Source organism: Salvia miltiorrhiza, chromosome 4 (genome assembly GCF_028751815.1).
Source record: "Salvia miltiorrhiza cultivar Shanhuang (shh) chromosome 4, IMPLAD_Smil_shh, whole genome shotgun sequence".
Taxonomy (NCBI): Eukaryota; Viridiplantae; Streptophyta; class Magnoliopsida; order Lamiales; family Lamiaceae; genus Salvia; species Salvia miltiorrhiza.
The window spans coordinates 15,598,409-15,667,333 of NC_080390.1; the positions used below are offsets into that span (position 1 = coordinate 15,598,409).

Genomic DNA, 68,925 nt, shown 5'->3' on the forward strand with positions numbered 1-68,925 from the left:
GAAACAAAGTTTTTCGTTGCGTGTGTTATTAGTCTAACTGATCTATCTCCGGATAGTCAGTAAGATTCATAACATCTCTCTGATTAACAAACTCGACTGAAACTTTACGTGTATCAGTTAAAATCTTTGACTTAACTGATAACTCTTTACTGAAGAGTATTCAGTATCAGTCGTCAACCTTGTTTTGATAAAACTCTTTTTAACTAAAAAGGTTGAGTCAGTTGTGTTTCAAGTTTCATTTTCAAAAATAGCCTATAGGTGTATTCCCCCCTCCCCATACACCTATTTGAGACCCTCTGAACCTAACACTGATCCTACCTGGTCCGCCTTATTAAGGGTAAAAACGTCCGAAATCAGTAAAAATGGCCAAATTTTATATTTTTTCAATGGGTGGCCATAAATTGTATTTTATACTTCATTTTAGCTACTTCAAAATTTATTCTTGAAAAAAAGACAGTTTTTTTTTTGGCTAATAGACCAACTTTTATACTCCCTATGTTTAGATAATTCCATCAAGGCAGGGAGTGGTTTTTTTTTTTTTGACTTGGGAGAGTTGGGGAGGGGGAACAGTGGGGTTTGAACCCGAAACCTCACTGTTCATACACAGAATGTCGCATCGCTTGGTGTCCGGCGTGGCTGAATTTCTAACAAACGAAATTGCGACAAAAGTACAAATAGGGGTGGCTAAATTAGTGCATTCTTTAATTGCTCCCACGTTTATTTTAATATTGCAAAACAAACATTTTTGTAATTTTGTTTGATTAATAGGGTAATTTGGTAACTAATTTTTTTTACTTTAAAGCTACAATTGCAATTGCGTTGGGTATTAGTTAGGCCGAGATTAGATTAGGATTAGGGTGGTTTGTCTATCTCTTATCTGTCTAATCCATCTATTCGGTTGCGACAATACTAAATCTGTAATTCTATTTTTATATGTATAATTGGTGAAAAAGTTGTCTGTGTTTCTACCAATTCTTGCATCGGTGGCGCCGTCGTAACTGGAATCGTCTCATTTCTGACTCCGTAGCCGTCGTTGCGGTAACGATCATTCAACGCCAATTCCTCATTAAAACCCCTCGTCTTCCTCAATTTTGCTTTGCTTCTTCACTTCCGCGTTTTTTTTTTTTTTTCCTACTTTTGATTTATCACTATTCCTAGGCTAATTGGGCTGAGTGCTGTAATTTTTAAGCAACGTCTTAGTCGTGAGGGATCTGAAAGCCGAGCTATTTAGCCGCTGCGTGTTAATTGCTGTGTTTTTTCTAGCAAATATTTGCTGGATTTGCATTGGTTTCACCTCGCAATTCTCCCTTTCTCTCAGATAAAAGGGTGTATACTCGCAACGACTGCCAATTATGGGGAATTGCTTTGCTAAGGTATGAAGTTTGTTTGGTGATTATTCTTAAATTAGTGGCTTCTTCTTTTTCTTTTGGTGGTGATTAACTGATTATTGTTATGTTTCCTGACTTGTCTTCTCCAATTGTTCCTTTTATTATGTTACATCTGAAAATGCATTCTTGATTATAAGTTTACTTTGTTCTTACTATGCAGCGCCATAATGATGGGGATGATTCTGATCACAATGTTGAATTTACTGGTGGAAATGTGCATCTCATCACAACCAAGGAAAGTTGGGAACAAAAGATCGACGAAGCGAAAAGAGATGGAAAGCTTGTGAGTATCTGCTTCACCTCATTATGCACTCACTAAGGCCAATATGTTCTATGTTAATGTTATCATGAATGCTTCCACAGCTCTATCTTGTTCATGTAGTTCGTCGTTTTATGTTTTTGATGACATGGTTTGCAACTTTCTCTGCTGCTCCTAGCTATCGGACGGATTTATGAGTTATCTACTTGCTTCAATTGCTCGCCAATTTCTGAAATACGAGACCCTTGATAAAGAAATCAGTTGCCTTTGTGCATCTTATTATGATTAGATACTCTTTTTGTATGTTATCTTTTAGTTCCCACTTAACAGAATCATTTTAATATCTACATAATTACATTCGAAGATGGCAAACACCTTAGTGGAAGAGTTAGTGCCTACGCTTGCAGTAGTCTTAAACTAAGGCTTCACTCCGTAAATTGGACTTTTATTCCTTAAACCACTCCGTCTCTTAATACTTTCCTTTCTTGTAGGCCTCTTTTAGGCTTGGGGGTAGGGTTGTTATGATAGGCAATATACTTAATCCTCATCTTCGTTATTAATGGCATGTTTAGGTTTAGAGAAAGGGGGATAAGGAGACAGTGAGCCTGCTTAGCATTTATAAGGGAGTGATTAGGGAAGTAGCTACTTTCTTTGTCATGAATCACGATACATAAAAGCAGAGAGGTGCAAACATATTTATATTTGAAGTTTTTATCCCTTCTGCAACTCCTCCATATAGTCTGTGACTAAAAATTTGTACATAGGGAGGACTCTGTAATTGGAAGAAGTGACTAGTTTTAGCGTCTATGGTTTACTCCAACAACCATAATCGATTTCAACGTGGAAGTTTTTACGGTTTTGTCATTTGTGGTGTTTTGCATTCCTAACAAGGATTAATCATATGACAGGTGGTAGCCAATTTTAGCGCCACATGGTGTGGCCCTTGTAGAGTAATCGCACCTTTCTACGTGGAGCTGTCTGAGAAACACCCTTCGATAATGTGTCTCACAGTCGATGTAGATGAACTTACTGTAAGTTTCTGCTCATACATGACCATAAATGACAAGTCATATTATATGAGAGGAAGATACATGAGTTTTGTTGTTTGCTTCAGGAATTTAGCACATCATGGGATATCAAGGCAACTCCAACCTTCTTCTTCCTTAAAGACGGTCAACAAATCGACAAACTTGTCGGTGCAAACAAGCCGGAACTAGAGAAGAAGTTGATCGCCATACTAGACTCGATGGCACCGCCATGGCAAACATAGTTTCTTGGGCCATTAGCTCAAGGAATTGGTAGATCTTCCCTTTTCTTTGTGACTATCCATGTACGTATAAATTGTAAATCCAAATTTGGTAGTACCATTTTGTGCATGTCATGCTTGAATGATGTATTATGCGTGAGAAATTCAAGAATTTGGTTATTCTAAGAGTGTATTTCGTCATCCCATCATTCCCCTTCCAAAAAACCTCATAATATTGAATTTTGGTATAGTATATGTTATTCTTGTTCAAATACTATTTTGGGTCAAATCAATTTGGCGGCGTCTGTGTGGAGTGTTTGTCAAGAATGAAGCTGCCAAATAATGTGTTTCATTTGTTAATTGTCGAAAGAGACAGGGACAAAAGTCTCTAAATTGCAATTAATTCAATCTTTATCTAAATCATGTTTCCAATTAGATGACTTGTTACCATATTCAACAAATTTCACTCACGCACGACACGACATCACATAAGTCTTGCCTATGAATCAGCCTCCCCCAAATTGATACAACTTGAACCAAACTAGTTAGGCATCCACCTCATTTTACATATAAAATGCACATAACCATATTGGGCAAAACCGAAGGAACAAATTATTGTTACACAATCTTTCAGTATGGATAAGGCTGGTAAAATGTTTTGGGTTCAAACAGATACACGATATATAAATAAATATTCAAGTTAAAAATAGAAAAAAAATAAGATACAAGCAAAAAAAATTATAAATCAATAAACCTCTTCCCGCGGTTAATAGTACTAACAGCACAGTAAAATTCCATAGGTAAACGGGTTGGTTGCTTTTATCACCTCCCTTTCGGATTCATTATCTGAGAAAATACGGCACTCGGAGTTAGCCCGTCTGAGTCTTCACTAGCAAGGCTGCGGCCACCAATGCTCATCGACAATCCGCTGCTCTTCGAATCCGTGATGTTGCCATCAAAACCCGAGGATGAATCAGGGTCCTTCTTCCCCTTACACGTAACGTCGTATGATTCAACATCTATCTCCCCAAGACCCTTCCCACTTTCCTCTGCACTCTCCTGCAGCTGCAGCGCGAACTCAAGGTTCCACAGGACGTCGCCCATGGAAGGCCGGTCCGTTCCAATGTCAGACACGCACTTCACTGCTGTCTCAGCAAATTTCTTGAAGCACTCTGGAGCTATCTTTCCCTTTAGGTAGGGATCCGTTATCTGGTCGAGGATGCCTTTCTTGTAACAATGCTGAGCCCACTCGGCCAAGCTGACTTGTTCTTTGGGGAGTGCAGGGTTTAGAGCCGGGCGAGCGCATATGATTTCAAACAGAACGACTCCGTATGAGTAAACATCAGATTTTTCGGTCAGTTGTTGACGCCTGAAGTACTCAGGATCCAGATAACCGAAGCTGCCCTTAACCACGGTGCTGACGTGGGTATGGTCCAGTGACGGGCCAGTTTTTGACAGACCAAAATCCGAGACCTTAGCCACCCACTTCTCATCCAAGAGGATGTTAGTTGTCTTGACATCACGGTGAATGATTGTATGTTTAGCGCCAGTGTGCAGATAGTGCAAGCCACGAGCAGCACCTATGCAGATCTCGAGCCTCTGCTTCCATGGCAAGGGGGGCTTCTGGGTCTTGTATAGATGCTCGCGAAGAGTTCCATAAGCCATGTAATCATATACAAGGATCATTTCACAGTTCTCTTCACAGTACCCAATGAGAGAAACTAGGTGACGGTGGCGAAGCTTTGAGAGCATTTCGATCTCAGTTTGGAATTCATGAATACCTTGTTCTGAGAGCGGGTTCCCACGCTTAATTGCCACCTTCGTGCCACTGTCAATCTCTCCACGATAGACTTTTCCAAAACCTCCAACCCCAAGAAGAAGAGCCTCATCAAAGTTGTGAGTGGCAGCCTTGATCTCAGCAATTGAAAAGTGGCGGCAGAGATTTGATGGCAGGGAGGAGGTGTAACTGCCTGTGGTTGTCTTTGCAGAACCTGAAGAATGAGAATTTCCATACAAGGACAACGGAAGCCAGCCATCGCTAGTGCTAGAATCCTTCTTCTGCCTCCGGCGTTGGGCAACTACACAGACAATCAGACCAAGAACAAGAACTGCAGCAATTCCACCACCAACTGCTCCTCCAATAATACCTTTCTTATCTTTACCAGATCCAGAAGACTTGTTATCCGATAACTCATCTGGTGTTTGTCGATTAGGTTCTGGGTTGACACCGGCAAGACTACCAGTTGTATCATTTATCTTAAATATTTCGACTCCATTCAAGATGGCATCATAGTATTGGGGCTTCAGTTGAATGTAAGGATGCAACGCAAGCCAAAGATCTTGCTTGGGAGGCCCATTAGGAACAAAGACAATATAGTCCTTGTGTACGGGGATTCCATTACCACCCCCCGCCCAAGCAATCACATCTGCCTGCTGCTCTGCAGTCTGATTATTTAGGTAGATACTAAAAACTCTTTGATTTGTCTTGGTTATGATATCTGTGACTTCGCAGAAGTGGAGCCTAACAAGGTAAGAGAAGCCAGAATCGATATTGAAGAGCCAAGTTAGGTTGTACTGCTGGTTGATAGATGCATTTGGACCCATTGATCTCAGGGTACTGTATACATCAAGAGGGGCAATGTAGCTTGGGGTCCCCGGAGGGTAAGCAATCGTCGTGTTATCATCAGGGACCTCTGTAACCCCATTTGCTGCACCAAATATATAAACTGAATCATCACGCCACGATCTGAACAGACCTGTATCACCAGATGAGGAAATGTCATTTCCACCCACATTCAGCCGATAAACATTCTCCAGCGCTGTGCTGTTGTTGATATCGAACCCTGTGGACTGACCAACGACAACCTCAGTCCCATCTGTGCTGTAAATATCGGGATGTGAAATGACCTCAATCCCATTGATGAATGCATACGAGTTGGTTGCATTCGGGGATGGGGTGAACGTGACATTCAACACTTCATCTGGGACATTCACAGAGAACTCCTTCATCATATAGTCGTAGTTCAGAGCCTCCGTCGTCAGAGCAGCACTAAAGTTCCTCATTAGGGTAAATTCTCCAGAAGTTACTGAGAAGATAGCATCTGAAGCATTTAGACCATTATATGATGCAGGATAGAAATGCAAACGCAGGAACTTCCGACCGGATGCCACTGGGAAACTGTAGGTGAACTCGGATTGAAAAATTCGAGCAGACATGTAAGGAACCTCCGGCACCGATGGCTTCTGCACAGATGCGGTTGCAGTTGAGGATTTGGTGGTTGAAAGGGCAAACTTTGACCCAATATCTGATGTCCATTTCCGGCCATCGGTATCCGCAGAATCAGGAGGCCCTCCACAGTTCAAGAAGATCTTATCTGTCGGCAAGTAATCAGCTGCTGAAACTACATCGATCACAAATACCACCCACAGAAAACCGAGAGCCGACCACAGCACAAACTTATTGCTGTTCGTCATAGATGATAGATGGAAAACCCTAGAAAATAGCCACCTAATTTTCTGCAAAAATGAAATTGAACTACATCAACCTCTATTTCAATCACAGCAACAGATCTATAAGCGCTCAAAAACTGCTCAAACTTACCCAAACATAGATAATAAGCATATTGATCATAATAACAACAACATTGCAAAAATCAGAACTCTCAACTTCACACGCATAAACTCGAATATTATAAACTTAAAAAACTACTTTAAGATCCAACAACCAAGGAAATAGGGCCAATTGAACAGCTCGGCAAGAAATAAAACATTCCCGCAAAAAACCAAGAAAAAAAATAGAAAGAAACGTAGCGTAATTTCTCAGATCCACAAGAAATCCAGCTCAAAAGCAAGATATTTCGAGGAACAGCAAGCTCATAGCAATTCAAAAATGAAGAAGCAAAAATACCAGAAAAACACCGAAAATGCGAGTTTCAAGCCATTTGTGAGCAGCTCAGAAAAAGGAAACGGTCGAATATGAGAGGGAATTAAAAACCAGCAGAGAAAATCTGAGCTCGCAGGCGCTGTAGTTGAATGTCGACGTTTTAGAGAGAGAAATATGATCACGAAAAAACTAGAGAGAGGTGAATAAGGATGTTTTATATTGAAGGTGGAGTGAGATGACAGTGAGACAATGTTTAGACAATAATCTTGATTGATTATTGCAGTAATTGACAGTCTAAGCATGATTGTTGAATGACTGAAATGCCCTTGCCTCATTTTTTTCCATTCAGCCAAACTATCCTAAATATGTAGTTTGGTATTATAGTTTTGGTAATCTAACCATTTACAAATATGTACTCCATTAATCTTGAAAATATAAAGTTTGGATTTTCATTAAATAGAATTATTAAAGAAGTTTAGTTATATGAAATATTAATTGAGGACGGAGGAGCATATTTTATGATATTTACCACAGTTGAAATCATTGAATTGATATTTAATGTTTCGGAGTCGTATTTATTGGGAGAGTAGTTTTGGGTTGGCAAATCCTCATTCATTGCAACTGGTGGAAGAGCAAATTGATACAATTATGATAATGTTATTCTAAAATATTAATTTATCTTGAAGCTTTGTTGTTTTTGTTATTTAATTTGTTTTAAAATATGATAAGATTCCGGTGTTTAGACTTTGGAAAAAAATATAAAAAAAAAAAAACAAAAACAAATAGAATAAAGTGATTGAGGTTACATGAATTGAGACGAACGCGTCAAAAACAGAAGGCAAAGGGCCCAGTTTTTTGTTAACGCGGTTTTTGTCTTGTGCACACAATTTTTTTAATTTAAAAGCGAAATCCAAATATATAAGAAAACCCAAATGATAATACTATTATATTAAACCAAAAATTCTGTATACAAAGTCAAAAATGTGTGGAATTCAGGTAAGAGTGAGTTGTGCATAGGTTGGAAAGCGGGCCCACACAGGTGAAGGGGGTCACGTTGTGGTGTGGGTCCCTCATTCCATAGCAAATTCGGTGGGACGAAACGAACCTCGCCTGCCTATTGAATCACAGCAACAGATCTATAAGCGCTCAAAAACTGCTCAAACTTACCCAAACATAGATAATAAGCATATTGATCATAATAACAACAACATTGCAAAAATCAGAACTCTCAACTTCACACGCATAAACTCGAATATTATAAACTTAAAAAACTACTTTAAGATCCAACAACCAAGGAAATAGGGCCAATTGAACAGCTCGGCAAGAAATAAAACATTCCCGCAAAAAACCAAGAAAAAAAATAGAAAGATACGTAGCGTAATTTCTCAGATCCACAAGAAATCCAGCTCAAAAGCAAGATATTTCGAGGAACAGCAAGCTCATAGCAATTCAAAAATGAAGAAGCAAAAATACCAGAAAAACACCGAAAATGCGAGTTTCAAGCCATTTGTGAGCAGCTCAGAAAAAGGAAACGGTCGAATATGAGAGGGAATTAAAAACCAGCAGAGAAAATCTGAGCTCGCAGGCGCTGTAGTTGAATGTCGACGTTTTAGAGAGAGAAATATGATCACGAAAAAACTAGAGAGAGGTGAATAAGGATGTTTTATATTTAGGGGTGTAATCGAACCGAGCCGAACCGAATAGTGGTGTGTTCAAGTTTGGTTTGTTTAGTATCGAATCGAATCTCGAACTTTACTTACCGAATACTTTGAGGCCCGCGAGCGGCTCACGAGCCTAATCGAGCCTATATGAACTTTCTAAATTTATATTTATATTCAAAATATTGATTATTTTATTTTAAAAACGAATTATTTTATTTAAAATAATAAATATATTAATTATTTTTTTATGACAAATAAAATTAATTAGAGATTTAATACAATTATTATTAATTTTAGTGGATAAATATAAGTTGTATATACTAATAATTTATATTTTTCAAGCTGAATCACTTGACGAACATGTTCACGAGCTAACGAGCCGAATACTGCTAAGCTCAAGTTTGGTTTGTTTATTTATCGAGCTTCTCTAAACGAGCTTTTTTCGAGCCGAGCTCCGAATAGTTCGCGAGCGGCTTGGTTTGTTTACACCCCTATTTATATTGAAGGTGGAGTGAGATGACAGTGAGACAATGTTTAGACAATAATCTTGATTGATTATTGCAGTAATTGATAGTCTAAGCATGATTGTTGAATGACTGAAATGTCCTTGCCTCATTTTTTCCATTCAGCCAAACTATCCTAAGGACGTGTTTGGTTTGGGGTTATAGCCTGTATTAGTTAAATTAATCCAAAGTAATATAGTGTTTGGTTTTTTATAATATTTATACAGAGAGCCCAGGTATATGTCCGGGCCCGGTGCTAAAATGAAGGATTAATCAATACTAATAAACCCACCTCCCCCCCTCCGACTAATAATTCAACCAGAATCTGCATTACTTTTTTGCTACCTTTCGCACATCTATCGAGGAATTACTTTGAGCCCTAGCACCCATCCACCTCTCTCGTTCCTCATTGCATTTTTTCCCTCTCTCTGTGGTTGAAGAACACGAGCGGCGTCACCTTCGAGCAAGCAAGAATTTCAACGGCATCACCTTCGTTTTCAGAGATCTCAAGAACTGGAATAATAGATTCATCGGGAATCATTTGTACACTCCATAATAGGTGAGAAATAGACGATGATTATTTCTCTTTGTTCCTTCGTCTGTACTTTATCGCTCTGGGGGTCGTGATTTGGGTCTCCACCCAACTGGAAAACACAAAATCACCCAGAAAGTTCATTATTTCCATCGCCATTTTAGGATTCGCATATGTTATAATGAAAATAATGCCGTAGAATTACGATTTCAAAGCTCACGCTTTTAGTTTAAGGATTTTGCAGATTTTAGGGCTCATAACTAATATATTTTGTGCTTGTGATTTTTTAGGGTAAATTCTTATATGTTGAGGAATATTCTGTCAAAATGTAATCTGATATTATTGATTTGAATGATACCTACGGAAACATAAATAAACTACAAGCTTCTGCATAATATGAGTGCCCTGTATAATGGCTCATCGTTACTTGAAGGGGAAATATGTGCTTTGCTTAATTTCATTCCCCCATTTTTTGTTTCGTTAGATTTAATACGAACTTCTATTTTTTTGTGAACACACATATAGGAAAATCTAAGGAGGACGAAATCGAATAGCAAGATCTCGAAGGTGAGTTCCATCTCTCAAAAAGCATGTTGGGATAATATGTCAAAATGTATATGAACTTTAGAATTGCAGATTCCCTTCACTGATGTGCATTAGTTCTTTTTTATGTTTATCTTTGGAACTACTTTAGTTGGTATAACATTAGTTATACTTTCATACATTAGTTAAACTGCATCAGAACTGCCCATTTTGTGCATGAAATCAAGCAAATTCCTTTGAATTTGGGCAGGCTGCGAACTTTGGTTATTTTTTAGTCCTTGATGCCTTTCTGTTTCTTTGTTTTTTACGTTCAATATTAGTCTAATTAATGCTAATTCACGAGGTTAATGGATTCATTTTTTTTTTATGGAAACTAGGATCCTTCATTTCAGAAATGTCTGGGAGTGAAAATAGTCGAGTGCGTGACATGCGGTTTGTGTTGTTGCAAGAGATATTGCGAGTTCATGTGATCAAAGTGGTTTTATTGTTTGCATATTATCATAAAACTAGGTTAAGCAAAAGAAGGCGTGGCACAAGAGCCTTAAAATATGAGATAGTAAGTAAGATGCCCGATCAAGAAAAACATTTACGGCGTTTAGTTGGTGTACATGATGTTGATTGTATTTCCAACCTTCGTATGGACCGTAGGACATTTGCTAGACTTTGTGTGATTTTGCGTGAACGGGGGGTTTGGTTGATGGTCGTTTCGTTACCGTTGAGGAACAAATAGCAATGTTTCTATCTGTTTTAGCACACCATAAAAAAAATAGAGTAGTTCGGTTTGACTTTTGGAGGTCCGGTCAAACCATTTCGCACTACGTACATGCCGTATTAGGGGCAATTATACGGCTTCATGATTTGTTCCTTGCGAAACCTGAGGCTGTTCCCGAGAATTGCACTGATCCGAGGTGGCGGTGGTTTAAGGTATACATAACATGAATGAATAACAATTTCATAAAACTGATCTTCATTGTCCTTGGTGTTTTTTACTAATGTTATGTGTTATTTGTGAATAGGGCTGTTTAGGGGCCTTAGACGGCACGTATGTGAATGTCATGGTTGGTAATGAGGATAAACCCCGGTATAGGACACGGAAAGGACATATATCGACGAATGTTCTTGGGGTTTGCGATCGAAACTTGAATTTCAGCTATGTTCTAACCGATTGGGAAGGATCGGCTGCGGACTCTAGAATCTTAAGAGATGCCATAAATAGGCCTCACGGCCTTAAAGTCCCAAAGGGTATAATCTAGATCAACATATATTCCATAATTAGATATGTTAATTTCATTAATTGAACATTAATTGATATTTTTACTTGATTGCTATATTGTTAGGTAAATATTATTTGTGTGATAACGGCTACGCGAATAGTGATGGTTTCCTAACGCCTTTCAAAGGCGTTAGATACCATTTAAAAGAGTGGGGATCAAACGCTGCACGACCACAAAATAAGGAAGAACTATTTAACTTGAGACATAGTAAGGCAAGGAACGCGATTGAGAGAGCCTTTGACATAGTAAAAAACAGATTAAACAAAACTTAATCGAGCAGGATCGAAGAACACGATATTTTTACTACAATATCTAGTGAAATCATCGATGAAAATGGGAGCAAAACAAGAATATAAAAATCATCAATAAAAAAATCATGACAATTTTGGGTGACAACGTAATATCTATATCACCATCCATGAGACGAAAATGAACAAATTTTCGAAAGGACTGACAAGATTGTAACGAAACCAACGTAGGATGATGAAAAGAGAATGGAGTAGTGTGGAGAATGGAATACCTTGGGTTGCTTGACTCATTGTTGCAATTTTCCTCCCTTGTTGATGCTTCAACGGACGATGGTGATTCACAGATCTTGCAACGACAGTGGGAGAGCGACTGTTCTGCTTCTATTCTCCCTTGCTCTTGGCGGGCTGTTGGTGTTTCCGAAAATAAGGTATTGGGTGGGATAATGGCGTGGGGCAAGTGGTGAGGATACGGTGGGAATTATAAAAAATTTAAGAGGACATTTTTGTAATTATTTTTGGTAATCCAACCTATTGATATGAATACCAAACACAAATCAAGATTAACTAGCCATAATATCAAACAACCACCAAGATTAGTAATACGTAGTTATCCACGCTAATAATCTAGTTAAATATTATACTGACTAATCCCTTACTGAAAACCAAACACGCCCTAAATATGTAGTTAGGTATTATAGTTTTGGTAATCTAACCATTTACAAATATGTACTCCATTAATCTTGAAAATAGTTGCGATTTTTGAGTTTGGATTTTCATTAAATAGGATTATTAAAGAAGTTTAGTTATATGAAATATTAATTGAGGACGGAGGAGCATATTTTATGATATTTACCACAGTTGAAATCATTGAATTGATATTTAATGTTTCGGAGTCGTATTTATTGGGAGAGTAGTTTTGGGTTGGCAAATCCTCATTCATTGCAACAGGTGGAAGAGCAAATTCATACAATTATGATAATTTTATTCTAAAATATTAATTTATCTTGAAGCTTTGTTGTTTTTGTTATTTAATTTGTTTTAAAATATGATAAGATTCCAGTGTTTAGACTTTGGGAAAAAAAAACAAATAGAATAAATTGACTGAGGTTACATGAATTGAGACGAACGCGTCAAAACCAGAAGGCAAAGGGCCCCGTTTTTTGTTAACGCGGTTTTTGTCTTGTGCACACAATTTTTTAAATTTAAAATTCAAATCCAAATATATAAGAAAACCCAAATGATAATACTATTCTATTAAACCAAAAATTATGTATATAAATGTGTGGAATTCAGGTAAGAGTGAGTTGTGCATAGGTTGGAAAGCGGGCCCACACAGGTGAAGGGGGTCACGTTGTGGTGTGGGTCCCTCATTCCATAGCAAATTCGGTGGACGAAACGAACCTCGCCTGCCTGGCTCCGACTATACCGACTTGTACCACCCTCGCTTCAACCGCTTGTACGTTTTTTACTTTTGCACCCCCCCCACTAGTACCAAATACCAATTTTATCAAACACTCGTCGTGCTCGTTATCCCTTTTCAAACCATCACGTTCGGTTACTCAGAATTGAATTTATTAGAAATTATACAAGATTAAATTGATTAAAAATTAATTTTATTATAGGTGTAATACCAGCCACCTATCCAAATACACATAAAATCTCGCAGCAACCCAATATAGTGCCAAACGAAATACCAAAGCACAACAGATTGTAGAAAAGAAATAAACGCGAACACAGACAATTGGTAACTCAGTTCGGTGATAGAACACCTACATCTGGGGGGCTCGCCCAGGGAAAACGATCCACTATAAAAGATTAAATTACAACAGGACTTACAATGACTCAACCTTCTATGCCTCTATAATATCCCAAAACCTCAACACTAGAGAAACGTTGAAAGCTAGATAACAACTAACTTTCTAAGTGTATACCCCGACGAACACACTTACTCCCTTACAACCACAATACTTCAATTCACAAAGGAGATAATCGAAATCAATACTTTGCACTCAACAAACGTAAAAGCAAAGTACAAAATACCAGGACATATAAACTGATCAATTATGCCCTCTTCCCAAAAACTGTGCTGCTCAAAAACAACTTTGCTAGCCACCAGATTAAACGTAAAGTAAGAACGAAAAGAACATGAACTCAACCCAGCGATGTTCTCCGGGAAGGCTGCACACATCAACTGCTTGAAAGAATGCCAAAAACGTCCAACCCTAGCTCCAAGAGAATAATGATATATATATATATATATATATATAGGGGAAGGCTAAAATAAAAATCAAAGTTAGATTATAAAATAAGAACCATTTTCAGCTCTTGGATCATCAAGATCTACGGTTAATTCATCACCTTGTTGGAATAATTCATGGTCCTGAGTTCAAATCCCATAAGTAGCAAAAAATTTAATTTTCATAATTCATGCATTTACACAGCGGATTCATGGGTGTTCTACATATAATTCATACATTTTAATTAGTTTATAGTTTATAGTCTAAGATGAGTTTTCTGAATAGCTCTCCCCTATATATATATATATATATATATATATATATATATTATGAGAGAGAGAAGTCCCAAGTTTCCTTCTATGATAAGGACTCTTCTTTTATGTCTTGCAAGCCCAACCAACAGAAGCATCTAGATCTTCTTCGAAATCTCACAAAGAAGGAAACAAAATACCACAAGATATATATGGTCTTATCTATAAGAAGAAAAATTCGCACGGAACGTGGTATCTCTTCTGGTATCAAGGTTGGTATTTGTTGCCAAAACTATATAAATGACAATCCAAGAATAGAGTATCCTACTCTAACATTCTTCCCCTTTGTCATTTTTTTTTTTTGTTCGGGCAAAGTCATGTTAGATGTTAGTAATTAGTTCCCCCATCCACTCCAAGAACCACCTTATCTCTCCATTCACCAAAATCCACCTTATATCTCCAATCTCCAAATTCGCTCCCAAGAGGGATCGAACCCGGGTCACTTCACTTAAGTGAGGACCCGGTGGCCAGTGGGCTAAGCCCCCTGGTTTCCCCTTTTGTCATTTATATAGACAAAACAAAAACAAGTGCTTCAACACGTGAACGAACAACACAGAATCCATTAGCTCTCCCTTTCTCCAAGAACTCCCCCTTAAGAAAAGATATCAGAGTAGTAAAGCAGTAGAAGACATTAGCAAAACACTTCTAGCAACACGAAGCTAAAAAGCTAAAATATATAAGCTCAAGGGTCAGAGATACGAACCAAACGAAATCCAAACATAAGACACTCCAACACACACAACGCCAAAACATATGATTCCTCCTCAGCCTCATTCATAAGCTTTTCTCCTCACGAAATAAACTCTCCCTTGCTTCGAGAACTAGAACCAGACACCTACACGCAATGTGTCATACACACGCCTCCAACAACCAACGCACTCCACAAACAACTTCTCCCCCTTTTTGTCTGGATAAATGACAAAATCTTTGATGGAGGCTGAGATAGAGTCTTCAGGACAAAAATTATCAAGAATAGAATTATCAAATTTTCTGCCTTGGTCACTTCGGATCCGTTTGATCTGCAAATCTTTATCCTTCTCAAGTATAGCATTTTCCAATCGTGGAAGACCAGATAAATTCAAAGTTCCAGTACCAATTACTTTAGCTTGAGCTCTACCATCGAAAGTGACACCTTCATCTGTGACCGAATGAATGTACGTTTGAAGTTTTCTATTCACTGTCGTATGTTTCGATCCTGACCAAAGGGAAATGTGGACAACATAGCCTCTGTGATTTTTGTAGTTTCATTTCCTTGATCCTCGGAAGTTGGCTTTTCGATCAGCTATAAGGAATCTGCACCTGGGTCTGATATGGCCACGTCTTTGACAATAGTGACACACCGGAACGAACTTGGTCACATAATTTCTGCGAGGAGGCAGATTATGATACGCAACAGGGACCACATGCTTAGCTTCTTTTCCACGTCTGTGAACAAATTGAGGTTTTTGAATTTGCTCCTTAGGAATCCAATTATTCTTTTGAAATCCAATTCCAGCTTTGTTTTCTGAAGTCTGACCCGTCTCCAAAATCTCATCAAGTTTCTCCGTACCTGAATTCATCATCTTCACAAACTTTTGATGATGTTCCAACTCCTTAACTTTAAGATCCATGGCTTGGTGTTGAACCTTAATATTTGTTTGAAGCTTGTCAACCATCATCTTCAATTCATCTCGTTCTTTGGTAACCTTTGAGAGTTGGGATGATAATGATCTGTTTAACTCCAGCACATCCACACATTTCTTATGCATAGTTTCATAATTTCTGGCCAAATAATCTTCAGCAGGTTCGTTAGTATCACTATCAGTATCACCGTCAGTATCTTCTACATCAATAGCTGAATCAGTTACCAAAGCCTGTATTTCCTCTTTTCTGGCAGTAAGTGCAACTGTATCACCTTCTGAATCAGCATCCATATCACTCTATGTACTTAGTGGATCAATAGAGAGATCTTGTTCACGTAATTTCTCAATACGGACCAGAAGAGCTACATGTTCTTCATCTGAAAAACTTCCACTAGCATCAGTCTCGTCATCGCTTAGAGACACATTGTAGGATTTGGTCTGTTCCTTGAGTTTCTTCAGAGTGTTAGCGCATTCAGATTGAGCAGGTTCAAATCCATGACACTCATGACATTGAATACTTGATTTCAAGGATGAAGTCTGCTCGTTCTTGTAGGTATTGAAAAACTTTTCAAAGTTTTTGGTGAACAGGAGGAAAAAGTCAATCAAGTCTTCTTGAATACCAGGAATAATGGGAGACTTTTGTTTTCCAGAGTCAGCAATAAAGGCAATGCTTTTCTTTGTCCTTAACTTTTCAGATCTCGATCCCATTTCAAACGTTCTCAATGAACCAATGAGTTCTTCCAATTTCATGGTTGAGATGTCTCTCGCTTCATCAATGGCAGTGACTTTATAATCAAATCTTTCTGGAAGAGATCTCATAACTTTGCGAACAAGTTTTTCTTCTAACATCTTCTCTCCCAATGATAAACTCTCATTAGCTATGGCAAGTAACTTAGCGTGGAATTCGCTAATAGTTTCATCTTCATCCATCTTTAATTCCTCGAACCTAGTAGCCAATTGTTGAAGACATTGCCCTTTTCACTTTAGTGTTCCCTTCATATGTATTCAGAAGAACATCCCAGGCCTCCTTAGCAGTAACACACATGGATATAAGAGTAAAAACATCCATAGAAACAGCAGTTTGAATGAAATTTAGAGTTTTCTGATTTGCATTAAAAGCATTGAGATCCTCAGTAGTCCACTTGCTTCTGGGTTTTTCAGCGCCATCCTCACCTTTAGGAGCAGTCCACCCGATTTCAACAGCACTCCAAGCTTTCTCATACACAGATCTAATAAAAGAAGTCATACGCATGTTCCAATAAGCGTAGTTTCTACCATCAAGTAATGGTGGTCTAACAACTGATCCACCTTCTCTTTGGGTAGCCATCAAACACGCGAACAGTACCACGGGACAGGTGGCAAAACACAGGATCAAAACCTATAAAGCAGGTAACCTGCTCTGATGCCAATTGTAATACCAGCCACCTATCCAAATACACATAAAATCTCGCATCAACCCAATATGGTGCCAAACGAAATACCAAAGCACAGCAGATTGCAGAAAAGAAATAAACGCGAACACATGCAATTGGTAACCCAGTTCGGTGATAGAACACCTACGTCTGTGGGGCCTCGCCCAGGGAAAACAATCCATTATGAGAGATTAAATTACAGCACGACTTACAACGACTCAACCTTCTATGCCTCTATAATTTCTCAAAACCTCAACACTAGAGAAACGTTGAAAGCTAGATAACAACTAACTTTCTAAGTGTGAACCCCGACGAACACTTACTCCCTTACAACCACAATACTTCAATTCACAAAGGAGATAATCGAAATCAATACTTTGCACTCAACAAACGTAAAAGTAAAGTACAAAATACCGGGACATATAAACTGATCAATGATGCCCTCTTCCCGAAAACCGTGCTGCTCAAAAACAACTTTGCTAGCCACCAGATTAAACGCAAAGTAAGAACGAAAAGAACATGAGCTCAACCCAACAATGTTCTCCGGGAAGGCTGCGCACATCAACTGCTTTAAAGAATGCCAAAAACGTCCAACCCTAGCTCCAAGAGAATAATGATATATATATGAGAGAAGTCCCAAGTTTCTTTCTTTTATGTCTTGCAAGCCCAACCAACAGAAGCATCTAGATCTTCTTCGAAATCTCACAAAGAAGGAAACAAAACACCACAAGATATATATGGTCTTATCTAAGAAGAAAAATCCGCAAGGAACGTGGTATCTCTTCTGGTATCAAGGTTGGTATTTGTTGCCAAAACTATATAAATGACAATCCAAGAATAGAGTATCCTACTCTAACAATAGGGATCAAGATTAATCGATTACAAATAATAAGATTATTAGCATTTATATACATTTAACTTTACGGGTATTCAGATTTTACACAAATTTTGAAAGAAGTTAAAAAAATACATAAATTTTAATTTTATAGCAATTTTATTCAAATTCAATTTTTGCTCCAATTAAAATTTTTCATAAGTTAAAATATCGATGTGTACCCATTGAAAATTTTTAAAATGATGTCATATAGGTCATCTCTAAACGATATTGTTTTAAAATGATTTACAAAACATTAAATTTGAAAATTATTAGAATTTTTATAGAGTTTGAATGTCTAAAACTTAAATTTACTGTAAAATTACTACAACATTAATATTCACGTAAAAAAAATTAAACTATCACCAAAGTAGTGTATCTAGACGTCAAATAATAATAATAGTAATAAAATTGTAAGATTAATATCACGTGAATACCCTTGTATGCACAAATGAGGTGGCCTAATTGTACAAGGAATGTAGATTGTAACACCAACCTTTTTGCTTATGCCCAACAACTTGTTGGGACTACATTCATTCACTTAATTTGTTCATTTTGCTTCTCTTGATATCTATCAAGATTCTTGGTGACGACATCCAATTCTGTAAAAAATTTCCATGTTTTGCAAAGTCGAATATAATGGGGTTTACCTTTATACTGAAATGAAGAGCTTACCTTAACTAGAAGAATTACAAATTTACAAAAGTTCATTGTATAGACTCTAGAGATACCAAAGCAAGAAGGAAAGTATAGGGAAGAAAAAAAAATGCTTCTCAAAACAAGGTTGTCATTAGCTATTGGTTGATGAAGTTGATTTTGGAGAGAACAGCCGCAGCTCGATCAGCACCCAACAAAAAATAAGGATGTCTGAGAGCCGCCGCCGCCGACAAACGCCCCCTCTTCAACAACCCCCTCTCCGAGACAAGCTTGGTCGCCAAATCCCATCCCCTACCTGAATCAAGATCAAGAATGCTCAGATCAGCTCTCATCCGAGTCCTCTCCCTCCACTTATTCAGATCATAACCAACCCCCTTCAACTCATTGTTGAAATTCTTCAGCCCCGCCGTCGACCTCAGCCCCGGCGTCGCCATCTGCAGCAGCACTATCCCCGCGGAATACATGTCGAAAAGATCAGGACTATTCACCTGCAACACCAACAACAACCATCACAATTCACTCACGTAGTCTTCAATCATATATAATGAAAACACAAGAGTTTACCTGCCATAAGATTGGGGATAGAAGGGCTGCAATGGGCTCCGGCGGAGGGACCGGAGTTTCCTCGGGCATAACGTAGAGCTCGGGCGGGCAGTAGTCCGGGTCGAGCAAGCCGCGGTTGGGGACGTAGTTCTTCCCTATGCGGAGGTCCGTGGCTGCGCCAAAGTCGATCAGCTTGATCTGCCCCTTCTTCGTCACTACCAAGTTTGAGGGCTTCACATCACGGTGAACTATTCCTGTGCTGTGAATCTTCTTCAAGGATGTTATAATCTGACGCATTACTTGCTTGATTATCAAGGCGTTACGCTCCATGGATTCGAGCCCTTGTAGAACACGCCCAAACATCACAGACTCTAAATTCAAAGGAAAGCTTCGATCCTTCATGTAATCTCCTAGGTCTAAATCTCCCTGCATCGAGCTACTCTAAATTAGACTCGAATTTGATTCACAGAGAGTTGAGGAAGATGAAGTACCTCGTATTTCCAGACAAGCCATTTCTCACCCTTTGTGAAAAGAGTGTTGGTTTTATCTGCTACGAAGCTGCCGAGAAATTCCGCACACGTCTCCGGCGCAGCTCGCGATAGCCGGTAATTAAACCACTCTTCAAACTCCCCACACTCCACCGCCCCTTGTACCCCAATTTTGACCTAATGTGGTCATCAATTTCAAATCAGATTCTGATCATCAATAAAGCAAATTGAGCAATTGATTTACCTTTTTGAGGATAACCTTGTCTTTGAACCTTTGATCGATCCGGTTCCGGCTTGATTTGCTCCGGAGATTCTCATCGACATTCATATTTTTGGGCACGACTACTCCGGAATAGACGATCCCGAACGAGCCCTCGCCGACTCTATCGCCGACGAGGAAATCGGTCCTCTTCAAGCTCCGCCGCCCAGTCAACGTGTCGAGCCCCACTTGCAGGGGAGCTAAAATGTAGGCGTCGATGGCTCCGATGAGAACGCCGGGCCTCGCAGTCAAGTAAATCCAGGAAACGCCGGCGAAAACCAGTAAGCCCCATTTCTCGACTTCGGGGAGCTGCTGGAATTGGGAGAGGGACTGCTCCAAATGGAGGGAACTGTCGATGAAGAGATTGTCGTTGAAGAGCGCATTGCATTTGATGGCGAAATTCCTCCTGCTCACGGACCAGATCAAGCTGTGGTTTGAGCGGCGGAATTGAAGCGCGGTGGCGGTGGCGGTGGGGGATACGAGAGAGGCCATGGAAATTGAGCGCTGTTTGGAATTGGCGCCTCAATCCTAGGTTTATCCTTTACCATGTCCACGTTTGTGGACTTCATTCAAACAACAATGCTGTCTGCTTATGATCCTCCAACCATTAAATTTTAACACTAACACAAAATCAAACGACATTACAATTTCCCAATCTTTTTATTAATTAATAATACAATTAATTTTTTTTTGGAACGGAATGTTTTCTGTCATCCCGCCCATATCCCAATTCCAGTATGTAGATACTTTCATATTTCAAAATTTGCAATCAATTTTATAATAATATTTTTTTACTCATTTGTATTTTTTATACTACAATAATAGTAATACCATCATTGGAAGAAAAATACTCCCTCCGTCCACGAAATGAGTACACATATTTCCTTTTTCGTCCGTCCACGAAATGAGTATCCATTTCTCTTTTTGGCAAGTGTACCCCACACATCTCTTTAATTAATACACTCAAAAAGTGGGACCCTTAAACTATTTACACTACACTCCATACATTTCTTAAAACCCGTGCCGTTCACAAATGAGTACTCATTTCGTGGACGGAGGGAGTAATTATTGTAATTAGTATTATAATGGTTTTTAATACTACTAAGTATTGATTAGTTTACATGATAACGTGGGAAAAAATGGAGGGAGTATTTAACACTCCAGCAGCTACCCATGTCTGCAAAAATCTAAACTTTGAAACTCGGAGTTGAGCTGAATCATCGAAGAAATCATGCTCTCTTTTGGATTCAATTAGTTGTTGGAATTCCTACCTTTTTTGAGCTAAAATTCCCAATTCTGACCATGTATGACTGCGTTCAGTCGCTCAATTTGCATCCCCAATTTTCGTCCAGAATCTATAAATTAGGGTCTACAACATGTCTCAGACTGCCCAAATTCGTGAAATGCAGCGTTAATGACTCCAATAGTACCAACTCTGCTCGAGATTTGGGACTACGGGAAGGGAGCAGAGGTAGCAAGGGCTGGAAGGATGAATCGGAAATGGAGGAGCTGGCTGCAGATAGAGGAATCGAGGAAGTCTTCAAGTTTAGAGCTACCGAGAAAGATTATAAATTGGTGAAGGAGGATGATATTGATTCGGAAATGGAGGGATTCGACGGTAGGCGCAGAATTGATGCGGCGAAGAGCAGGAGGCAGATGATGAGGAGATCGAGCGTTATGGCGAAGCAAGTTATCAGCATTCGCTCCGCTCTCACTTTGGGTTTCGTGACTCAGCTATGGGTCGACACCAGCTCAGTGAGTCACAACTCTTTTTTATGCATTCAGGCTTCAAAAAGGATAACTTTCCATCATTAATTTCACAATGCTCTTTTATTATAAGTTTGTATGCTGTTAAAAGTTTGATCCTATTATGCACAGTGGGTTGTAATGGTTGTGGAAGTGAAGCCAAGCTTACTTTCAGGAGACTCTGAAAGGTTTCTTTTGAAGGAGATCACACAGGTTGTTCTTGAGATACAGTTTGAATTGCATTGCAATTCATCATCATTTTATTTCTATCCCCATCAAATTTGGGAGGTTATTAAATTAATGCAAATGGTAAACAAATTACATACTCCCTCTCCATCTCACTGATAAATCTTGTATACTTATTAACAGTGAATAGGTTCTCAATACTAATAATAGTTTCTCCTTTTTCCCTTTTGCATGTTTGTGGAAGATGGTGATTCTGATAGTTGTTTATGTTCATGTTTAATAGGTGGGAGATGTTGTACTTGTTGAGGATGAGATTGTGATGGAAGATGATACTAAGTTGATTGGACTGGAGACATTGGTATGTGCTGTCGGTGAATTCATTTTTCACTTACATTAATTGATGACCCTGTGATATTTATGAATCTGAGACAATTTTCATTCGCTCACAACTGAGACAAGTTCCACTAGAGAATGTGTTGCTAATCTGTGTTCTTTGAATCAATCCTGCTGAATTCCTTTGCAACTGTGAGTTTTTATAGACAAAAACGCAATCTTTATTTGTTGTTTGGATGCCCCTTAGCTGTCTTGTATTTTCTATGATCCCCTACTGCATTTTCACTAGTTTTTATGTAGTTTAGGTTTGCAGTTTCAAGTTTTAACTTGCTATCTGTTAACTTTAGTAATAAATTATCTCTGCTAGGTAGGATACACTGTTACAACGCGAAGACGTCAAACTATTGGCAAGGTGCACTATGTTGTTCTTTAGAGTCTTGCCAAGATTAATGTTGGGTATCTTTGACATTTCTATAGTTGTTTCGCTTTTAGGTGCGTGGCTACACCTTTAGTATCAGTTCAGGCACGTTGGAATCACTTGAGCTCGACTCATTTGGAATTTCCATTATCCCCTCGAGTTTGGTAGGTTTATTTTTGTGGGTTTAGATGTATGACTTTAGTTGCTTATATGAGGAATTTCTGGTGTTATTTTAGGTAAGCACCTATGCTTTATCTGTGGATGATGTGCTGGAAGTTTTCCCCGACACGGTTGTTGTTCGTGATGCTGCTGTATCACGCTTACAAAGACTAACCAAGGTAGGTAACTCTTGCTGATTCTGCGATGTCCATTCGCATATTGTTTTACCAACATCATATCAAATTGGTGTTCATATTTGCTCTTATGAATACAAATCTTGGATTTAGAAATGAAGCTTCTCTGTGTTTAAGCTTCCATTGGGTGAAATTGCAGGGGTTTTGGGATGGGAAGAACAAGGAGTTGGAAGAACAATTGGATGGTGAGGGTTATGCAGAAAGACAACGTAAAAGTCGAAAATCGCGCAGAAATAGAAGAAAATCAGTAGATGATGATTGGGAGCTACCCATGGACTTTTTATGATCTTAATATTATTCTCTGCATATCCACCTTCTTCCTCTTTCATTCCTTCACCATTTTCAGTTCCTCTAAATCTATACCCAACATTTTCAGAAGATCACATTCCTCATTTCTTCTTTTTTGTTTCATTTTGTTTTGTTTACACTTTCTTCAAAAAGAAAAAGGGGACTCAAATTTGAAATTTCGGTTGCTTTTGAACTCTCCTTTCTTTGCAATTCCACAACTTTATACCAAACACATTATATGCTGCATTTCTATTCATTAATTAGTCCGCCTACATCTTTCAAATTTCAAACACACTTCCCTCCCAGCAGAAAATAAACACTTATTTTTAGCCATAACATGAGAGAGGAAAAGAACACATTCCAAACCTCAAAATGCTGGCAGCTCAGCCCCGATTCTCCGGCCACCGGAGGCCACTGCAGCCGAAGAATGAATCCTCCGGTAACATGAATCCAAAGCCATGCGTGGAGATTTCCAGCTCCAACAAAGAAAATGTTCCTCCATCCTACTTCACCCAGGTTAAGAAGGAGGCCGTTGATCCGTCGTTGAACGCCACTCGCGAAAAGCTCGAAAGACTGAGGTGCGAGGAGGTGAGGAACGAGAAGGCGTTGAGAGAGAGGTCCCGGCTGCTGGATTTGGAAATGAAGGAGATTCTCATCAGAGGGGAGGTGCAGAAGCAGCTTGAGCTCGAGCTCGACCGCCTGTATCGTCTCAACGAGATCAACTTAGCTTGCATGGTACTTACTAACTCTTGTCTTCCCATATATTCCTCTTCATATATTCAGCAGTTTCACTATATGTATTTTCTTGGTGTTGCAGAGGACATCTCGTCTTCGGTCATTGAGAGATAAGGAAGAAGAGAAGAAGATGAAAATGAATAAGGCAAATTTTTTTTAAATACATTTCTTCATTACCTCTTTTTTTTTCACACCAATAATTTCTCACTTGCTTCTTCTTTTCTTGAATCTTCAGGCATATATTTATATTCAAGGGAGGGAGAGTCTGAGTTCACACAAGCTGCCTGAATTCTAATTTCGAATTTATTACGCCAATGTAACTCACCATATACAATCAATCCATTTACTGTGTTAAGTTTTACTTTTCTTGCTAATAATTATTGTAATAATCATTCAATCTATTAGTATTCTACCTGTGCACACACACGGTAAATTGATATAGTTTTTTTTATAAAAAATTAATTATATATTGGTTAATCATGTGTTGTGCTAAAATATAAAAAGATATTGTGTTATATTCTATAAAAATACATAATCTTTAAAGAATCAAAAAAATTTGATCCTAAAAAAATATGAAACAATCTAATAGAGCTGCTCATGAGTTAGCTCGTTTTGCTTTATACATTCCTGATGTAATAATCTGGAAGTCGGGCTTCCCACCCTCGCTCCTAGATATTGCTCTCTCAGATTTACAGTAATTAAATTTTCTTCTTATTCCTCTCAAAAAAAAAACCATAATGAAGATTGAAAATCAATTTTTGGCCCCTAATATTAAAACATCTAAATATGGCCATTAATTAGGTGGTATGCCTAATTTGCCCTTTTTACTCGGCCGCTGGGGTGATTGCGTGACCGTTGGATGATTGCGCGGCCGCTGGAAGCTTATGGGTGAGTTGCGCGCTCGCGTGGAAAAGTCAGTGCCCGTTGCGCGTATGGCACTTATGGCACTAATAGTGCCATAAGTGCCATACGCATCATTTTATTACTTGGTTTTATTTTGGATTTTCGTTGGCACTTATAGCACTATTAGTGCCATAAGTGCCAAAAGAACCATTTTAAACACTTCCCCGTAAGGTTTAGATGTTCCATTTAGGGTTTAGATGTTCGATTTAGGGTTTAGATTATCCATTTAGGATTTAGATGATCCATTTATGATTTTTTGATTCTATTACTTTTGCTTCTGTTGCATGTATGACACTTATGACACTATTAGTGCTAAGTGCCAAAATGACCATTTTTCTTTGGTTTTATTTTGAATTTCCATTGGCACTTATGGCACTAATAGTGATAAGTGCCAACGGAAATCCAAAATAAAACCAAAGTAAAATCTTGGCAAGTGTCTAACTCGACCCGGCACGCGACCCGCGCGCCTGATCCTACCCAGTCCGCCTCATTAAGGGTAAAAACGTCCAAATCAATAAAAATGGTCAAATTTTATGTTTTTTCAATGTGTGACCATAAATTGTGTTTTATGCTTCATTTTGGCTACTTCAAAATTTTACTCTTATTTTTTTGTATTTTGAACAATCTATAGCAATTTTTATATATACATGATTTCATTGTTGGATGATTGTTTACAGGATATCCGGTGATAATTCGTTTTTTTTCAAGAAATTGGTATTTTTTAATTATTAAATAAAAATACAACAAAAATTATAACTAATGAGATTTGTTATTATTTCTTCGTTTTTTATGTGAACAAAAAAATATATTTTGATGTGAATACTTTTTTTATTATTATTTCTTCGTTTCTTTTAATTTGAATGATGTGTTTATTCTATAATTTTAGGGAAGAAAACAAAGGTTTCCATCAAATAGGCGGAAAATTAAAAATGATACTTTACAAAATTATAAAATAAAATTAAGAATTTTTACTGAGTAATTGATGTAGATTTTTTTTTTTAAAATTACATTTACTTATATCCTAACTATATTTAATATTTAGTTTTTATTTATTTAATACATCATTTATTTATTTATTTATTTGTTTGATAAATTAACATGATTAAATAAAGAAATTTAAAGCCCGCGCCACAGGGGACTCGAACCCAAGACCTTTAGTTTTAGACATTAATCTCTAATCACTTGGCCTATACACACACTACATCGTTTAATTTTGATGCAAAGTTATGTTCGCCGTGCATTGCACGGGCGAGTGTACTAGTAAATAATTAAAAATCAGATTTAATGCGTTAACCACACTTAAATTTCAAAAAGAAAAAACTGTCGTTAGGCACTAACCAAGAAAAATAGCAAATCATAGAATTGTTGTGCAATACATTATTTAAATCTTTTAATTTTTTCCTTTTCATATTTTATAGATAGAAGTATAGAACATAATTTTTCATTTTTAAGTAATTTCATATTATGTCGATATATAATATGCATCTTGAATGAAAGATTATAAAATAAAAATAGATTTAAAATGAGCAAGTTATGATAATTTCAAATTATAATATATATAAAATAATTTATATTTATAAATAATGATGATTTAATTGCAATTAGAAACTGTATGATTTTTTATTTTATTTTTTCAAATTGTGTATTTTTATTTATTTCATTCAAAAAATTATTAATATGACATTATCTAATTCTTTCACCAATCCACTCTGTGGCATGCTATGTACACATTAAATATTAAATTATTTTTAAAATTATAAATTACAATTATATATACACATTTTTTCTGAATTTTCATCTAATAATTAATTGATTATTGATTAATTCTTTAAAAAAGATATGTACGTATACTTTCTCATTAAAATATCTACTAATATATATTATTATTATTTTTTAAATATCTACAAGCAATTGTTATGTAATATTGGGGATATATTTTTAAAAAAGTACGAAGAGTGTATTATTTTCATTTCTATTATATTTATTTTTTACACAAAACACAATTTTACTATTTTTAGTTGGTTTCATCTTGCATAATATATGCATCTTAAATGAAAGATCGTGGAAAGCCATTTTAATTTGGTATATATATAAATTATAGTAATTATATCAACCAAATAAATAATTTTTTTATTTTTTATTTATATAGTATTTTTTTTCTAAATATCTGGCATGTTTAAATTTTTTTCCTTATTTTATCTTTTCCTTTTTCTTTTTTATTTATGACATTTCAATCTATTGTATTATGCATAAAAATTGTTAATATAACATAATAACATTACTATCAAAAGAAGTTATAAAAGTTTATAGAACAAAATAACATAATACTGTAATAAAAATTATACATTATGGTTTGTTTTATGAAGGAAATTACAAATGACCACATTACAAAAGGATGTCAGTAAAAGTTCTTTAAATAGTAACAATACTATATCCATTTTTGTTGAATTCATTAATCATTTATTTAAATTAATTAATATTAAAATAATTATAAATTAAAAGCTAGCAACAAATAAATTACGTGGTGTTATAACTAACCAATAGAGAAAATTAGTGATTAATTATTTTTTTGTAGTTTAATATTCTAAATATGTTGGAAGTTAATGAAATTAAAAGTCAAATAAATAAGATAATGCATAAGTTACAACATAAAATTTTTTAAAAATCAAACTAGAATCAATTTTATCTTTTATAAAATGGATTTGAATGAATTGTTCTAAAAAGGAAAAATTACAAAATACATCACAAATTTTAACCTATTTTGTAATTCCGATATCACTTCAAACCTTTTTAAATATATATCGAATCTTACTAAATTTTGCATTTGAGACTTCTCCAATTTTTTTCATGATCGAAAAAGATAATTTGAATATCACCACTGACTATGATCCGATAAAGAAGGAGTAAACGACGTCGTTTAGTGTGAAATTAAGCACAAAACTTATACCGCTGAATTAGAGTATTATATTTTAACTTTGTACTAGAAAATCTCAAATGTAAAAATTATAAGAATTTGTTTTTTATTTGAAAAAGTTTAAATTTGAGGTCCAATTTGCAAAATAGGTATAAGTTTAAAAAAATAATGATACATTACAAATGATAATTTTAATGTAAACAAATAACACTTTTAATAACAAAAATGATACTTTATTCGATTGAGCAAGACAGAAAGGATAAAAAAGTGGGAGGGGATGGGAGGGCTGGGCGAGTTTAATCCAATAACATTGCTATCACTAATGGAAAAGTTTACCAAGATTAAGTATATAACTCCAAAAATTAAAATATATATATGCAATGTATGTATATTTTTAAAATTTTCACATTTCATTTTTACTTATTAAAAATAAAAGTAATAGATTTAATAATTTTGTATTTATTAATAAAATATTAAATTCACGATACATATAATATTTTCCGTGCAACGCACGGGAGGCATACTAGTTTGTTTAATAGTTGTAATTTTTGAGACAATCTTGTGCTAGCTTATTGTGCTAAGTTTCTTGTTTCTTGCTAATAATTATTGTTCTAATAATTATTCCATCTATTCATAAGTCAATAATCAAATTAATATAAACTAAATTAACTAAATTAAAATACAATCGAACCCACTTGAAAATAAACTCTTGCAAGATATAGAATTATTTGCAAAAGGATTTGCACAAACATAAGATGACAAATCTCTTGCTATAGACTCCATCGACATTCCCACTTCCCATAGGGAGGACTCGAGTTTTGTAGGTTTATTACTTTATTTTGTGGGGAATTTGTAGCTTTAGAAGAAAGGTGAAAAAGTATTTAGGTATTTACTTACCTTTGGATATAAAATAAAAATGTAAAATTGGATGTAGCTAATGAAACAAAATGTGAATTCATGAGAGAAAGAAAAATGAAGCGAATCACGGAATTCCATGTCGGAAATTGGACCACTGCTAACTGGGTTTTTTAGTACACTTATTTATCTTTTCACTGACATGGAACGCAATACCTTCTTTTTTTACGACACTCGTCAAATTACATCATTCTTTTACGTAAGTCTAATTTAGTTCCAATGGGCCCACCACATTTTACTCGTAATCTTATTGGGCCTAATTTTTAGCCTTTTTCTTCACTTCCACTGTACTCCCTCCGTCCACCAAAGATATGCCACAATTTTCTTTTTCGTTCGTCCACAAAAAAATATACAACATTCATTTTTATTTAAATGTGCAAATATTGAAATCTAATTATAATTTTCTTAGACTCGTATTATGAAGTTTAGTATAAATCTAATATGAAAAACTATTGCAACTATAAAAAAATATAGAAAATTATTTATTTGAAATACATATTATAAGTATTTTTTTTATCAAGGTTTTCCCGTGATTAAATTTTATAGAATATCAATGTGAGAAAGATAGACGGGCTAATGTATTCATCGAGATTGACCCTTTTATTAAGGTTATGATTGATGAAGTTTAATATAAATTCAATGCGGGATAGATGAAAACAAATGTAAAAATGTTATGGTGTAGAATTGAGAATGAAACAAATATAAACTGTGATAGTGTGGTGGACGTCGTTTTCCACCAAATAATTCCTGCAGAATTATCAAAATAAATTAGTATAATGACAAGCAGGGTCGATCCCACAGAGAGCAGGTAAAATCATTCAATTCCCTAAAATCTATAAAATCGGTGATGCCACCACGCCTTAAATTGGGAGAAAAGATTAATTAACTAAGAAAGCAAATTAAATCAAATAAAATACGCTTGAAGTAAATATATGAAAAAGGGTAATTCGGCTCAAATAAATCCACTCTAATTCAACTCTGATCCTCGACGCAATAATTAATTAATCCATATCAACCAACCAGTTATAGGATACCGTGAAACGCAACGGACGTACCCCAATTCCTACTTACTGTATCGATAAACAGCTGGAGACGCCAGACCTGCTTATTTCCCTTATTAAAATATAACCTAGCTGGAGATGCCAGACCTAGATTTAATATTCTAATAGCATTAAGATGAAGGAACCCAATTTATACCAATTATCCTAGATACGCTAGTAATAATTAATATACCAATTAATTCCCCCTACGAACACGGTAGTTGTATCACTAATTAGTCCAATTCCAACAATTACGGATTGGCAGGAGCTAATTGACTGTAATCCAATTAAACCTAAGTTGGCCAGACTTAAATAAAATCAGAATTATCTTGGAACCTAGGAATTAATCGGAATCAATAGGAATCAATTTTAAACCAATTAGGTCTCACAGATAATTAAATTAGAGTTTCATTATTCTCACCGAATTAAAAGAATTAGCTACTCATGCTTAAAATAAAAACAATCAAATAAATAAAATAAAACATAATAAATAATAAAAGCAAATTAACGAAAATAATTTTGCAAGAAATTAAATCAAACTTGAACCAATTTGAAGAGAAATCGTCTGCCTCGATCCAAGTCCAGCCGCAAAGACAAGAGAAAATACCAACTATGAATTCAAATACCAAACACGTAGAGAGAAAATTGCGTAAACTTCAAATTGGGATGAATTAAAAAAGTCAACTACTAAAGCTAATCAAACTAAAAGTTGCGGCTATGATGTAAAAAGTGTATGTGTATCAAAACTAAAATCAAAACCTAATCATCCCTTAGTCCAATGTTGCGGCTGAGTCTAATACTAATGATCAAAATAAGAATCCTTCTCCTACTCAAATATTACCATGCGGCCCTTAACTTAATTAAGGAAATTAATTCCTCCAAGGCCGCATAACCTTAATAACATGGGCTTCGGCCCTAAACTTAATTAAAATCCAAAACAAAATAAAACTAAGAGTTTTGGGCTTCATAAAAAACATAACAATTAAATTAAAAGCCCAATCTCTACTTTCTTCCATCTTCACGTCAAATCCCATCGCAAATTCGTCTTTCTCCACTTTCTTCCAATTAGCAGCTCCATCTCCAATTCTTCTCATTCCTGCGCCAAAACATAGCAAAACATGTAATATCACATGAACCCACGGCAAAACGCACACTAAATTAGGTAGCTAAAATACACACATCAAATCCCCTCACACTTAGATCATACTTGTCCTCTAGTATGAAATAAGAGAAGAATTAATGGTGAAATTCAGCCCCTAGAAGCAACTCCTTTCCTTGACACGAAGACTCTAGAAACGAAAGAACGGAAAACAGACACAACGACACACACAAAGAACAGGAAAAATAAAAAAGGGAAACGAGACAAGACACGACAAACCAAACAACTAGCCAAGCAACATCAAAGCATCAGGAGTGAAACAGTCTATCAAATCAAATCATGCAATTCACCATCACTTCCCAACTCTCGAACTAAAAACATGAACCTCCAAAGTGTGTTTCCATCATCAATCCAGTCCAAATTAGGCAATAATGAGTGCAACTCTCACGCTCATTCAATCTCTCCATAAGATAAGGTAATTCTCACACAAGAAGAAACTCCAATTAGTCATGATATTTCGCAGTCACATTATGGCTCAAAAAGGTCTTTCTTCTTTGGTTGTAATGGGGCTAAGAACTATCAATGATGTAGGCACGATCCTATGGGTCCTAAGCTCAAACATTGAAGATCAAATATCGTGCATGCTCGAATCAAATCACACCCCAAGAAATCTAAACATATGAAGAATAACCTCCAATTCAACCATGGGCAACAATCATCAAACAACTCAATGCATGTATACTAATTCAACATTGGTGCAACCTTTATTTTCTCTCTTTTTTTTTTCTTGTTTTTTTCTTTTTTCTGTTTTTCTCTTCTTTTTTTTCTTTTTTTTTTCTTTTTTTTTTCTGCACCACTTCATTAAAACAACACAATCATGCAAAGAGTACATCAAAAAAAATCTGCCCAACTGTCAACATCTTCCTCTGTTCGGCCAAACAGACCATCTGTCTAGATTCAGAATGTTATTTCAGCTCGGGTTCTGTTTGGGCAAACAAGCATCTTTATGCACATTCCTCCAAAAGCTCAATTAGGATGTAATTCAATTCTAACATGCACAATAGGGCCCAAGAGAAGGTTCACAACAACAGGCCTTGGCTATATATATATATAGTGACTAATATGAACAATCACGGCAAGGCTCAAACATGGCTCACTAGGGTTTAGTGTATGGGTAGGAATTCAAAAGCAGGCCAAATGGCTACCCTAATGCCTCTTATCATTCACCACATATGACACACTTGATATCACGACTTCATGGGTAATCAAATCTCTCCAAACAAAAAATAGTAGAGAGTACTCTACTCTATTAAGCTCAATACCTCACTTATGTGTAGTTTAGATTCACTCATCAACCTTATTTTGTCATTCCAGACATCATGTAATCAAAACACACATTGTCAATCACAAGCTCTCAATTCTTAAGTCGGGAAAGATCAAGTTATCACACATTTTTAATCTAACAGCATGCTCCAACACTGAACTTATCAATTACTTTGGCTAGAAGACTTCACAAGACTGAACATAAACTGACTCAACGAAACACAAACTCAAAGACGCCCCCCCTCACACTTAAATTTTGCTTGCCCTCAAGCAAACAAAATAAAGTATAAGAAAGGGACAACGAGGACCCACAACGAAACAAAAAATAGCAAAAACAACGCAAGAACAAGCAAAACAAAGCAAGAAAAAGGAAGGGAATCACCGTGCGCGCTGCCGCCGCAGCTCCTGTCTGATCGTGGCGTTCAAATTCGTGAGGCTTTCCTGTAGTGCATCCACGTTCCCGTCGATCTGATTTTTTTTTTTTATTATTAATAAACTGAAACAAAAATTAAATCTAAAGAAAGGGAATTAAAACTGAACGAAACGGAAATAAAGAAAAAGAAAAACAAAACGGGAGAAACAAAGGGAAAGAAAGTCGGGTTGCCTCCCGATAAGCGCCATTATTTAACGTCGTCGGCTCGACTGTTGATGCAATCAGAATCTCGTCTGAGGTGACAATGGAATTTCTTCCACTGTTGTCATATGAGATGCATCGCAATATGGCTCCAACTTGTGATAGTTGACTACAAACGTCTTTGCCGTAGCCAAACTCTTAATCTCCACTGGTCCGTCTGGCCAAACAGACTGTATCTCAAAAGGACCTATCCATTGCCTTCCAAGCATGAATCGAACCTTTTCACCGACTTCAAATGTTCTCCAGAATCGATGCTTGTGATAAGCTATCGCTATTAGATCTGCATACCCCATGTTGGTATTATAGGCTTCCAAACGGAGCTCCTCCTCACACTTATCTTTTAAGTCGGGTGGTTCCACATTAAAATGCAGAGTTCTATAACGTGGCTTTCGTCTGGGCAAACGAACCGTATGTCCAGAACCTGTGAATTTTGGGTCATCATGAAGAATTTTGTCCTGTTTGGGCAAACAGAACGTATTTCCAGAATCTGCCAATTTCGAGTGAGCATGAAGAGACTTGGTAGATTCTTTGACTTCTTCATTGTTCATCCCACGAGCATCAAGACCAGTTGCTCTTTTGATCAATGTCGGTTCCAACTTGTCCTGCACAGATTTAGTCTCAAGATGTTCTTGGACAGAAGGGTCAGTAATGTTAGTGGCACAAACAGCTTTAACAACAAGAGGATTTTTCATGGTATCATCAATATTGAAAGTGAACTTCTCTCCATGATAATCCAAACAAATAGTACCACTATAAACATCAATGAGTGCCCTAGTGGTCCTTAAGAAAGGACGGCCTAACAGAACACCAGCTGACTTTCTCGATTGCATACCACTCATCTTCACCACATAAAAGTCAGCAGGATAAACAAAATCATGCACCTTTACAAGAACATTCTCTAGAAGACCCTCAGGATGAACATATGACCCATCAGCTAACTGAATGACCACTCTAGTGTCTACCAATTCTACACCCGACAATCTATTATAAACAGTGAGAGGCATAACATTGATAGACGCTCCTAAGTCACACATAGCATGCTCGATCCTAGTATCACCAATGTAAATGGGAAGAGAAAACATACCAGGATCTTTGCACTTGGCTGGTAACTCCTTCTTGAGTGCAGCTGAAACGTTCTCGCCCATCACAATCTTTCCAGTTGCCTTGGACTTTCCAGCTATGAAGTCCTTCACAAATTTCCCAAAGGGAGGAATTTTCAGTGCTTGCAAGAATGGAAGATTCACTTCAAGTTTGCCAAAGATCTTCACAAAATCGATGAGTTCCTCTTCCGGCTTCTTCCTCGCCAATATTTCTGGAAAAGGGAATGATGTTGCAACCTTGGGATCATGTAAGCTCAACGGTTTAGAGACCTTGGTCTGCTCCTCTTCGTTGGATTCAATTGCTGCTCCCTTTCCTTTCTGCTCAACTGTCGGCTCACTGTTCTGTTTGGCCAAACCGGACTGTTCTGCATTCTGGATTGCAGAATCCACCTTGGCTCCAGAATTTTCGAATTTTTCCAAGCTGAATTCGACTCCAGAATCCTTGCTCGGACACCCCTTTGAATTCTGGGTTGTGGGCTCACTCAACTCCTTTCCACTCCTCAAAGTAATCATGCTAACGTTCTCCATTGGATTCAATTGGACTTGTGATGGTAATTTACCTTGATAGCCCTTGAGTTGGTTCACGGATGTCGCAAGCTGAGACATCTGACGGGCTAGCCCCTCAATCTGCACCTTTTGCTCGGCTTGGGATTGCTGAAGCTGTTGCACATTATTTTGCAGAAATTGTTGGTTGCCGATCAAATCCGCCATCATCTCCTCAAGCGACTTGCCTTGCTTCTCGGGAGGATGTTGCTGAGCTTGTGGAGCTTGATACCCCGTCCTTTGATGTGGAGGACGGTAGTTTTGCTGCTGTGGCTGCTGCATCGCTGGCGGCTGCTTCGGCTCGGGATCTCTCCATCGGAAATTGGGATGGTTTCTCCATGGAGCATTATGATTGTTCGCGTACTGGTCCCGTTTGGGCAAATGGGGCAGTAACGCGTCACAGCTGTAAAAATTATGGGAAGAATTCGCTTGAGCTTGATATTCTTCCTCACCCCCTGTGCACTGCAAGCTCGTATGGACAAAGTTTCCACACGCTCCACATGGTTTTTCCGTCGGTTGTCCAGCGCTCGCCACTTTCTCCACCACAGTGCTTAGCATTCTCTCTATCCTTCCCAATCTCTCTTCGAACTTGTCATCCAAATTTGAGGAGCTTGCTTGCGCAGCTTTCTTGAGCATTTGAATGCGTGGCTCATCATACTCCCTCGTTGCATCCACCAAGTGCTGAATCAATCGTTTGGCTTCACTCACAGTATTCTGGGAAAATCCCCCTCCACTTGCTGAGTTCACCAAATTCTTAGTGTCAACGGTCATCCCTTGGTAGAAATACTGCAACAAGTCACCCTCAGAAAACTTGTGGTCTGGGCAACTATCCACCAATCTCCTAAATCTGGTCCAGTAGGCGCTTAACGATTCATCATACTCCTGCTTTGCACCACTGATCTCCTTCTTTAGCGCGTTCATCTTGGTGGGAGGGAAAAAGTGCTCCAGGAATAGCCTTTTCATCTCCGCCCATGTAGTGATAGAATACGGTGGGAGACTCGCGAACCAAGAGTTCGCCTCTGCTGTCATAGTGAAGGGAAAGGCAGCTAGTCTGAAGTGTTCCTCCGTTACACCAGTAGGGCGCTTTTGCACTTTACAGATCTTGATGAATTCGCTCAAGAAATTATACGGATCTTCTCCCTTCTTGCCATAGTACTTCGGGAGAACATTAAGCAGTCCAAGCTTAATCTCAATACCGGTAGCAGCTGCCGGCATCTGAATTGGGGTGGGCGGGTCATCGGCCTCGTGGCTGGAGAGGTCGCACAGCCTAGGATCGTAAGCCATGTCGCTCTCAGTACTTGCGACAGAAATCGAGTCGGTTTCTTCTTCACAGTCTGTGTCTGCCTCTGAATCAGGGTCTGTTTGGGCAAACGGATCCTCTACAGAAATCTGAACTTCAGGTTCAGACTTGAAAAACGTTTCTGTCCGGTCAGACGGAGTAATTTCCGAGCCTTCCAGACCTTGCAGCTTCCTCGCCGTGGCCTCCTTCCTCAATCTCTTCGTGGTTTTCTCGATCTCAAAATCGTAGAGGAGATTCGGCTTAGAAGATCTGCTCATAAACCAAAAAAAAAAAAAAATAGATCAAAAGGGAAAAGAATTCAATTAACACTGCTCCCCGGCAACGGCGCCAATTTGGTGGACGTCGTTTTCCACCAAATAATTCCTGCAGAATTATCAAAATAAATTAGTATAATGACAAGCAGGGTCGATCCCACAGAGAGCAGGTAAAATCATTCAATTCCCTAAAATCTATAAAATCGGTGATGCCACCACGCCTTAAATTGGGAGAAAAGATTAATTAACTAAGAAAGCAAATTAAATCAAATAAAATACGCTTGAAGTAAATATATGAAAAAGGGTAATTCGGCTCAAATAAATCCACTCTAATTCAACTCTGATCCTCGACGCAATAATTAATTAATCCATATCAACCAACCAGTTATAGGATACCGTGAAACGCAACGGACGTACCCCAATTCCTACTTACTGTATCGATAAACAGCTGGAGACGCCAGACCTGCTTATTTCCCTTATTAAAATATAACCTAGCTGGAGATGCCAGACCTAGATTTAATATTCTAATAGCATTAAGATGAAGGAACCCAATTTATACCAATTATCCTAGATACGCTAGTAATAATTAATATACCAATTAATTCCCCCTACGAACACGGTAGTTGTATCACTAATTAGTCCAATTCCAACAATTACGGATTGGCAGGAGCTAATTGACTGTAATCCAATTAAACCTAAGTTGGCCAGACTTAAATAAAATCAGAATTATCTTGGAACCTAGGAATTAATCGGAATCAATAGGAATCAATTTTAAACCAATTAGGTCTCACAGATAATTAAATTAGAGTTTCATTATTCTCACCGAATTAAAAGAATTAGCTACTCATGCTTAAAATAAAAACAATCAAATAAATAAAATAAAACATAATAAATAATAAAAGCAAATTAACGAAAATAATTTTGCAAGAAATTAAATCAAACTTGAACCAATTTGAAGAGAAATCGTCTGCCTCGATCCAAGTCCAGCCGCAAAGACAAGAGAAAATACCAACTATGAATTCAAATACCAAACACGTAGAGAGAAAATTGCGTAAACTTCAAATTGGGATGAATTAAAAAAGTCAACTACTAAAGCTAATCAAACTAAAAGTTGCGGCTATGATGTAAAAAGTGTATGTGTATCAAAACTAAAATCAAAACCTAATCATCCCTTAGTCCAATGTTGCGGCTGAGTCTAATACTAATGATCAAAATAAGAATCCTTCTCCTACTCAAATATTACCATGCGGCCCTTAACTTAATTAAGGAAATTAATTCCTCCAAGGCCGCATAACCTTAATAACATGGGCTTCGGCCCTAAACTTAATTAAAATCCAAAACAAAATAAAACTAAGAGTTTTGGGCTTCATAAAAAACATAACAATTAAATTAAAAGCCCAATCTCTACTTTCTTCCATCTTCACGTCAAATCCCATCGCAAATTCGTCTTTCTCCACTTTCTTCCAATTAGCAGCTCCATCTCCAATTCTTCTCATTCCTGCGCCAAAACATAGCAAAACATGTAATATCACATGAACCCACGGCAAAACGCACACTAAATTAGGTAGCTAAAATACACACATCATAGTGCCACATAAGATAGAGAATAGTGGAGAGCTATCTAATATGTAGATAATTGATATAGTACATAGATGAATAACAAACTATAAAAAATCAAATTTAATGTACATATTTGGATATTGTACAATTGATTAAACTCATTTTGAATTTATAAATACATACCCGTATTCATTTGAAAATTAATAAAAAATTATTTACTATACATGTTGATTGAGGACCAATTTATAGGAATACCCACTACTACTCATACTTATTTAAGTTATTGAAATATATATATATATATATATATATATATATATAATTAAATATAATTTGTTACCTTAACTGATCATCCGTCTCGACAAAAACTCGAAAGATGAAAGGCTAACATATGAATGAAGATTATGTCTTTTATTTAGATATATCTTTATGAGATTAGTGGGGGAGTGAAGTTTATTTCAAATTATTTTACACGACCAAAATTAAATTGAAGAAATTATTTATTTCGTATATATCTTAGTTTCATTTTCTTTATTTATATGACCAAATTAAATTGAATAACTTATTTATTTAAAATACATTTAAGTATTATTTTTTTATACGACCAAATTCATTTGAATAACCTATTTATTTCGAGAATATCTATACTTTTATTTAGGTTTCCAAATATTAAAATCTAATTACAATTTTCTTAGACTCAAATTATGAAGTTTAATATAAATCTAATATGAAAAACTATTGTGACTCTAAAAAAAATATGGAATATTATTTATTTGAAATACATATCATAAGTATTTCTTTATCAAGGTTTTCCCATAATTAAATTTTATAGAATATCAATGTGGGAAAGATAGATGAGGTAATATATTCATGGAGATTGACCCTTTTATTTAGGTTATGAATTGATGAAGTTTAGTATAAATTCAATGTGGGATAGATGAAAACAAATATAAAAATGTCATATGGTGTAGAATTGGAAGTGAAACAAATATAAATTGTGAGAGTGCCACATAGGATAAAGAACAGTGAGACCTCTCAATATGTAGATAATTGATATAATACATAGATAAATAACAAAATATAAAAAATCAAATTTAAGGTACATATTTGGATATTATACAAATGATTAAACTCATTTTGAATTTATAAATCCACACTTGTATTCGTTTGAAAATTAATAAAGAATTATGAGTAAATATCATGAAAACCCCTTAAGTATACCCGCTTCATCAAAAATACCCTGAAACTTTTAAAATGTTCTTTAAACCTTCAAACTATCAGGTTTTTATCAAATATATCCTACATCTATTTTTCGATCACCAAAAACGTGATGTGGCTCGCCAGATGCCACAATGTAATTTATATTCTTTTTTTAAATGCAATGGCAAAAACGATGTCGTTTCGTACCATATCATTTTTAAAAAATTCACTATGAAATTTAAAATTCATTCCTATCGTGTTTGAAATTCACGCTAATAACATAGAATTATGGATAAACACGATAGAATATGGCACGAAACGAAGTCGTTTTTTTCATGACATTTAAATAAAAAATATATAAATTACATTGTGGTATCCGACGAGCCACATCACGTTTTTGGTAACTGAAAAATAGATACGGGATATATTTGATAAAAATCTAATAGTTTGAGGGTTTAGAGAACATTTTGAAAGTTTCAAGGTATTTTTGATAAATTGGATATAGTTCAGGGGTTTTCATGATATTTACCCAAGAATTATTTACTATACTTTTGATTGATGACCAATTTATAGTAATATCCACCACTACTCATACTTATTTAAGTTATTGAAATATATAGATAATTAAATATAATTTGTTACCTTAGTTGATCATCCGTCTAAACCAAAATTCAAACGATGAAAGGCTAATATATGAATGGAGATTATGTGTTTTATCTAAATTATTATGAGACTATTTGAAAATGAGGATTTATTTCAAATTAATTTGAAGAACTTATTTATTTAATATATCTCTTAGTATCATTTTCTTTATTTTATATGACCAAATTAAATTGAATAACCTATTTATTTAAAGTATATTCAAGTATCATTTTATTTATTTTATATAGTCAAATTCAATTGAATGTGAAAAACTATTGCAATTATTAAAAAAATATATGAAAAACTATGTGCTTGAAATACATAATTTAAGTATTTTCTTTATCTAGATCTTCAGTGATTAAGTTCAATAGAATATTAATGTGAGAATGATGAAAAGCTAAAATATGAATGAAAATTAAGCTTTTTATTTAGGTTATGAGTTTAATGTGAAAATGAGGATTATTTCATATTATATACATGATCAAATTAAATTGAAGAACTTATTTATTTAATATATATCTTACTATCATTTTCTTTATTTTATATGATCAAATTAAATTAAATTACTTATTTATTTAAAATATATCTAATGATAATTTTATTTACTTTAACCAAGTTCAGTTTAAGAACCTATTTATTTCATAAACATCTATACTTTTATTTAGGTTTGCAAATATTGAAATTTAATTTCGACTTTTTAGATTTTGAATTATGAAGTTTATTATAAATTTAATGTGAAAAACTATTGTAGTTATAAAAATATGTGGAAAACTATTTATTTGAAATACATATTATAAGTATTTCTTTATCTATATTTTTCAATGATTATATATAATATCAATGTGGAAAAAATAGATGGCCTAATGTCTACATGAAGATTGAGCCTTTTATATAGATTATGAATTGATGGAGTTTAGGATAATTTCAATGTGAGATGGATGAAGAAAAGATGTAAAAATATCATATAATATAGAATTGAGAATGATCAAAATATTAACTTGTGGGAGTGTCACATAAAATGGAGAATGAATGAAATGTCTTTAATATGTATTCTATTTAATAATAGATAGATACGGCAGGAACAATTTTTTAAATCAATATGCATTACCCTTTTCATTATATACAATAGCAAAAAATAGGTGGGTTTGATTTTATATTTACTCAAAAGTATCAAACCGAAAATATTTTAGTTCTTATATTTGAATAAATTAAAAATATATATGTCAATTATTAATTTTGTTTTGGGTTCCGAACCGTGCATGGAGTGTATGTTTGCACTAATGAAATAGGAAAAGAAAAATTCGAAAAGAAACATATACGACGTAAAAGGATAGGCATGGAACAATTCTCTTTTAAATCAATATGCATTATCCTTTTGAATTATTTGGCTAAAATATTCATAAATTCATATATGTTGTCTAGTTCATTAGTCGGAGAAGTTGTTTCTCTATTAAAAAATCCTTGGAAATGTGTGTTTTTGTTGACTTAATGATAGGTGAATAATGCTCATGTCCTGAGGTTCTAGAAATTCATCGTCGATCAATCTTTAAATTTCTTTATTTATTTGTGTAATTTATAAAGAAAATTTGAAGTTAAAAAATCAATTAAGTATATATAAAAAAACATTTAAAAAAAATTACAACCCAAATATAAAAATGCATTTATAGTCGAACAACAATGCCAAAAAAACGAATTTTAACTTGAGTGAGAACTTCCTTAAACTAAAGAGCAAAACCATCATGTAGTAACAATTTTAGTTTGATTTGTTGCTTGTAGAGGCGGTTAGCTTATTGTATTGGGTAAATAAAAAGCAAAAGACGCAGAAGAGTAGTAAAGGGATAAATAAAATCAAACGAAAAAAATTCAAAAATAATAATGCTAATATTACGACAATATAATAAAGCCAATAATCGTGCAATTCCACCGTATAATCTGTCCCACTCCTCTCTCTTTTCACTCCTAGCTTTCCCTTCGATCTCAATCTAAAATCCCAACCACCATTGCTTCAGTTTCAGAAGCAAACTGCATTTTCTTCTAATTCTAGGTTATTCTAATCACTTGTTTACTAAAGTTTGACAATTTAATTTAGTTAATTCTTGTTATTTTTCGCGAAAAAAAAAAAAGAAACGAAAAAGAAAGCTGATCAGGATTCAGAAACAGAGTGGTGAGAAGCTGATAAACAAAGAAAGGGGTCGGAGATCTGAAATCTGCCAAAATTTCGACTGCCATCATTTCGTATTCAGTGCATTCATTCGTTCATTTCCATCAATTCACGCTTTCCTAGACCATAAATAAACGGGCCATCGCTCTTTCTCTCTCTCCCTCTGCGCATCAAATTTTCCAGAGGTCAGTGCTCTTTTATTGTTGCTGTCCTTTTATTTCACAATTCATGCTGGCATTATTTACATTGCTGTTGACGGCAATGTGGCAATGATTTCCTGATTCGAAATTTGGTTTTTGTTTTTTCTTGTGTCTTCATATTTGCGTTCTGTCTGATTTTATTTTATTTTCTTTTTTTCATTTTGCAGTTCTGGCATTTTTCTTGAAGACTGTGGAGGGTTGCTCATTTTGTACCGGATGCTATGATGCATTTATAGGCCTTTAGTTTCTATTTGATCACTGATTGTCTCGTGGGATTTTTGGATCTGCTTCTTTTTATCTCTGGCAAAGTAAAGGTGTGTTTTTAGCTCTCATATCTACTAGGGTTTAAGGTTTGTAGGAAGATTAGCTTTTTGAGGGGCGAAAATTTGCTACTACTGCATCATATTGATTTTGAGGTGGTATTAGCAAGTTTTCCAATTGACCGTAGAATTATCCAAATGGTTCAGATGTAATGCATTTATTTTGCCTCCCCATTGTCTTGTCTTGTTGATTTGCCAAGGGGATATCTTCTCCTCAAATCTTATCCTTTTGGGGACAGAGGTGCACTCTGGGGAGTCAATTTTCAGGTTGGGTTTTGTAGGGTTTAAGCAATTGTTCTCGTTTGGGGATTCGGTATGTTATTGTCTCTTGTATTCTTGCTGTTGATGGATTCTTTATGTCTTCCGATAAGCCATTGCTGCCCGAATCTGAACCATTCTCTACTCCAAACCCCCAGCCCCTACATCAGCGCCTTAACTCGTCCTTGAGATTCAGCTCATTGCGATGTTTGCGCCGTGGCAGATCATTCTCTTCCGGGGTGTCTGATGAGACGCAAGATTGCGATTTGTATCATCTGAAGGAGTTTGAGAATAATTCTGCTGCACTTGAAGGTGAATCTCTTTCAGGAAATTTATCAGAACGCCCTGCATTCCAGCTTGGAAGAAAGGGATTTTTGTCATTTGATCTCCGTCAACAATGCCCCTCAAGAGCACGGAAACGCTTTGTGTCATGGGGTGGTGTAATGGATGTGCAGCAGAATGATAAAGCCGTTGAAGTTTCTGGGGCTTCATCTCACATTTCTCCTTCTTGGTTACAGGCCGTGGACAAACCTCAGACATCTCAGAGGTCTGAGAGGTTTTTTCACTTAAGTATGCAGCTTGAAGATAATATGTCACGTCATGATAACCCCAGGTTGATACATATTAATGATCCAAAGACGACATGTGATAATTCTCAGTTTTCTGGGAACGAGATCCGCACCAGCAAGTACACATTGCTTAACTTCTTGCCCAAAAACCTTTTCATTCAGTTTCACAGGGTGGCTTATTTGTATTTTTTAGCCATTGCTGCTTTGAACCAGCTTCCCCCTCTTGCTGTATTTGGCAGAACTGTTTCCCTATTCCCTCTTCTTTTTGTGCTTACTGTCACGGCTGTCAAAGATGGTTATGAGGATTGGCGGAGACACAGGTCTGACAGGAATGAGAATAATCGGGAGGCACTAGTGCTACAATCAGATGGATTTCGTCCCAAAAGGTGGAAAATGATTCAGGCTGGTGAGGTATTGAAGATCAGTTCCGATGAAACTATTCCTTGTGATATGGTGTTGCTAGGAACGAGTGATCCTAGTGGAATTGCCTACATACAGACGATGAATTTGGACGGCGAGTCAAACTTGAAAACAAGGTATGCTCGACAAGAAACTAATAAACTTTTTCTTGAAGGGACTATGATATCTGGTATCATCACTTGTGAGCAGCCAAACAGGAATATCTATGAGTTCATGGCCAATATGGAGCTGAATGGGCATTGTCTTCCTCTCAGCCAATCCAATATCGTTTTGCGTGGCTGTCAGCTGAAGAACACGGAATGGGCAATTGGTGTTGTGGTTTATGCTGGGCAGGATACAAAAGCTATGCTGAATAGTGCAATGTCCCCTTCTAAAAGAAGCAGACTGGAAACCTACATGAACCGGGAGACATTTTGGTTATCAGTTTTCCTTCTAATCATGTGCCTTGTTGTTGGCCTAGGGATGGGTTTATGGTTAAACCGCCATAAGTCTCAGCTTGATACCATGCCTTACTACCGGAAAGTTTACTTCCAAAAGGGAAAAGATGGCAAGAAGTACAAGTATTATGGAATTCCCATGGAGACATTTTTCTCATTCTTGAGTTCTATCATAGTTTTCCAGATAATGATTCCGATATCCCTCTATATCACGATGGAGTTGGTGCGGTTGGGGCAATCATATTTTATGATTGGTGATCAGCATATGTACGACAGTTTGAGCAATTCTAGGTTTCAGTGCAGATCCCTGAATATTAATGAGGACTTGGGGCAAATACGATATATACTGTCTGATAAGACAGGCACACTGACAGAAAACAAGATGGAATTCAAGAAAGCAAGTATCTGGGGGAAAAGTTATGGTGACTCTAAAGATGGTTCACAGGACACAGATGCTGAAGGTATAATCTGAAAGTCTTGCTTTACTTGTATAATAATGTGAATTTATGTTGATGCTGTCTCATTTTGCATAAATTCAACTATTATTGCATTGTTATCTATTAGAAAATTGATCTATGAGTATTCCTATAGCTAATCAGACGAGTCTATGGAGTGACACTCATTCTTTTGTAATTTTATGTAACTAACTTGTAGAACTACAGTGGACTGTATTGACTGACGAATTGCATGTTTCTTGTCTCTGATATGCATTGAAAATTACTGCAGTTTAGCTCATTATTAATTCTGCAGAGCAGACACCCTTCAGCTGTACACGTGCCCCTTTTCTTATATTCACACCTTATTCTTCTTTTCTCCTCTCCATTTTGAGTTCAGAGAGAGAGAGCCGTAACTTAGTTTTTCTCGTCAATCTGATTATGGTCTAATCATTTATTTTTGCACCATTCTTTTCTCCTATAGTTTCTTTCCATTGCACATGTTGCAATAGTAGTGCTCCAAGTTTTGTATGACCTGCTGCGTTTTGTGTGTGCATGCTCATGTCTCAATAGCTGAGATAGTATCAATTATTCAATGTGTATCATCTCTTCTTTCATGATTCTTGTCTTAACCTTGTGATGATATGTGCAGTGGAAGAGACTATGGTGGGTGGAAGAAAATGGAAGCTTAAATCCGAAATCACCCCTGATCCTGAACTCATCAAATTATTGTACAAAGATCTACATGGAGAAGAAAGAATTGCTGCGCATGAGTTTTTTCTGACTCTGGCAGCTTGTAACACTGTGATACCCATCCTTACTGGAAGTCCTTCAAGTATTTCTGGCAGTTCATTGAGTGATGGCCCTACCTCTATAGACTATCAAGGTGAGTCTCCCGATGAACAGGCACTGGTTGCAGCTGCCTCTGCTTATGGCTATACGCTTTTTGAGCGGACATCTGGGCATATTGTGATTGATGCCAATGGTGAGAAATTAAGGTAGAAAGCTCACCTCATTACTTCAATTACATATATTTTTTTTTAATTCTCAATAAGCTGGTTTTTCTTGATGAGCGATATAATATCACTGTTTCCTCTTTTACTTAATTCGGTACATGGATATTTTTATAATGCAGTTATTTCTCAATGTTAGACTCCTGTTAATCTTGAACTTATAATTGTGGCTTACACTATATACCATGGGCAATGCAGGTTGGATGTATTGGGTTTGCATGAGTTTGATAGTGTGCGTAAAAGAATGTCGGTTGTCATTAGATTTCCCAATGGTACTGTAAAGGTGTTGGTGAAGGGGGCTGATACATCAATGTTCAGCATCTTAGAAAAAGATCTTCCATGTGATGATCGCATGAGACATGTAACGCAAGGTCATCTGAATGATTATTCATCTGAAGGTTTACGCACCCTGGTTGTTGCAGCTAGGGATCTTAATGGTGAACTCCTTGCAGAGTGGCAACACATGTATGAAGATGCATGCACATCTTTGACTGATAGAGTTGTAAAACTGCGCCAAACAGCAGCTCTCATTGAATGCAACCTGACCCTTCTTGGAGCCACAGCTATTGAGGACAGGTTACAAGAGGGTGTACCAGAAGCCATCGAGTCCCTGCGGCAGGCCGGAATAAAGGTGTGGGTTCTCACTGGTGATAAGCAAGAGACAGCAATATCTATTGGTCTCTCTTGCCGACTCTTGACTCCAGATATGCACCAAATCATTATCAATGGAAATTCAGAACATGAATGCAGAAAACTATTATGTGACGCCAAGGCCAAATACCATGTCAATTCTGCAAGTTGCTTTGACAATATGACAAATTTGAAGAGGAAGACTGAACTTAATTTTGTTGAAATGTCTTCTCAAACAAAGTCTTCCAATGTGTCTCAACAGATTGTAGGCGAGGAAGACCGACCTACTTTTGGCCCATTAGCCCTTATAATTGATGGGAACAGTCTGGTATACATATTAGAGAAAGACTTGGAATACGAGGCATGTATCATTCTTTTCAATTGCTTTATTTTGGTTTGGAATTTTTTGAGTTTTCATTAATCTGTAGTTTATATAAAAAAAATCTTTATTTATTTATTTTTGTTTAGCTGTCCTAGGCAAGTTTTACTTTTCTGATTACTCAAGCATTTCTTGGCTGTGTTTGATATCCTAATGCGAAGCTAATTTGTAGTTGTAAGTAAGAATGACCAAACCTCTTACTAGTTATTTTTGCCATTTTCATCAGCTATTCAACCTCGCCACTTTGTGTAAAGTGGTGCTCTGTTGTAGGGTTGCACCCTTGCAGAAGGCTGGAATTGTGGACATGATTAAAAGCCGCACTGATGATCTTACACTAGCCATTGGTGATGGTGAGTCGGTTATCTTTTGAATTCCTATAGCTTTGTTTTCTACCATTACATTATTTTTTGGATCTGATCTTGGTTGCTTAGAGGTGAAGGAGGTGATTATTGCATTGTGTTTTGAGTTGGCTTGTAAATCTGAATGTGTTATTCTGGTACACTGATACTCTAGTGCGACTCAGACACATCATGCTTCTTCATGTTTTGTGTCTGCTAACTTTATAAACTAGTATATCTTTCCTGGAAGGTTTATGAAAATCTCTGTTATTGACACCTATTGTGCAGGGGCTAATGATGTTTCCATGATCCAAATGGCGGATGTTGGTGTTGGAATTTGTGGTCAAGAAGGGCGCCAAGCAGTGATGGCATCAGATTTTGCTATGGGCCAATTCAGATTTTTGAAAAGACTGCTTTTGGTGCATGGACACTGGAATTATCAGCGTCTTGGCTATCTCATTCTCTACAATTTTTATCGCAATGCTGTTTTTGTGTTGATGCTTTTCTGGTATGCTGATTTTATCCTTGATCTCTATGTATTAGTATTACATAATATTTCCTTACAAAATCTGGGTCTTTCCAAGTTGATATTATGAAGGGCTCGTTTGTTGATTTTGCATCACATGGGAAAAGCCATGCATGCACGCATACTTTAACTGTACATGGATCCTTACTGAACTAGTGCTTTCTCCATTTAATTTCGCAGGTATATCTTATGTACAGCCTTTTCTACCACTTCTGCATTGACAGACTGGAGCAGTGTTTTTTACTCCGTCATATATACTTCAGTACCTACGGTTGTTGTCGGTATTCTGGACAAGGACTTAAGTCACAAGACATTACTCAAATATCCAAAGCTCTATGCAGCAGGGCACCGACAAGAGAGTTACAATATGTCCCTCTTCTGGATTACAATGGTTGACACATTATGGCAGAGTCTTGTGCTCTTCTATGTACCATTGTTCACCTACAGAGAGAGCACCATTGACATATGGAGTATGGGCAGCTTGTGGACAATAGCAGTTGTTATATTAGTTAATGTGCACTTGGCAATGGATATTCAGCGCTGGGTATTTGTTACTCATGCTGCTATATGGGGCTCGATTGTTGTAACATATGGTTGCATGGTGGTGCTTGATTCTATACCTGTCTTCCCAAATTATGGGTTAGTCTACTTCACAATCATCATATTTGTTGAAAATGATCATTTATTGTACATCTATAAGATGCACCAATACTCATCCATGGTTGACACTGTGAAATTGTTGTTGTTTTGCAGCACAATATACCATCTTGTAAAATCACCAGTTTACTGGCTCTCCATTTTACTCATAACGGTTATAGGATTGCTCCCCCGGTTTATTTTCAAAGTTTGCCACCAGATCTTCTGGCCCTCTGATATCCAGATTGCTAGAGAAGCTGAAATATTGAGAAAAAGGCGACCTTTTTTTGGGTCAAATGTGGATCAGGATTCAATCTGACATGCATGCTTGCTAAATTTCTCTTGTTTGGCGAGCCTTTCCTCAAGCGTGTTGAGATGTGCCCTCCAAATGGTGTTCAGGTTTTGAAATTAAGCGGTATGACCAACATTATGTTGTTTAGTTATGGTTTTATAGACAACATTATCTGTTCTTAAGCTGTGTCTAGTCACATAATTTTGATGATTTCCATTGCCTTATTAAAATTGATTGTTAAAAACTGGATTAGAATCCAAGAATGTATATTCTTCAGGAAATAAATACTTATTTGGTTAAGTGAATATTAGGATTCTTGAGGTTAAGAATATTAGTTTATGAGTAGACCATTTCTTGTCCGATTACAATTAATGATGTTAAATATAGTGTTTATCCATTTTAAACCATGGCTACAATTTTCTTTTGTTTGATCTTGCAGAAATCTGGTGAAATCCCACAGATATGTAGGAACCCTTCCTGCTAACCTTCGCTTAAATTCTTCATATTTGTGCTACATGAAGTGATTGGCGGCATGTGGAACAAACCGCAAAGAGGCATGTTCGTCGTTCTGCTTGGGGCATACAGAGTGGGGGAAGCCGAAACTGATAATTCTAGTGTGAGGACCAAAGAAAAAAAGACGAATCAGGCTGCTGCTCGTTGTATCTGACTACGATGCTTAGTGAAAAATTGCAGCAGTTGAGGTAATTCTAGTTTGCCCTTGGAAAAATGAAGATGGGAAGGTTAATGAAGAAGACACAGGCCTGCCTCTTGTATAGTGTTACTATAGAGAATAGGTATTTTTATTCTATAACCAACTAAAGATTATTAGATCTTTTAGGACATGAAATGAAAATTTGTTTGCTATTTCCTTTTCTTCTTATAAGTTTTTTCGTCAACTAGAAAATCACAAGATTTTATTTAAATAGAATTTGGTTACTTAAGTGGTAGGGCAATAGTTCTCAAAGGACACTCCCAACTTGCACAATGTTGTTATAGAATGTGACCCCACTTCTTCACATAATAAATAATAAATTGAAGAATTTAAAATGAAATTGAAATATCCTTGTTTGTCGTTTGCCTCTACTTTCCACGCAAATCACAGTGTGAACGTTACTTTTTCTATGCACATGGAATTTATAATTTTCTTGATATATATATTCTGGCCAAGGTGTGAACTTATCTTTTGTCCAACCCAAACAACACTCCAATTCCATCACACTTCGTATTTTATATCCACCTCACCATTTATTTTTTTTCTAAACAAATCTATCGACTTACATTGTTGCTTAATCTAACTCGTATCAATTGATTGACAGTGAAAGGGGGTTACCATTTGACAAATCTTGGTTACATTTTGGTCAGACACCTATACGAGACAAATAATATTGTTTAATTTAAATCAGAGCTATTATTATTATTATCATTATTACTGAAGACATTTACTTATAGCAATGAAAGTTGATGAGATGCGACGTTTGCAAATGAACTCAGCTTCACAGACTAGATTTCAGCAATTTCAAGGCCACCGACAACAATATGATAAATGCAGCAAGAATGGCCATTTTATTTTAATTTATTTATCAAAATTTTAGTAAACAAGTCAAGAAATATTTATCAAAATTGTAGTAAACAAGTTAAGAAACAACCATGAATAACTGAACTTGATACCATTTGTCCCTTGAAATTCAAGAATATGCCCACATTATTCGCCTTTTTCCACTTATTTATTTTAATCGAATAACATAGATAAGAATTTAGACGTGATGCCCTCTTCTAGAAACCTTATCTTGAATATATATTGGGGAGCACACAAAACACTCCTATTTAAGTTCACTAAATTTCTAAATTCAACTATGTCAGTGTGTGATTCATGAAAGTCGCATTTCATTTTTGTTTAAGAAGAAACACGTTGCTGCGGAAGGGCTTAGCTGCAAAAGTCAGAAACACGGAGGGACTAAGTTGCAATACTTGTTAGTTGCGTTATGTTTAGATCTTGTACGTTGGATCTGTTTGACGGCTGCGATTAGATCTGGATGAATTAGTTATAACTAATTCCGTCTTCTTCTTCGAGCTAGATAGAATTTTGCAGAGAGTTAGCTACAACAAAGGGGTTTTCTTTCTTAGGCGTGTGAAACTTGTTTTGGGTAGCAATCTAGATCTCTGGGTTCTCTCTTCAAAGTTTGTGAGATATTGTTTAAGTGTTGATTGCTGTTGTGTTTGTACTTTCTGAATTTGTGATTTGTGAATAAAACGAGCTCTTGTTCTTGGCCCGTGGACGTAGGGATCTTTTCCGAACCACGTAAATTCTGAGTTGCGTTTATTTGTTTGGTTTAAATCTTCAAAAGAATCATTGCTTGTTCAACAAGTGGCGCCGTCTGTGGGAAGCGTCTCACAATCGGAGTTTCAATTTTTCTTGGAATTTGGAGAAAGTGAAAGAAAATTGAAGCAATGGTGTCTACCAAGATGGATCTCGAGAAGTTTACATGCAAGAACGATTTCGGGTTATGGCGAATCAAAATGAAAGCCATGTTAACTCAAGAAGGATTCGACTCTGCATTGGAGGCTGATGGATCCACATCCTTTGGAGCCAAAGATGATAAAAAAGATGTGGAGATCGAGTCCAAGAAGGCCGAAATTCAAAAGCAGGCACTCTGCCTCATCATTCTGTGTTTGAGTGATAAGGTTTTGAGAGAGGTTTCAAAGGAAAGAACTGCAACTGAGGTGTGGAACAAACTGGAGGAGCTCTACCTGGAGAAATCCTTAGCCAACCGGCTATACATAAAGCAAAAGCTCTATTCATTCAAGGTTGTGAATGAAAAATCAATGGAAGATCAACTTGAAGCTTTTTCAACAAGATTATTGATGATCTTGAAAACGTTGGTGTAAAAGTGGAAGATGAACACCAGACAATCATTCTGTTGAATGCTTTACCCAACTCTCATGACAATCTGAGGGAAGCCATGCTTTATGGCAGGGAAATAAGTATTTCTGTAAAAGAAGTACAATCTGCACTCAAGGCTAAGGAGCTGCATAAGGCCTCCACCTCTAAAAGTGAGCCTATTGGAGAAGGGTTGACTGTAAAACAGAAGAAACCTTGGCAAGATTCTCAAAAGAATAAGAACAAGAAGGCTAAGAAAGATACAAAGAAACCATGGCAGAAAGATGAAAAGAAGTCTGAGGATGATGATTCTCAGAAATGCTACCATTGTAAGAAGCCAGGGCACTGGAAAAGGGATTGCCCGATTTGGAAGAAGAAGAATAATCAAAATCAAGCAAAATCACAAGTAAAGGAAGATCCTGAACAATGTGATGTTGCAGAAGCTCTAAATGTGGTGGAGAGATCTATTGAGGAAAGATGGGTACTGGATTCAGGGTGCTCATTTCATATGTGTCCTCATGAGACATGGTTTAATGAATTGGAGCATGAAAATGGAGGTATTGTGTTACTTGGAAATGATCAAGCTTGTGCAGTAAAGGGTTTGGGGAGCATTAAACTTCAGTTACATGATGGGACAGTCAGAGTTCTACAAGGAGTAAGATATATTCCATCACTCAAAAGAAACCTTATATCTCTTGGATTACTTGAGGAAAAGAGGTATAAGCGGAAGTCATCAAAGGATGGGATGGAAATTCTTAAAGATTCTACAGTGGTGATGAAAGAAATAAGAAATAATGGGTTGTACTATCTTATAGCTGATACTGTGATTGGTGAATCAGGAAATGTTAGAACAGATAGCTCCTCACTTTGGCATAAGAGGCTTGGACACATTGGAGAAAGAGGATTAAATGAGCTTATCAAGAAGTCAGCAATACAAAGCTCTAATTCTTTCCAAGAAAAGGTGTGTGAGCAGTGTGTTCTGGGAAAGAGCAAAAAGCTACCCTATCAAACTGGTAAACATACATCTACTGCTCCTTTAGATTATGTTTATTCAGATTTATGGGGACCTTCTAGGACCGAGAGTTTGGGGAAAGGGAAATATTTCATGCCAATCATGGATGACTTCTCTAGAAAACTCTGGATTTATATCTTAAAGGACAAAACTGAGGCTCTTGAAAAATTAAGATATGGTGTAATGAGGTTGAGAATGAAAAAGGAGTTAAGGTGAAATGTCTGAGAACTGACAATGGATTATAGTTCATATCCTCTGATTTTACAAGTTTCAGTGCCATCAAAGGAATTAAAAGACACCTAACTGTTCCAGGGAATCCTCAACAGAATGGGGTAATTGAGAGGATGAATAGGTTTATATTGGAGAAGGTGAGGTGCATGTTGTGTGAAGCTGGCTTACCTAAGAGATTCTGGGCAGAAGCAGTTGTTACAGCTAGCCATCTTATAAATTGTTCTCCTTCTTCTACTATGGATTTTAAAATACCAGATGAGGTCTGGTACAAGAAGACTCCCAGTTATTCTGTATTAAGAATTTTTGGGTGCAGAGCTTATGCCCACATAAAGCAAGATAAGTTAGAGCTTAGGGCTCTTAAATGCATTATGCTAGGATACCCTAAGGGCGTGAAGGGTTATAAGCTTTGGTGCACAGAAGCTGGAAACAACAAAGTAATCATATGTAGAGATGTTACTTTTGATGAGACAAACATGCCTTACTTGCAAAGGCAGAAAGAAAACACAGGAGAGCTGTCAACTGATACCAACAGCCTGGATATCTTTCAGGTGGAGCTATAAATAGGAGATGATGAAGAGCATAACTATACAGAAGAAGAGATAAGCAGCCAAAGAGTTGAAGAAATTGTTGGTTCAGAAAGTCCTTTAAGAAACTATATGTTAGCTAGAGACAGAGAAAGAAGACACATAACTCCTCCAGAAAGATATGCTCATGCAGAAATGGTCTATTATGCTTTAAGTGTAGCAGAAGATCTCGAGTATCAGGAGCCTAGAAGCTATACAGAAGCAATGAATTCACCCGAGAGGGAGAAGTGGTTGTTAACTATGAAAGAAGAGATGGAATCTCTTGAGAGGAATGGAACATGGATCTTGGTTACCAAACCAACAGGCAGGAAATTAGTCACTTGTAAGTGGATTTACAAGAGAAAGGTGGAATGTTTTGAGAAGGAGTAGGTGGGATACAAGGCAAGACTTGTAGCTAGAGGGTTTACCCATAAAGAGGGTATTGACTACAATGAGGTGTTCTCACCTGTAGTGAAACATACTTCTATAAGAGTTCTGTTGGCTATAACTGCTCATTTTGATTTGGAGCTAGAGCAAATGGATGTTAAGACAACATTTTTGCATGGAGATTTGGAAGAAAAAATCCATATGTGCCAGCCTGAAGGATTTATTCAACCAAATGCAAGAAATAAGGTATGCCTACTTCAAAAATCTTTGTATGGTTTGAAACAAAGTTCTAGGCAGTGGCATATGGAAAGAATATGGTTTGATGAGCATATGGAAAGAATAGGATTTGTTAAATCTGAATATGACAATTGTGTTTATTTGAAAAGAAAGAATGGAGTTGCAATAGTTTATCTTCTTTTATATGTTGATGATATGTTTATTGCTGGAAAGGAGAGATCTGATGTTATGAAAGTCAAATCTGATTTAAAGAAGTGTTTTGATATGAAAGATTTGGGGACAGCTAAGAGAATTTTGGGTATGGATATAAGAAGAGACAGAGCAGCTGGAGTCATTTGGCTTGGTCAGGAAGATTATATCCATAAGGTCTTAAAGAAGTTCAATTTACATGAAGCTAAGGTTCTGTCTACTCCTTTAGCTCCTCATGATAAGTTGTCTAATAAACAATGCCCTCAAAGTTCAGAAGAGCTGAGAGATATGAGAGATGTGCCTTACTCAAATCTAGTTAGCAGTCTAATGTACACTATGGTATGCTTTAGACCAGACATCTCTCATGCTATCAGTGTTACAAGTAGATACATGTCAAAACCAGGAAGAGGGCACTGGGAAGCTCTTAAGAAAGTCCTAAGATATCTAAAAGGTAGTGCTGGTAGGGATATTCTATTTCAAAGAAGTTCAGAAAGTTCAAAGTCTGTTTTAGTAGGATATTGTGACTCTGATTATGCAGCAAATCTAGACAATCGAAGGTCTCAGTCAGGCTATGTGTTTACTCTATTTGGTTCAGCTATCAGCTGGAAATCTTCTCTTCAACATGTTGTAGCTTTGTCTACAACGGAGGCTGAATATATGGCTATTACTGAGGTTGTGAAGGAGGCTATATGGCTCAAAGGTTTGCTTTCAGATTTTGATATCAAGCAAGATTGTGTAGAGATAAATTGTGATAGTCAGAGTGCACTTTGTTTGGTGAAACATCAGACATTCCATGAGAGGTCGAAGCATATCGATATAAGGTTGCATTTTGTCAGAGATATCATTGATAAAGGTATAGTTCTTATGAAGAAAGTATCTACTGATGAGAATGCAGCAGATATGTTGACTAAAGCAGTTCCTGTTTCAAAGTTTGTTTACTGTATGGAGTTAATCAAGTTGGTTGCTCAGGCCAGTGCCTGAGTTACTCTGGTTAGTTTTTTTTTTCTTTTTTTTTTCTCTGTGGTGGAGTGTGGTTAGTGTCTGTCAATGTCAGTTTTTCGGAGGAAGAACTTGAGCTGGTTTCTTCAAAGATAGGTGGCTGGTGATTTTATGAATCAGGTGGAGAATTGTTGTGTGTGATTCATGAAATTCGCATTTCATTTTTGTTTAAGAAGAAACACGTTGCTGCGGAAGGGCTTAGTTGCAAAAGTCAGAAACACGGAGGGACTAAGTTGCAATACTTGTTAGTTGCGTTATGTTTAGATCTTGTACGTTGGATCTGTTTGACGGCTGCGATTAGATCTGGATGAATTAGTTATAACTAATTCCGTCTTCTTCTTCGAGCTAGATAGAATTTTGCAGAGAGTTAGCTACAACAAAGGGGTTTTCTTTCTTGGGCGTGTGAAACTTGTTTTGGGTAGCAATCTAGATCTCTGGGTTCTCTCTTCAAAGTTTGTGAGATTGTTTGAGTGTTGATTGCTGCTGTGTTTGTACTTTCTCAGTTTGTGATTTGTGAATAAAACGAACTCTTGTTCATGGCCCGTGGACGTAGGGATCTTTTCCGAACCACGTAAATTCTGAGTTGCGTTTATTTGTTTGGTTTAAATATTCAAAAGAATCATTGCTTGTTCAACAAACTACAATCTCTAAAGCTCGAGGGATGAAACTAAATTCTTTCATGATTTTAATCCAATCAAACCCTTTAATTATCCTCTAACCAACCTCTAATTCTCCCTCCGTCCCATAAGTTTAGGCTTGTTTTTCTTTTTTGAATGTCTCATTTATATAGGCTTGTTTCCATAAAAAGTAATGTTTTTTTACTCATTTACTATTATATCCTTATTTAATTCTTTAATTTACTCCCACTTTAATACATCATTAAATAATATATATGGGCATACTAGGGAATTTACTTGTATATTTTTATTTCTAATTATTTTCTTAATCTTTGTGAAAATCCCACTCAGCCTAAACTTATGGGACGAAGGGAGTAATAATTAATATACTAAGCAGAACAAAAAAGTGTAGCCGAAGGAGCCAGCGGTAATTGCACATGGTCATGACATACCCTATGACAAAGCAGCTTACGTCACCTAGAATGCGCAATAGAAAAAACCCACGCGCCCAACAACCCGTACCCGACACGCCTCCATCCAATCAAGCGAAGTGACTTCACGAACCCATACAGCGCGTGACTGCGAGAGCCTCTCAAATCTCCCATGAATTTCCAACAAATTTCCTAGAGCAACTCTCTAATATTAAAATAATTAAACTATTCATCACTATATAATAAGGAGTTTCGAAGATGAGAAAGTAGAGTAACCAAACTACTCAGAAAAAAATTGAGCATGGCATCTTCCTCCTGCGTTCACAGAAACGCCGTGCCGGAGCGAGTGATGACCGAGTTGACTCGCGGCCGGGAGATAGCCGACCGGATCCGGCTCATGCTGCGCGAGACCGGATTCGATGGCTCGGCCGGTTCAGTTTTTTCCGGTTCAGAGCCTTGTGAGCCAGCTCCTGGACACCTTCACTCACTCTCTCGCCATGCTTCGCGACGGCGGCGAGTCGGATGAGGCTTCTCAGGCTCCTTCCGCCGCCAAATTGGAGGACTCCGGCGACAGTTGCAAGACGCCGGCGGCCAAGGATCGCCGGGGATGCTACAAGCGAAAGTACGTACATACGTATATTTAATTAACCCTAGCTAGCTACCTTCTTATTAATATTCCTTGAGTCCCCCAATATTTATGCGTATTTTTTCTTTTTTTTACTACTCCCAAATTTATGCATATTTTATTTTTGGATACTATCTCACATAATTTTCACAATTTTAGTCTCCTAACTTACACAATTTACCCACAATCTACTCAATCATACCCTTAAAGTGGCTATCAATATTCTAAACAATTTTTTATTAAAAATTGTGACATGGTCAACTATGTATATTTATATTTATGGGTGACGGAGGGAGTATTCTATTACTTCAAAATGCATGTTTATTCATATTAGTATAATTATTGGTGAAATTTGAATTTATGCATATCTAGTTGAATTTTTAATTTGTTTTTTTTTTTTGCATATCTAGTTTTTTTTTTTTTTTTTTTTTTGAGGAAATGCATATCTAGTTTTTTTTTTTTTTTTTTTTTTTTTTTTTTTTTTTTAAGGAAAATAAATATTATAGAACGAAAAGGCACTAGTAGAAATGCATATCTAGTTGATAAATATTGAAAGTGGGGAATTATTGATTTGATTATGGCAGGGGGTGTCTGGTCTTTTATATTTATTTGGCACAAGTTGTTTATAAATAGGCAGGATGTGGTCCAGTGACTATATATACTATTCCCCCTGGGAATATTAATATTGAGTTAGAGTTGGAAATATTTGAATTAATATTAATTAATTTGTTGCAGGAGAAGTTCGGAGACAAGGATCAAAGAGAGCTCGGATTTATTTGAAGATGGGCATGCATGGAGGAAATATGGACAAAAATCCATCCTTAACGCCAAACATCCTAGGTATATACATATTTTTATTAATTGATTCAAAATAATTCATTATAGAATTTTTTTAATTAAACATGATATAATGTGCAGGAACTACTATAGGTGCACTCATAAATTCGACCAAAAATGCCTAGCCACAAAACAAGTCCAAAAAATCCAAGACGAGCCCCCTCTATATAGGACAACCTACAACGGCCAACACACTTGCAACAAGTCATCCCTCCACCACCACGTCGTCCCCGCCTCGCCGGATTCCTCCTCCGTCATGTGGAGCTTCAATTCGATCAAACAGGAGGAGGAGATTCAAATGAAAACACCGGACGAGTACTACATATCGCCCCACCACTTTTCGCCCATGTCTTCGGATGTGTACTCTTGCTCTCATAGTATTGAGGATGTGGATGACATTGTGGGCTCCTTCGAAGATTATTTCGAATTTGAAACCTTAAGTTGACTTCGATTATCTCTACTTAATTTTCTATATATAGTTGGAATAATTAATTTAGAACTTGCTCAATATGTGTCATGTAGTACTAGTTAGTGTGTAGAGGTACGTTTTGGGCTAGACTAGACTAGACTACTCCATGTTGTAGCATTTATTTTATTTACTCTTTCGGGTGCATGTATGTGTATATATTTAACGTATATAGTGTTCACACTTCAAAATATATATTTAATTTCCATTTATGTATCATCGAGTACGATGATTGAAACATGCAAATCACTTCACAAGGTTGGCTTCAACAAAAACAACCACTTATATAGAGAAAGAAGACAGTTTCTAGTTCGTTAGATCAATCTTGATCAAGGGTTGAGATTAGAAGTTAATATAATTATTATAATCATTTCTGACATTAACTAAGTTTATATATATTTCGTTCGAAAGGTCAATTAAGTAAAAATACAATGAACGAAATTTAGTAAGATTCATAATATCTCTAAGATTTCTCACCTTCCAAATCTATAGCAAATCTTGGTTCTTTCAATGGGATTTGATTATAGGTATCAGTTTCTTTTCTATATCATCACTGATAATATTGGATTTGAAAGCAACCAAAGGAAAGGGGAACTATGATAGAAGGGAGTACAGATGCGTAAAAGCAGTCGTCTGTAGGTTATTGATTATTTGTGTTGCTCCCGCCGTCGATAAACCCTGGTGCATTATCCGCAGTCAAATAAGTTTAATACATTCATGTTCATTCAAATAAGTTGTTATGTTCGATTATTTTGAACATGTTAATTTTATTAACATATCAAGTTCGATACATTTGTCGATCATGTTCATTCAAATAAACTGTTATGTTTGATCATTTTATTAACATATTAAGTTCGATACATGGCCGATCATGTTCATTCAATTAGTTGTTATGTTCGATCATTTTGAACATGTGAACAAATAATGATCTTATGAACAGGAGAACTCTAATTAATGTATCTAACGTATCGGACGAACAAATCTTCCATAATACAAAATATATGATTATGTATAATTAAGGTAACCTACGGTTACAATAATTAGAAAAATACCAACATATCCTTTTGCCTATATAATACCACATTTGTTCATATTTAATTACAACCGTCAGATTTCCTCCAATCAACGAACGAGATCATGTCTCATTTCTCTTTCTATCTTTGTGTTTCCATAGAACTTTGTCGTATATATATATATATATATATATATATATATATATATATATATATATATATAGGGGGAAGGCTAAAATAAGAACGCTTCTTAAAATATAAATTAGGAACCATTTTCAGCCCTTAGATCATCAAGATCTACGGTTGATTCATCACCTTGTTGGATAAATTCATGGTCATGAGTTCGAATCCCAAAGGTAGCAAAAAATTATTTTTTGCAATTCATGCCTTTATACAGTTTATTCATGCGTGTTATACATAAAATTCATGCATTTTTGCTGGTTCGTAATTCTTAAAATAAGGGTGGTTTATTGAATAACCGCCCCCTATATATAGGGGAGGGCTATTAAAAAAACTACCCTTAGACTTTAAAATAAGAACAAATCAGAGCCATCTATTTGAGATTTTGGACGGATAAGATTGAATTTGAAGCCATCGGTTACATTTGGATCAGACTCCCTATAATTCGTGCCTATTTGTCGCCACATGGTAAATTAGGTATTGAAAATGAACTGATTTCCGAATTTATTGCATTCTTTGTTTGGAAAATAAAACACGAGAATGGAAAAAGCCTACAAGGCAAAAAAGAAGACAATTCCAGAACAAATATTTAGTTTGAGCATGTAATTGTTGTCGATGCATGGTTATGTGTTGTTACTAATTATTTTGTAATATGTTTGCTTAAGTTAAAATAATTCAGAAGGGTGTATATCATAATTCGGAGTGATGTATAATATAATTCATCCAAAATATTATAACTGGTGAATGTCTAGTTAGGTCATTTAATTCACTTAAAATAATTCATTGTTACACTGATAATTCGTCAAGTTAGGTCATTTAATTCATTACAACATAAAATAAATATAAGTAGTGAATTAGTATTAAAATAAATAATAAATACAAATAATTCATATGTTAATGCGTAAAAAAACGTAAAATTAGTACTTAATTAATTCATACGGATTCATACTAGTTCAGGCTGGATCAACAATAAAATAAATAATGAATACGTCTGAATTAAGAGTGTACCCATGACGAACTATTAGTAATAAAAGAAAAAATAAAAGAAATTTGATTAAATATAATAAAATGTTAGTAATAATTCATACATTATTAATGCAAAATTCGTACAAAGTTACTAGCAAAATTCGTACAGAGTGGTTAGAAAACCTATTTAGTAATAATTCATACATTGAAACTGTACAAATAATACGTGATAGTAGTGTATTTAACATAATTCATGCATATAAAAAAGCTAGTTCATACAATGAAACTTACATGTATCATTGAACACGAAGTATGAAGGATAAATCTAATAAAATTAACTTATGAAGTAATATGCCAAAAAATAGAACTTACTAAGTAATATTCGTATGGATTTTTTTTTTGGGTTTCTTGTACGCATGATCAGTTCTATCGTCGCTGCGCACACACACATTCCTAGCTAGCTTTGCTAGGTTTCATAGTTTTTGAAGATTGATTTTAATTGATTTGTGGGCAATGATGATGTGCGCATTATAACTTATCTGTTTAGTGGAGAAGAAATAGAATATATTAGATTAAATGTAATCCCTCCATTTAAGGAATGACATTTATTAAAATAATAGAATTACTTCTTTACCCTAACATCATATCTGCCAAAATTATCTACTGAAATCGGCTTGCAAATCTGACCATTGATTAATTAAAATCTAAGGGCTTATAGTAGTTCCTATTTTATAGTCTAACTTTGATTTTTATTTTAGCCTCTGCCTATATATATATATATATATATGTGTGTGTGTGTGTGTGTGTGTAGAGTTGGTCTTGGGTGCAACCGAGTTGTACCCTGACCCACACCCTAACTCGAATCTGCATTCTGATCTGAACCATGTAAATGACACTATTTGATTAAATAAATGACATTGCCTGTAATTGGCACTATTCAGTTATACATATGGCACTGCATATAAATGACACTATAATATTGTAAATGACATTGTGTATAATTGACACTATTCGGAAGTATAAATGACAGTATAAGATTGTAAATGACACTATAATATTTTAAATGAAACTATAAAATTGAAAATGACACAATAACATTTTAAAATATTTTAGTCTCATTTGTATAACTGAATCGTATCAATTATAGATATTGTCATTTGTATAACCGAATAATGTCAATTATAAACAGTGTCATTTGTATAACTGAATATTGTTAAATATAGAATGCGGGTCAAGATGCAACCCGGTTGCACCTAAGTTTTTGTTACATATATAGGAATAAGATCATGTAGTACCATCTCCTTAGGTAATACGTAGAACTCAATCTTGACCACACATTTTGGACACGCACACCAAGACTGTGACACATGGCAATGAGCTTCCAAGGCATTTCAAGACAAAATCTGCAGATGGGTAAAATCGAAATATATTTTTCGTATATTAAAAAAATGGGGTAATTGCCTGTAAATCCCTAACGTTTGCCGGCACCGGAAATGCCACTGTAGCAGCCGGAATCGACGACGAGGTGGCAGATGAAATTCTCCACTTGACTCATTTTTGACATGTGGCAAAAAAATCTAAAAAAAAAATGAAATAAAAAATACATGTGGAAAAAAAAGAAAAATCACCCCCCTTCCCCCAATCGTCCTTTCCCCCCAATCACCCCCCCATCGTCCTTTCCCCCTTCCCCCATCCCAAACCCTAACTCTCCCTCCCCCTACCCGGCGCCGCCCCCTGCCACCTCCACCACCGCCGGCGCCGCCACCGCCACCACCACCAACGTTCCATCGCCTGGAGCAGCGGAGGAAGATCCAGATCTCGATCAAGCGCCACCTGCCGCCGTCCTCTGCCTCACCAAGCTCCAGATCGAGAAGCTCCTCCACCCACCGCCGCTCCCTCCCCTTTCCCCACCCTCCGCCGCAGCCTAGCGCAACCCCATCTCCCGACTCCTTTACGACTCCCTCGCTTGGAAGACAGAAAAATAATATCTTTTTGTGATGGTAGAATTAGGGCTTTGTTGGGATTAAATGGGGGTTTTCAGAGGGATGGGGTTTGAGGGAGAGATGATGGCGGCGGCTTCGCCACTGCTATCGCTGGAATTTTAGAGAGGGAGGAGGTCGGAGGTTGTTGAGGAAGAAGGAGAAGTGTATGTTGTAGCCGGAATTTCAGAGATGGGAGGTCAGCTGAGTTTGGAGTGGGCCGCGGTTGGAGATGGTGGCTGGAGGTGTGATTTCGGTGGTATATGGCTGGGGTTGGGCGCTGGTGGTCGGATTTCAGAGGCTGGGGGCAGCGCGCTGGTGGTCCTTGGCGTTTCCATGGTCCTTGGGTTTTCTTCTCCCTCAAAACAACGATCGGCTCACTAGAGCTTAAGGGTTATCGGCAACGGTGGAATCTGAGGAGAAGAGGTGTTGTGCGGGGGTGTTTGATGAGAGTGGCGGCGGCTGGGGGGAGGGAGCGGCGATGGTGGCGGCAATAGAGGGAAGAAGACGAGGGGAGGGGGGGGGGATTTCCTTTTTTTTCTTTTTTAAAAGTTTTTTTTTTCACATGTAAAAAATAGGTCTAGGTGGCAATTCCGACTGCCACCTCATCAATTCCGGCTGCCACAAAGGCATTTTCGGCGCCGACGTAAGAAAAAATCGGTCGCCGAATAATTTTAAGACAAAAAACTAAAGATTAGGTATTTAAAAGAAGAAAAATAAAAAATGGTGCAAAAACCAATTCCGTGTAAACGTTAGGAATTTACAGGCAATTACCACTAAAAAAATTGATTTTTTTTTCATATATTTTTTTTTATTTATTTTTAGATTTTTTAAGAAAACATGTTTTTCGTGCATGAAGTTTCACACAAGAATAAATAACAGAGCATACACAAATACATTAAATTGTACAAAAAAATGCCTTTCATTTTTTACAGATCTGGTATTTTCGCCACCACACCCCCCCAAAAACAGACATGTTTCACATGCATATAATGTTAAACAAAAATGCATAAAATTTCAAACAAAAATACATTAAATTGTATAAAAAATGCATTTCACTTTTTACAATTCAAGTATTTTCGTCACCCCACCCGACCCCACATGATGCAGTCCAGAGCAGAGCTCCGGAGGCAACACAGAGCAGAGATCCAGTTGGTCCGGTGACGAGAGCTAGAGCTAAGACGTTCAAGGCTAACTTAATGGCTTTGGTGGAAGAGATCTGGAAGCAAGAGCTGAGAAAGCCGATTGGAGAAAGGCCACCAGAGCAGAGTTCAAGAGTGGTAAATCTTGTTACCTACAGAGCAGAGCAGAGTACAATTTCAGAACTGAAGTTTCAGAGCTGGAGTTTTCAGAGCTGGAGTTTTCAGAGTTGAAACTTTCAGAGCTGGCATTCTCGCCAGTGCTATGCTTTTCAGAGCGCGCGTTTTTCCAGAGTTGGCGTATTCCAGACCTGAAGCTTACAGAGTAGGGTTTTCTCGCTAGTGTTGTTTTAGCTTGCTGAGCAAGTTTCGTTCTTTCCTTTGTTTTATGTTGTTTCCTTCTTTACATTAGGGTTTAATATTGCCTATATATATGGCTGCTATTTGTTGAACGAAACTTGGCTGATTTTGATATATGATATTGTGAGTTATTCTCTCTCAAGTTTCTCGAATTCTTCTTGATTATTCCAAACAAGAATTCAGTTATCGACGTAACGGCGAGTTCATCATCCCTCGTCGCGTGTCATTCATCGTCCACGAGTGGCTGCATCAACTGCACGTTGGGGTTTAGAGATTCGTTCGCCTAGATCATTTCATGGGTTAGGTTCAGATATTTTGGGATACTCCATCTTTATCCTTCCTGTTAATTATTTTCACGAATTTCTAAGTCTTCCGCGCGTATATACTGGTTCACTCCGGCGAAGTTCATTCTAAGTCCGGCGAGGATCACATCACCACACCCCCCCCACCACCAAGACAAAAAAAATTATTTTTTTAAACATTTTTCACCGCTGACCCACCCACCCACCCCCCTCCCGCAGACAATTTTATTTATTTTTTATTTTTTTCACCCCTAAATCCCTCGAGAATACCACAATTTGTATAAAATAAAATACATTTTTGTGTGAAAATTTATGCATTTTTGTAAAAAAAAATAAAAAAATAATAATAAAAAAAATTATCTTGGGGGGTGGGGGTGGGTGGGGTGGGGTGGGGTGGCGAAAATACCAGATTTGTAAAACTGAAATGCGTTTTTCTATTCTAAATTATGTATTTTTGTGTGAAATTATATGCATGTAAAACATGTCTATTTTTGGGGGTAGGGGTGGTGGAGGTAGGGATTGGGGGCGGGGGGCGGGGGTTAGTGGTGAAAATTTCAGATTTCTGAAAAAGTACAATGCATTTTTTTTACAATTTAATGCATTTGTGTGTGTTCTGTTATGCATTTTTGTGTGAAATCTTATGCATGAAAAACATGTTTTCCCATAAAATATACTTCCTCCGTCCATGAAAGAACTTTCTAGGACGGAGTGGCACGGGTTTTAAGAAAAAATATTGTTGAGTGTATTGAGAGTGGATAAAAGATAGTTGAGTGTATTGGGAGTGGTGAAAAGATGTTATAATTAATATTGGGAGTTGTGAAAAGTGAAAAGTAAGAGGATTATAAGTGGTGGGGTATAGTCCAAAAATAGGTAGGAAGTTATTTTGTGGACGTCTCAAAAAGGAAAGATAGAAAGTTCTTTCGTGGATTGAGGGAGTAATATATATATATATATATATATATATATATATATATATATATATATAATATTTTTTATTTTTTTAATATATGAAAATAATTTTCTGATTTTACCCATGTGCAGATTTTGCCTTGAAATGTCTTGGAAGCTCCTTGTCATGTGTCACAATCTTGATGCACCACGTGTCCAAAATGTGTGATCAAGATTGGGTACTACGTACTACCTAAGGACATGATACTACGGGAACCCAACCCTATATATATATGTGTGTGTGTGTGTAGAGTGAGAGAGAGAGGTGGGCTAAAATAAAAACACATTTTAGAATATAAAATATGAACTATTTTCAGCCCTTAGATTATTAAGATCTACGGTTGATTCATCACCTTATTGGATGAATTCATAGTCCCAAGTTCGAATCTCATAGGTAGCAAAAAAATTATTTTTCGCAATTCATACATTTATACAACGAATTCATACGTGTTCTACATATAATTCATAAATTAAGTGTATAAAATATTGACAAAATCCATCCGTCCATCAAACATAAATGGTTGGAACACAAAAAGGTATCCTACAATGTGCTCAACTCTCTGGCTATTGCGAAACAAAAGATTTCTGCTGCGTGTGTTATTAGTCTGACTGATCTATCCTCTGATAGTCAGTAAGATTTATAACATCTCTGTTTATCAAACTCGACTGAAGCTTTACGTGCATCAGTTAAGTTATTTCAACTTAACTGATAACTCCTTACTGAAGAGCTTTCAGTATCAGTCGTCAACCCTGTTTTGGTCAAAACTCTTTTCAGTAAACAGGTGTCTGAGTTTGTGTTTGAAGTTTCGTTTTGATCTCTGTGTTAAGATTTCAAAAATAGCCTATATGTGTATTCCCCGCCCCCCCCATACACCTATTCGAGACCCTCTGGACCTAACACATGTTCTTAGACAGAGGAATGCCATGTCTAAAAGGTAGCAATCATTTCTTGGCAGTTTGCATGCTAAAACGAGCAATCACAGTATCAATGTAAGACACTTGAGACAAGCTCAACATCCTTTTCTGGCAATCACGAACAACCTTTATCCCCAAGATGTACGCTGCATCTCCTAAGTCTTCATTTTAAACTGTTCGGATAACCATTTCTTTATGTATGAAAGGTAACATGTGGTTGATTTTGTCGTTGCAAGCAATCTGAAAAAAATTGTCGCATCCCTCCAGGCTCCAACAACAAATGGCAATTCTTTTTTATAATGCCCAAAAGGGGGAAGGAATTAAGAAGCAAGGAGAAGAAACAAAGAAGGGGGAAGGAAGATAACTAAAAGTGCAAGCTGTAACACCCCAATTTTCATAAACTTTTCAATCTAAAAACTTTGGAGAGCTAATAGTTAAAATAAAATTTCTTGACTAACAAAGTTTAAAATAATTTAAAAACCAATTTGCCAAAACTAAAGTAGTAACATAAAATAAAATAAAAAAAATAAAACGATAAACTAAAACTTAACAAATTCTACTAAAATGTTCAATATAAAATCCTTATCCCTAGTCATTCTCGACTTCCATGGCCACTTCGACTCCATAACTGCAAAACTGAAAAGATAAGGGGTGAGCATATTGAAAAATATACTCAGTGAAGAAACATGCACATATTCACATACGCTTAAACATGCAAACAAAACACATTGTCATACACATATTCTGAATTCTGAGTGTTTCTGAATTTCTAATCATGTACTTGAACATGATATTCTGATTTTCTGATCATGTACTTGAACATGATATTCTGCGTTTCTCATCATGTACTTGAACATGATATTCTGCGTTTCTGATCATGTACTTGAACATGATATTCTGAACATGTATCTAGACATGTATCTGAGCATGTATAATCAAACATGAACTAAAAGCACATTCAAACATACATGAATATAACAACAATCATATAATCCCTCACCTTAATGTCGTAGACAATAAAATCAATAAATTCTGAAATGGAAAATCTTAAATGCACCGCACCTAATCACATAAAAATTCAAATAATAGAAAAATAAGGGCCTAAATAATGAACTAAGAATAATCTATATTTTAGAAATTTATTCTTGTAAGGTTATTACTATTATAGGCCTAATTAAATAATAAAAGTTCTTATCTTATAAATATTAACTTAATATAGCTAAGTTCAAGTTAATAATCTAAGCCCAAGTAATAGCTAATTATTAGTCCAATTAATATAATAATTATGAAATTAACCCATCCAATCTAAACTCATTTAAAAATTTGATACCTTAATCATCGAATTAATAAATCTTTGCAGACTACCACTAGTTAACATCATTCTTAATCAAAATTATAATTAATAACAAAACTACAAGAATAAAGGAACTAACTAGACTTAATAAAATTAAACTGAGTTGACTTTTTATATGAAAAATCATTACAAAAAAATATAGGTTATAAGAAATCCAATTGTCTCTACTTATGCGAAAAAAATATTTTACTAAAACACGTACTACAAGACAAAACTAATAACTTGAAACCTATATAAAATATTTGTAAAAAGATGTTCTGATGCAGCATAAGCAACTTCGATTTTTGGCTAACTGGAAAAGAGGGTGATCATAAATAAATATTTTCTATTACTAATCTATGTTCAATGGCTTACTGGCTAGATCAGACTAAAACAAAATTTCATGAAATCTATGCGTAGAAATAAAGGAAGAAGATAGCGTACCGATTTTGCTTGCTTAGGATCTGCGCGTATGTGCGTCTTAGGGTACTAATTATGCCTCTATTTATATTAATTTTCAAAGAGTTTTGATAATTATAAAGATTGTATTTTATGTATATCTCCTAATAAGATAAAAGTAAAAATGATAAAAGAGTTCTAGTTCTAATAGGAATCGAATTAATAATAATAATAATAATAATAATAATAATAATAATAATAATAATAATAATAATAATAATAATAATAACTAGATAAAAATTAATGGTGTTTATCTATGTATATCATGTAATTATCTAAACATAATAAATTGTACAAGAAAAAATATTAATAATATAAATATTTGGGGTGTTACACAAGCTCTTCCTGAAGGACCAGCCAGAAATACAAAGGAAGAAAAAGGAAAAGCTGTAGCTATTGGATTCTCCATCGCCCAGTCAACTGAACATCAGAAGAGGCCCTTAACTGAAGAAGAGAAAGAGACTGAAGCTCCTGCCAAGAAACTGATGAAAGTGACTGAAGCTCCGGCCACTCCTCGAGTTTTTATATCACTTAAAACACATCAGAAGCTGGACAACTTCTACAAGGAAGGTCTCCTGATTTCTCATGCAAAGAAGTTCGAGCGCAATGACTCTTGGATACCAAAAGACTTAAACGACTGGTGGGAAGCCTTCAAGGAGAGTTACACCAAATGGGTCAAGTTTGCAAACATCAATCAGGATCCTGAAAACCAGAGCTGCCATGGAAATACTTTCTTAACTACTGGCAAGAAAAATCACAGATTGAACGATTAATTCAAGCTATAAGAAATATCTGTAAACTTCCGATGATCCCTCTGCTGAAAGTGGTATCTCCACCTCGGCCCAAAAGATTGGTCAATCGAGAAATCATCAAAAAGGAGATTCGACACAATCTGCAAGATCTGGAAGTTCAATCCTACTGAACATCAAAAGAGTATTAGCCATGTCACACTAACTGTGTTCGGGATTTACGGACAAAAGCCTTAGCTAGATTTCTTGTGATGATATTCATGTTTCTGTTTTAGCTTCTTAAGCAATGAAATCTCCATACTCTCTGATCCCTTACTAATGACAATCTTTTGTTGTCCAGGCTCCAATTTATTTTTAGAAATAATCACTGCTTATCTACTTTTTTGTTCTACTAAAATTCTCATTTTTCAGTTGATTCAACATACCTTGGACAAGGACACAATATCTTGTTCAGGGGGAACTTCAGTCACCTCATCTAGAATTCTACTCTTTTGTCGTCACTTGCTTTAGGACTACTTGTAAGGTTTTGGCATCATCAAAAACAGAGAAATTGCTGGGAGACAAAAAGATATCCAACCTCCTAGTTTTGATGATACCAAAACCATTAGAAAGTTTCTCTATCTTATGTTTCTCTTATGGACTTAAGTGTTTTTAGTCCTCACTAGTTTCGACTGGAGCGGCAAAGACTGAAGATCGGCTGATTGAAGATCGAAGGCAGTACAACTGAAGCATATTGAGCTGGACAAACAGAAGGACGCATCCTAACTGAAGTCATCAGTCACCAATCGAAGATATTCATACAATACAATATCAGCTTCGAACTAAAGTGAAGAGTATCAGACACGCCGCATTAAATGCCGAAGATTTGAAGATCGTCCTTGCAAGTACTAAAGCTTTATCTTGCGTGTAAAGATGCCGAAACAACATACTCCAAGGACAAGACAATTCAAATGTTTACTACATTGAGTATCTGAAGATTGCCACCTTAGCCCAAGAAGTGACATCCTCTCACAACGGCAGAAATCCTGAAGACCATCTCTCCAACGGATCAATTCAAGACTTCGCCTATAA

At 36.3% G+C, this 68,925-nt stretch overlaps 7 protein-coding genes and 1 long non-coding RNA gene across 27 annotated transcripts; 5 read left to right on the forward strand and 3 right to left on the reverse strand.

The window, feature by feature from the left end:
• The first annotated feature begins 640 nt into the window (after positions 1–640).
• LOC131019824 (thioredoxin H9) lies at positions 641–3,094 on the forward strand. 3 transcript variants are annotated; one of them, XM_057948437.1, is made up of 5 exons: positions 641–1,038; positions 1,159–1,373; positions 1,549–1,671; positions 2,556–2,678; positions 2,762–3,094. In XM_057948437.1, exons 2-5 carry the CDS (start codon positions 1,353–1,355, stop codon positions 2,915–2,917), a joined length of 423 nt encoding a protein of 140 aa, XP_057804420.1. In that variant the 5' UTR covers positions 641–1,038; positions 1,159–1,352; the 3' UTR covers positions 2,918–3,094. The 3 variants fall into 3 exon arrangements, with proteins under 3 accessions (XP_057804420.1, XP_057804419.1, XP_057804418.1); XM_057948436.1 differs by having other exon boundaries at positions 799–1,038; positions 1,319–1,373; XM_057948435.1 differs by having other exon boundaries at positions 824–1,038; positions 1,319–1,373; positions 2,556–3,094.
• A 414-nt stretch (positions 3,095–3,508) lies between these two features.
• LOC131019794 (receptor-like protein kinase FERONIA) lies at positions 3,509–7,207 on the reverse strand. The gene is made up of 2 exons (XM_057948371.1): positions 6,801–7,207; positions 3,509–6,409 (listed from the first exon to the last, which is right to left on the reverse strand). Exon 2 carries the CDS (start codon positions 6,365–6,367, stop codon positions 3,716–3,718), a length of 2,652 nt encoding a protein of 883 aa, XP_057804354.1. The 5' UTR covers positions 6,368–6,409; positions 6,801–7,207; the 3' UTR covers positions 3,509–3,715.
• A 488-nt stretch (positions 7,208–7,695) lies between these two features.
• LOC131019829 (uncharacterized) lies at positions 7,696–8,554 on the reverse strand. The gene is made up of 2 exons (XR_009100468.1): positions 8,250–8,554; positions 7,696–7,890 (listed from the first exon to the last, which is right to left on the reverse strand). It is a non-coding gene; the product is annotated as an uncharacterized LOC131019829 (long non-coding RNA).
• Positions 8,555–18,644: 10,090 nt separating this feature from the next.
• LOC131019803 (serine/threonine-protein kinase STN8, chloroplastic) lies at positions 18,645–20,432 on the reverse strand. The gene is made up of 4 exons (XM_057948393.1): positions 19,926–20,432; positions 19,685–19,858; positions 19,215–19,619; positions 18,645–19,138 (listed from the first exon to the last, which is right to left on the reverse strand). The coding sequence occupies exons 1-4, from the start codon at positions 20,430–20,432 to the stop codon at positions 18,788–18,790; spliced, it is 1,437 nt and encodes a 478-aa protein (XP_057804376.1). The 3' UTR covers positions 18,645–18,787.
• On the forward strand, positions 20,335–24,476 carry LOC131019809 (uncharacterized). Of its 14 annotated transcripts, none has more exons than XM_057948410.1 (10): positions 20,335–20,472; positions 21,350–21,695; positions 21,819–21,995; positions 22,156–22,230; positions 22,573–22,617; positions 22,698–22,787; positions 22,860–22,961; positions 23,116–23,999; positions 24,082–24,144; positions 24,235–24,476. In XM_057948410.1, the coding sequence occupies exons 2-8, from the start codon at positions 21,441–21,443 to the stop codon at positions 23,260–23,262; spliced, it is 891 nt and encodes a 296-aa protein (XP_057804393.1). In that variant the 5' UTR covers positions 20,335–20,472; positions 21,350–21,440; the 3' UTR covers positions 23,263–23,999; positions 24,082–24,144; positions 24,235–24,476. The 14 variants fall into 14 exon arrangements, with proteins under 14 accessions (XP_057804393.1, XP_057804397.1, XP_057804398.1 ...); XM_057948414.1 differs by having other exon boundaries at positions 21,819–21,899; XM_057948415.1 differs by lacking the exon at positions 22,573–22,617 and having other exon boundaries at positions 21,819–21,899.
• LOC131023060 (uncharacterized) lies at positions 23,637–24,294 on the forward strand. Its single transcript, XM_057952603.1, has 3 exons — positions 23,637–23,999; positions 24,082–24,144; positions 24,235–24,294. The coding sequence occupies exons 1-3, from the start codon at positions 23,637–23,639 to the stop codon at positions 24,292–24,294; spliced, it is 486 nt and encodes a 161-aa protein (XP_057808586.1).
• Positions 24,477–41,343: 16,867 nt separating the features above from the next.
• Positions 41,344–48,903, forward strand: LOC131019790 (phospholipid-transporting ATPase 1-like). 5 transcript variants are annotated; one of them, XM_057948362.1, is made up of 9 exons: positions 41,344–41,772; positions 41,955–42,101; positions 42,589–42,677; positions 42,884–44,252; positions 44,878–45,223; positions 45,437–46,229; positions 46,474–46,597; positions 46,874–47,093; positions 47,292–48,903. In XM_057948362.1, the coding sequence occupies exons 4-9, from the start codon at positions 42,938–42,940 to the stop codon at positions 48,064–48,066; spliced, it is 3,573 nt and encodes a 1,190-aa protein (XP_057804345.1). In that variant the 5' UTR covers positions 41,344–41,772; positions 41,955–42,101; positions 42,589–42,677; positions 42,884–42,937; the 3' UTR covers positions 48,067–48,903. The 5 variants fall into 5 exon arrangements, 4 of the variants coding, with proteins under 4 accessions (XP_057804345.1, XP_057804343.1, XP_057804341.1 ...); XR_009100458.1 differs by having other exon boundaries at positions 41,346–41,772; positions 41,955–44,252; positions 47,292–47,750; positions 47,865–48,162; positions 48,479–48,903; XM_057948360.1 differs by having other exon boundaries at positions 42,589–44,252.
• A 6,929-nt stretch (positions 48,904–55,832) lies between these two features.
• LOC131019815 (probable WRKY transcription factor 70) lies at positions 55,833–57,730 on the forward strand. The gene is given in 4 exon segments (XM_057948421.1): positions 55,833–56,022; positions 56,024–56,205; positions 56,944–57,048; positions 57,127–57,730. Coding segments are annotated over 4 exon segments (789 nt in total). The 5' UTR covers positions 55,833–55,884; the 3' UTR covers positions 57,491–57,730.
• The last annotated feature ends 11,195 nt before the right edge of the window (positions 57,731–68,925 follow it).

Excerpts from the sequence above, each read along its gene's own strand:
- LOC131019803 (XM_057948393.1), bottom strand. The coding sequence starts at position 20,432 with ATGGCCTCTCTCGTATCCCCCACCGCCACCGCCACCGCGCTTCAATTC. Across the intron at positions 19,859-19,925 it reads ACAAGGTTATCCTCAAAAAG|GTCAAAATTGGGGTACAAGG; the intron begins GTAAATCAATTG and ends TGACCACATTAG. Across the intron at positions 19,139-19,214 it reads TATCCCCAATCTTATGGCAG|GTGAATAGTCCTGATCTTTT; the intron begins GTAAACTCTTGT and ends TTGGTGTTGCAG.
- LOC131019794 (XM_057948371.1), bottom strand. The coding sequence starts at position 6,367 with ATGACGAACAGCAATAAGTTTGTGCTGTGGTCGGCTCTCGGTTTTCTG.
- LOC131019809 (XM_057948402.1), top strand. The coding sequence starts at position 21,243 with ATGTATGACTGCGTTCAGTCGCTCAATTTGCATCCCCAATTTTCGTCC. Across the intron at positions 22,618-22,697 it reads GACGTCAAACTATTGGCAAG|GTGCGTGGCTACACCTTTAG; the intron begins GTGCACTATGTT and ends TTTCGCTTTTAG. Across the intron at positions 22,962-23,115 it reads GCTTACAAAGACTAACCAAG|GGGTTTTGGGATGGGAAGAA; the intron begins GTAGGTAACTCT and ends GTGAAATTGCAG.
- LOC131023060 (XM_057952603.1), top strand. The coding sequence starts at position 23,637 with ATGCTGGCAGCTCAGCCCCGATTCTCCGGCCACCGGAGGCCACTGCAG. Across the intron at positions 24,000-24,081 it reads AGATCAACTTAGCTTGCATG|AGGACATCTCGTCTTCGGTC; the intron begins GTACTTACTAAC and ends TTGGTGTTGCAG. Across the intron at positions 24,145-24,234 it reads AGAAGATGAAAATGAATAAG|GCATATATTTATATTCAAGG; the intron begins GCAAATTTTTTT and ends TTGAATCTTCAG.
- LOC131019824 (XM_057948435.1), top strand. The coding sequence starts at position 1,353 with ATGGGGAATTGCTTTGCTAAG. Across the intron at positions 1,374-1,548 it reads TGGGGAATTGCTTTGCTAAG|CGCCATAATGATGGGGATGA; the intron begins GTATGAAGTTTG and ends CTTACTATGCAG. Across the intron at positions 1,672-2,555 it reads CGAAAAGAGATGGAAAGCTT|GTGGTAGCCAATTTTAGCGC; the intron begins GTGAGTATCTGC and ends ATCATATGACAG.
- LOC131019790 (XM_057948358.1), top strand. The coding sequence starts at position 42,464 with ATGTCTTCCGATAAGCCATTGCTGCCCGAATCTGAACCATTCTCTACT. Across the intron at positions 44,253-44,877 it reads ACAGGACACAGATGCTGAAG|TGGAAGAGACTATGGTGGGT; the intron begins GTATAATCTGAA and ends TGATATGTGCAG. Across the intron at positions 46,598-46,873 it reads TACACTAGCCATTGGTGATG|GGGCTAATGATGTTTCCATG; the intron begins GTGAGTCGGTTA and ends CCTATTGTGCAG.